We start from the raw sequence: 60,948 nt of genomic DNA on the forward strand, positions 1-60,948 counted from the left end.
GTGGACTTTTTTTCCTTGTACCAGTAAAATAACCTCCAGATTTTGTATATGGAGTGAATAACATGTACAATTGATTTATAAATTATGTTTATGTACTTTTAGTGTGTTGCTCAGCTATATATACTGCAAATCAGTTTTTGTTAAATCATGTTTATGTATGAGCAATTAAAATTGAAAACATTTATTTATTTTATTCAATTGTATGTTCTTGTTTGTGATACATTTGGAGGAATAAACAAAATTACTACAAATTTTTAAAAAAGTGCTTTGTATAGAAAGGATGCGAGATGTCTTTGTTGTGCGATTGATATGTATCTTTTCTATGGTAAAACCAGAATTCTTAGAGCAGTGAAACTATGGCAAAAACTAAGCGTCTGACATTTTCATAGCAAGATGTTTTTGCAAATTGCAAAATATTCAGTGTTGTGTCAGTTTTCATTCATGTCTTTTTGAATAATAGTTTGATAATCACTTATGTATGTTTCATGAGGGTTCTTTTAAATTCCTGACCCATATGTCCGTTATTCTTATGATGATAAAACTGTTAAATTTTTGTTCGCTATGTTATATTTTTTTTAAGGTGTGGTTCTGCTATTAAGATATATAACTCCTTAAATTGTATTAATTTCTACTTTAAATGTATGAGTAAGTATGTTGCCTCCTTTTGTTTTAAATCACTATTTAAAATCACTATAGTCACCATGGAGTACAAAGTAAATTAAATTGGATAACATTTTCAAAATCTGTGCCTGCGCATAAATCCTTTACAAATAATGGGGGTGAAATATATGTTATGAATATGAAAGACCTTTTTTTTTGGGGGGGGGGGGTGTTTGTATTTTCTTATGTCTTCCTTAAATTTGTAATGTGTATGACTGTATACATGTATACCTTCTTTTCCATGTTTATTTGCAAACATGCATACAAAATGACCATTATTATTTCATAATCTAGTTCTTAAAAGATGCAATCCTATTTATGTATGTGTGTGTAAAATTGCTTTTCATTACATGTACAGTTGGTACTATGATCTAACAATGAATATATTTGATTGTATATGTATATCCCAAAGAAATCATGTTCAGATTACATATTTCATTGTAATAGACAATGGTCCCACATTTTAAGTGGTAATGGGCAAAGCTGTTGAAATTGCTTTAGGTTGATTTTCGAAAGTCTTTGCGATCATGTAACATTTCAATGTATAAACATTGATGTATTCTAAACAAATGATTGGTAATACTGGAACTAGAAGAGTATTTGTTTTCAAAGCCTTTCTGAGTTGTAGGTTGGCAATTTTAATAAATTATATTTTTGTAAATTACAGAATTCGTTATATGTTTATGTGTTTTGTTTGTTTTTTAATTTTCTTCTTGCTTATATTAGAGGATGTTCACACCGGCAGAGATAGCACGCGCTAGACCGCGCTATCTCTGCGGTTTGGAAGGTACAACGTCGTTTCGGTCCGCCCAACAGCGAGCCACGGCGAGCCAAAACGGCGTGCCACAGGAGCACCTCTTGGGGGTGGTCCACGAGAGATAGCGCGGTCTAGCGCGCGCTAGAAAAAAGGGGGTGCTACGATAGACCGCGCTATCTCATTGCGGTGTGAACAGCCTCTTCGTTGGTGAGGTATATGAATGATGGACATGTCCATTATTGTCTTCTTTTTTTTGGGGGGGGGGGTGATATCATAAATAATATCTTGAAATTGAAAAGCAATATATTCAAAAAGGCTTGTTGAAATCCCTAAATTAGTCATTTTTTATATGTTTTCAGAGAAGCAGGATTTTTAAATTAAATCTCACCCAGTCTTTTGGAAGATCTTAAGAAATGACAAGTTTACATTTACCAGTCTGTTCGAGCTTTGGAGAGAAGGGGAGAAAGAGTTGGATGAAGAGAAAAGGGGGAAGGAGAGATGATGGGAGAGGAAAGGAGGGAAGAAGAGAAAGAGATGGGAAAAGAGGAAGGAAAAAAAATGAAAGAGAAAGCGTGGGATTAGGAAGAAGAGAAAGAAAATTCAAAAAGAAATGGGGGGAAGAAGAGAAAGATAATGGAGAAGAGGAAGGGAGGGGAAAGGAGAAAGAGTGGGATTAGGAAGAAGAGAAAGAGAATTAAAAGAGAAAGGGGATCATTAAATATATGAAACCAAAAATAGGAGAGAATGATTGGGAGGTGGATAGAACACCTTGTAGAATAGTGAGTGAACCCTATACAATTTGGCCCAGGGGGGGGGGGGGTGGGAGAGGGTGAAAATGCTCCATATTCCCCCCCCCCCCCTTTAGCAAAATAAATGAACAAAATAAGTGCTCACAGCTAAAAAAAAAACTTACAAATTGGCCCCGCCCTCGCCTCTGGCTTGGTCCCCCCCCCCCCCCCCCCCCCCCCCCCCCCCCCCGGTCAGAACTAGTGGCCCATTCAAGGTTCTGTAGACAGACATCAAAATCAGTTGTCCATCGTTGCCAGTAAATAATGCACATAGACAACGAAGTAAGCTGTTACTGCAAAAGTAGGCTTAAACTTGTAGATAACAGCCAGCAAAACTCAACAATCATTAAAGAAGGGTGGAGTTAGCTGAACAAGAACAAGAAAGTTACACCATCAGATTGTTAGAAAACGGTCACATGCTTAAAAAGGCATGCCATTAACAAATCCTTTACCTGACACTCGGTCGTTATAACAAGTATTTAAAGTGATTTAAATAACAATCTTCAAGCACTAATTGGTGTGGGGGCTAGAAGCTCAGGGATTTTAGGCATTAAATAACCATCAGATGAGCATCCAGGGGCTTGCCTTTGTGACACTTGCAGGTCACTATTCCTTCTTTCTTTCTATCTTTCTTTCTATTTCTCATTAATATACCTTTTCAAATAAGCAGCCTGGGAGGAAGGCCTCCCCCCCCCCCGATCCACAGTGAGTGCATCTGGAAAATTGCAGCTGATATCCACCCCCCCCCCCCCCAGATCCATGCATTGTTGATGATCTCCCCTACTTTTCACCCTTTTCTTTTCTTTTCTTCTTCCTCTTTTTGTTTTCCTTTAGCTCTCTTCTTTCCCTTTCCCTTCCCTCTCTCTTTTTCTTTTGGTGGAGGGGGGGGGGGCAGCAGCCTGGGAAGAAGGCCCTTTCCCACCCCAGCCCCCTCACCGATCTCCTTCTTTCCCCCCTTTTCTTTTCTCCTTCCTCCTTTTCTTTCCCTTTCTCTCTCTCTCTCTTTTTGCGAGGGGGGGGGGGGTCCCTGCTCGGCCCCACTGTATCCACGCCTGATTGTACAAGTCAATAATAAACGTTTTTCTCCTGCATTCTGACAGTTCAAGCTAAAACAAGTGTGCAAACCAATAAGTTGTTTCACATATTTGAGAACATTTATTGTAGGTTTAAGAAGAGACAAATAAGTTCAAGAAACTCTTTTCTCTTCAAGCAATGTTCCCTTTCCCTTCCCTTCCTTCTCTCTCTCTCTCTCTCTCTCTCTCTCTCTTGGGCTTGCTGGGAGGGGGGGGGGGGGGGGAGTAAGGGCCTGGGCGGAAGGCCCTTTCCCACCCCTCCCCCATGCACCGATCTCCTTCTTTTCACCCTTTTCTTTTCTTCTTCCTCTTTAGCTCTCCTCTTTCCCTTTCCCTTCCCTCTGAATAGATAATAAGTTCAAGAAACTCTTTTCTCTACAAGCAATGTAAACTGTACAAAAATCCAATCATTTAAACAAATTTAGTGGAATTTATTATTTGTATGTATTGGATATCGTGAAATCTTTATTTATAAATACTTGGGCTATCCAATACTTGTACACGTTTAGTTGCATTAGACCACATATAAATAATTGTTAAATTAAATATAATATTGGTGTAAATAATAGGTCTACAAACGGCGCCTCATAATCGCCAAGGCCTATCCAAATTATTACAAGGGGCGCGCAGGATCAAGATGAAATGAGCTAGCTATTTCAAGAGGTGCTTGATCGACCACGGCCACGTACGTACGTCACTCAATCTCAACAAGCCATGTAATTGAAACAGCAATGTTGGTGATATTTTTGGCAGTGAAACAGCATCGTTATTTCAAATGGTTCGTGCAAAGAAAGCACTGATTTCGTATCGGCTCTCTGAGTCTGTGAAGGACAGCGTCTCTATTTCTCCCAGGCCAGCTGCCCTCGCCTCCCGACGGTCATTTCTCCTTCGCGGTGGTGAGGAAAAACAAGCGAGCACATGTTCGGAGCTGAGAGTGCAGTGCAGTGAGAGCTCGAGAGAGCTGAGAAGCCCCGATATTGCTGTGCTGGTGTGCTTTGATGTTGATACAGCCCCTTTCATCTCGTTGATAACAAGAAGGTAGAGTACTAGAAATTTCAAAATTAGTTTTTTTTATAATAGTCTAGGGTCTAGAGTCTAGATCTAATTATAATTTAGGCGCTAGGCCTAGGGTTTAGATCTAATTCAGAATCATCATGATCATAATCCATATGATCCATACAAAAATCAACTAGACTTCTTGTAGTCTAAAGTTAGGGTCTAGAGTCTTTTTATTTGCACTGTACACTCGGCACTTGACAAGCACAAGGTACGATAATAAAAATACGCCAACGGCGGACTGTACTCTAATGGAAGAAGACGAAGAAGACTAAATCTTCATCAATTGTTCCAATAATGCCTGTCATTATTTAAAGTCCTTAGAATCTATGTTTCTTAGATCTACCCTGATTATTACCCTGTTTCTTATCTTTTAAAAAATATTTAAAAGAAGACATATTTATAATAGACTTTCTCACAGGTTTCACTGTAAATTGTTGCACATTACAATTAGGGTGTCTGATCGCGCACCCGATGTTGTGTGCTAAAATTCTTCCCATAGAGATTACACGCATCCCTATGCAGTCTACGTGCATTGCGCGACCATGCAAAAAAAGTCAATTTTTTTTTTTTCAATTCGAGATTCAAACCTTTATCTGTTGTGATCCTGAAGGTGATAATCATTAAATTAGGTGTCATATGAAAGAGCAGGTAAATTCCAATATTTCTAAAGGGGCGTAGCCCCCGAAATTCTAAAAATATCTTGGTCAAAACAGCAATTGAAACATTGTGTCCTGGCTAACTCTGAGGTTTGTCACTTTTGAGATATGACGCCCCGATCGATAAGTAGTCCCAGTCCTAAGGAACAATTCTATGTGCTTATATTTTCGCTAGCCCCCAGGGATCACAACTGATAACAGTTTAAAAATACCCTTCTCGCTATTTGGTGGATCAGCTAATTAGGGGGCGTGCGCTCCGCTCAGTCCAAACCATGGTTACATCGCGTAACATCTCCGCGCACGAACGAAACCCCAAATTCAAGTATGGGTGGCCATTCGCGGCATAGAACCCGGAAGTGAATACACGTTATAGTCAATGGCAATATCGCGGAGACATCTCCGCGATATTGCCATTGACTATAACGTGCATTCACTTCCGGGTTTATTGTGCGACGAACGCCAACCATACTAGTCAATGGCACATGTCGCGGAGACAGCGTAGCTCAAGCTGCAAGTCGCGGATTGGCTTAGCAGCATGCGTACGATATGCATACGCTTGCATATCGCGCGATACAGCTGTTTGGCTAAATATAGCAAAACAACATCACTCTGCGTAGACGTCTTTTTCGTCGATTTTGACCAAAATGATATGAATATACCAGCGTTTTGAAGGGGCTGTAACTTTTGATAGAAACATCGGTGAGACTTGAAATTTGAAATGTATTATTCTGATAACATCTTTTATTCAAATATCAAACAAAAATGGTGAAAAACGATCCCAAATTGAAAATTGAAAAATCGTTCAGACACCCTATTACAATTGCATAGCGTATTGACGGTGAGGTGTAGAGGCGCACGCATGCGTGAAGTTAGGGACCGTAATGATAAATTACTCACATGAATCTAATCAGTAGGGGCGCTGGTCCAAGAATAAGGATCGACTTCATAAACGAGGATCGTCTCAGTAAACACCGACCAATGCGTCCTCAAAAATAAGGATCATTTTCATATTTTGATCGGCACATTGGTGATACAAAAAACGGATTCCCTGATGATTTTCTTGATGCATTTTACATTGACTTTGTATAGAGACCTTCACATTATGAGCAATAAATCCTTGGGAAGGCGGACAACCCATAAAAGTAGACAGTGAACTAGGGTTATGTTCCCCAGGGAATCTATTTTGGCATCGCTAGCGGGCGGTTCGGTAACCCGAAACCCGCAGAGTGCCGATGAAAAAAAATGTCCGCGAAAATGCAGGCCATCCTCATTTTTGAGGATGCATCGTGTCAGCGTTTATGAGGACGATCCTCGTTCTCGGACCAGCGCCCCTACTGCTAATGAGGATCTGAGATTACAGTCTCTATCTTCAGTCATGCTCGCACCCCATCGTTGGCCATTAAAAAAAAATTACTTTGTGAACACTGATTTTCCTGCTTTTGACTCGCATCGACAGTGTAATTTAAATGGGAACATTTATATAATCTTTGCATCACCCACAGAGCAAAGTGATGAACCTACAAGGCAAGATGAGAAACTTCTTGGACCTCACGACTTTCTGCTATTGCCACACTTATGAGGACACAGGAGGAAATTCTCTGGTTCAAGGAAGGCATGGTGCTGGCTAGGCTGGGACTCGATCATGATATAGATGTCTTGCGTCTCTCATTACAGATCCACAGGTATGTTTAAAGATCTTTGGATGTAGCGATTGCTTCTCAATTTATTCTCATATGTGTTAAGATATTCTTAGATGCACTACATGTAGAACAGTATCATTAATCGCTACACTGGATGAGGTTGCAAATTCATTCCATTTTACTTGGAGTGAAAGTTTTGGAGTTAAAACCCTTCTGGCTCTCAATAATCGGCAGACCACAAGTTGATAGGTAACCATAGACGTGCTGGAAAACAATTCATGAATATATGAATTGAATTTTTTCATGGATCTAACTCCATACATTTTTCCTTGTCCTTCCACAGATTCTGTATTGCAGAAGTACCAAGAGAGCACTCACTCCTAGGCATGCCTACATCATTCCGAGTCCAGAATCTACTGCTGGCTCTCTGATCCCTAGTGCACTGTCTTCATGGATACCCCAGCAGATCCTTGTCATGCACGTCTCTTTGTTGTGAGTTTTTGATAAACTTTTTGTAAACTATGTGATATTGAAACAAAAATATACATGGTCATCAGAGTACTTTTTGAAGCACAAGATGTGTTGATAAATCTGGTTGGCTAAAATCCTCAATACAAAATCATATTTTCTCCTGAGCTAGAATGATTAATTCCCTCTGTGCATTGAGGAGAGAAAATAATGGTGTGAAGCAGATCAAAAGATTTGCTCCCATTGATTGTTGTAATGAAACCATTAAATTGGCATTTTTTAATGATATTTTGAATTCATTACCATATTTCTTTTATAATGAATTTAAAAAATCTTTTCGTACATCTATTGCTTTTTTTTAATGTTTCAACATCTTGAAAGATACGTTTTGTCACAATAGCCACAATACAAAAGATAATGCATAATAAAACAGTTTCTCGTATGTTGGCTTTGAGTTTGACATTTACCCCTTTCTTCATACGTTCATTTTGCTTTCACAATACCTACAGTTATCTCGACATCATGATTCTGAAGAGTTGCATTGCTGCAAAAACAATGTTGCCCCAAGGAGAGAGTTTCCTACATCCACTTGAGAAACTGAAACTAAAGATTTAAGCTGCCCATGGGTATTCTACTCCCAATATTTGCAACATGCCTTTTAAAGAATCTGCACATCTGAACGTGAAGTTGCCCAACCGAGGGATACTAGTGTCCATGATCAGAGCTTGAGAAACAGATCCTTTCATACTTGAGGAACAGTACAATATCAAAGTATAGCTGGTAATCTGAACATTTGAAATTTGGTCGGCAGAGGGGTGCAAGTATTCAAGTGATGCAGAGAATATTTGCAATGGCAGCAGGGCAGTGCATCCATCGTCACTCCTCACATCGTTTCCAGAATGAGGATCACAAGTATTCAAGGGATGCAGAGAACATTGGAAACGGCAGCAGGACAGAGCATCAATCATCACTCCTCACATCGTTTCCAGAATGAAGATCACAACTATTCACTAGATGCAATGAACATTGGTAATGGCAGCAGGGCAGAGCATCCATCGTCGCCCCTCACATAGTCTCCAGAATGAGGATCACAAGTATTCAAGGGATGCATAGAACATTGGCAATGGTAGCAGGGCAGAGCATCCATTGTCATTACCTTACATCGTTTCCAGAATGAGGATCACAAGAGAGGTTTGGCTGTCTTGTTTGTGTCGTAGCCATGATTGATGGTTGTGAAGTTGTGGCGATGAGTCTGTATTTACATTTCCAAATCATATGTAGAAACTTTTGCATTGTATAGGTAAATAGGTATTTTATTTCATTTTTCATTGTGTTGTAGGGTGCGACTAAGGCCTAGTGTGACTGCTAGATTTAATTTAATTTGGGGTATTTTTCTGATGGTTTTAAAATTATTACTGGTATGTTTTGATCCATCATTGATAATCTAAAACATTGCTCAGAAAAATGAAATATCAGAACATGTAGATATTCCCCCCCCCCCAAAAAAAAAAATAAAGCAAAGAATTACAAGACAACATCTTGCTCAAGAGAGTGACTCAATGCTCAATAATGAAAAATGATAAGTTTTGATTGAATTATTAGCTGAAATTGTAAATGATTGTCTATGCATCTAAACATACATTCCAAAAATATTCAGCCCCAAAATAATGGCGTATAGTTGTATGCTTCAAAAAGCGCATTCATATTGTTGGTGCACCTCAAGAGTGTGGTTATCTGATATTTGCTTCTGCAACATTTGCTCTGGGCTTTATTATTTTACATGGTGGTTTTAACATAGTGTTGGAACCAGGTTAGAGGTCAAGAATTTGGAATGTGTTTAAACAAAAATTGTTCTTGAGCAGCTGTCGTAAAATCCAGAAAGGCAAAAATATTCTCGTGAGATATGGGATACACCAAGGAGGGCAAACATTATTGCCCCATTACCCCCACTCCTTCCGTAAAGATCCCTCGCCCCCCCCCCCCAAAAAAAAAGGGCAAAATTGATAATGTTATTAACATAATTGAATAATTTGGTATATAAAAATATCAAATAGATGAAGAGTTTCACCAACTGTGGATTATACCTAGCTGTAAAAGTCTTGATAAGTTTTTCTTTCTGTGTTTCTGGTTTGTGTGTCGAACGTCTTTGTATGATTCCAGTGTGTTTTTGTATGACCATGTGATATGATCTGAATACTGTTGTTGTTTTGGTCTATAGGCATTTATCATGTAGGAGTGAATATCTAAGCCTCCTCTGTTCGGATCTTTTTCCTTTCAAATTAGATTTTAATACTTTAGTTAATATAAAGATTAGGATAAATTAGATTCTTAAAAGTTACACTCTATTTTTTTAAAAGTTGAAGTGTTCAGTGGCTGACGAGCAAAAGGCCTATCGGCTATATTGGACGTCCAAGGACCAACTCAGACACAGTACGTTGTGACAAGTTTCTCAACTCGGCCTAATGCTGAGCCTAGGCCCTCTGACGTCCACCATTAAGTCTAGACGTCTCCACCACATTTCTTCAAGATTTGTCCCAAAACCAATAAAAAACATATAATATACATGAAGATTCTAAACGTTAATATAGGCAGTTCTCTCTTCTCTTCTTTACTACTTTTCTACTTTTTTTCTTCTTTCCCTCTTCTTCTTCTTCATGTATCACTCACTATAAAAAAGCGAAACATCTTGAGCTTGAATAATTAAGTGCGGTGCAAGGTGGTTAGTATGGGTACAGGTGTACCCTTTTAGCTCTAGATACAAAGTTGACCAGAGCCTGTTGGTGGTTAATGTCTGTGGAATTTAGTATTGGGATTGCTATTTTGTTTTCTATGCCAGATTCTGTAATAAGCATGGCTCTCTATAAGGAAGAGATAGCACTTGCATAAGAAATGGCTAACTGTTTCTTTTTCCGTGCTCACAGTCCAGTCTCATGTTCATTTAACCTTAAGTTCCCCATTCTTACCAGCTAATCTTACTCAAAGCCTAGACCTATTGAATAAGATCTAAATGGACAAACAAATTTCTGCTCTTTTTTTAAACCTACATGTAGATACCAAAAAATGAGATCTTCTGCAGACTTATTAAAGTATTTAGCTCTATATTTCAATGATAGCTCTTTGGTTATGTGTGAGTGAACTAGACCATGTTGCTTGCATTGTTTTTTTAAAGTCTATTGTCTCTGGGTTCAGCTGTGTCTATTTTGGAATATTTATATGCCCAGTCATGCTAAGTAGTCATTTTGATGGAGACAAACTCGCTTGCACGCAGATATATTTTTAGGCAAGTTGGGCAAGTAATGAAAAATCTTTGACGTAATCGCAGTACCATGCCAAAAGATCTGATTTTATATTATATTTATGCATAGGATGGCATGTTGTTGACTACTGGCCTGGCCACTGTTTTCGACAGCTCTAGAACTGGTGTTGCTTTCAATTGAAAAAAAAAACCCTGTTAAATCCATCCTTCAAGAAGTGGCATCTTCTTTCTACGTTCCATCAAGAGCTTCAAATATCTTTCTAATGTTACTAATACTCTGCAGATGAAAAGAGATGGACTTAAATGTGTTTTTTTAATACAAAGTCATTTATGTTCATATTCACTAGCAAACGGAACTCCAAGATTACGTGCTGAGTTTGCTGATATTACATCTGAATGACCTATTTGAATGGAATTTGTGTAGTGATTTTCTAAGTTTTTCATTGTTTTCCATACCTTTTACAAAATTCATATCTCCCTTATTAGTTATTTGATTTTAATCAAATTTTTGTTGCTCTGTTCCTCTGCACCATCCGGTTCTTCTCTAGTGACACTGCTATTGTCTTCACTTTCCTGTTTAAATGTTCATGTCTTCATGCTCTGTTGAAACACTGCTCACACGTTCACTTTCTTCTTCAACATCCATAATTCCCTGCTCTGCGTGATCATCATCGGAAACAACAGTTTTTACCTCATCTTCCTTCTCAAGATTCAATATCATTTTATTTTATTGGTCCGTGCATGCAAACATTACATAGAAATTTTGCTTCCAATGGCTTTTTTGACAGGGAAAGTACAAATAATAGAAAATACAGTATAACATTTAACAATAGAAAACTCTGCGATGTCATTAGGAGAAATATGATTTCATCCAATCCCTTTCCTGCAAACTCTCTGATTCAACCCTTTTCTGCTGCCAGGTGGAAACATGAGCAACTTGCACAACATCAAGTGGGAGGGGGTACATGTAGAAATGTCTGTGGATCGTAATATCATGTCCCAGAAAAGATGCCAATTGGTCCATTTCATGTTCTTTTAAGCGATGGCACTTGGGACATAATTGCCAAGTGTTTCCTTAATCTCGTGGAGGTGAGTGGATGAGGTCTTTCTGAAGTTGAAGTTGAAATTGAAGTTTGAAGTTTATTAACAACAACAAAATTACACCTAAAAAACAACTACACTCACAAAACAGAAAAAACATTGAAAACTCAAAATAAATACCTTTGATTCCTTCGTCAAGGACAAATTCCTGCCCTTCATGGTGCCCTTGACGAGCATCACTTTTTTGCGCAATGGCAACGCCAACAAATCTTTCCTGACCTGCTCTTCTGGGAAGTGGCAATAGACGGCCACTGGCTCGTTTCCCCCGACTCCAACACGAGCCCAAACACATGCGGCTCTTTGCCTCGTGGTCTTCGTATTTCAAATTGTTCCACAACACAAACCTTGAAAATACCAGGCATGATGGCTGGAAAACACACGGCACTCAACTTAAAAATAAAAAACTCTAACAAAAGTGAAAGAAATACGGAAATAACAACTAAAAACAGCTAAGCCCTGGCATAAAATCTTCAGTCACACAAAACGCTATCAGAAAACAGAAATTACATAAAAATTAAAACTCAAAACAAATACCTTGGATTCCTTCGTTAAGGACAGGTTTCGACCCTTCATGGTGCCCTTGGCGAGCATAACCTTCTTCCTTAATGGTAACGCCAAGAGATCTTTGGCCACCTGCTCTTCAGGAAAGTGGCAATAAACAGCCACTGGCTCTGACTCCCCTGACTCCAACACGAGCCCAAACACATGCGGCTCCTCGCCTCGTGGTCTTCGTACTTCAAATTGTTCCACAACACAAACCTTGAAAATACCAAGCATGATGGCTGGAAAACGCACGGCACTCAAGTTAAAAATAAAAAAACTCTAACAAAAGTAACAGAAAAACGGAAATAACAACTAAAAACAGCTGAGTCCTGGCATAAAATCTTCAGTCACACAAAACACTATCAGAAAACAGAAATTACATAGAAAACTAAAACTCAAAATAAATACCTTGGATTCTTTTGAAAAGGACAAATTCCTGCCCTTCATGGTGCCCTTGGCGAGCATCACTTTTTTGCGCAATGGCAACGCCAACAAATCTTTCCCGACCTGCTCTTCTGGGGAGTGGCAATAGACGGCCACTGGCTCGTTTCCCCCGACTCCAACACGAGCCTAAAAACATGCGGGTCGTTGCCTCGTGGCCTCCTGATCTCAAACTGTTCAACCACACACACCTTAAAAACACCAGGCATGGATCTACGATGGCAGAAAACACACAATAAAACTTAAAATAAATATCTATAACAGAATAGCGGAAATAGGTACAAAAAAAAATTGAACCCGGGCTTAAAAATCTTCAGTCACAAGAAACACTATCAGAAAGCTACCACAATACGGGTATGGAATGCTGAATGAACTTTTAATATATCACACCTCCAATCCCTAAAACACACAAACACACAATGGTGATGAAAATTTAGTTTCATTAACAATATCATCGTTTAAAAACATCAACACAACCAAAACTATAGTAAACGTGACATCAAGGCAATGAATCATGGCTTGGATGATCTTCTTCTTCACACTTTTAAAGGCATGAAGAGGTCTAGCATCAATGTCCATGCCACAGAAGGGGTGAACTGGGGTTCATTACTTTTTTATGCTCTGCCTGCAGCAGCATGAACATTCCTCAGATGAACACCTGGATGTGCCTCCATTCTGGTCAATGTGGCTTTTGTGGCAGACACACTACTACGAACTGCAGAAATGAGGAGGTTGTCTCTCTGGAATACAAAGGACAGCCCCAGCTGCAACTTCTACAATGTCTCTGTACAAGACCATATGGCAAACAAAATTAGGTGCTGTGAGTAGTTTGACATACCCCTTCATCTTAGCAGCATCACGAGGTAGAATATCTCTTCTCTGCCTAGAGGCATACTCATTACACTGAGTTACAATGGCATGGTAGTCAGTTGCCAGGCATCACAACCATCTACACCGATGAACCAGCCACCGAGTGCCCTGGGACCGGCTTGGCTTCAGTAGATCCTTTTCCAAAGCTGTGGCTACTGCCTGCAGCTCCCCCCACTTCTTTGGAGATGTTTGATACAGATAGTACATCTGCATCATCATGCCATCAATCTGGATATGAAAATGCCTTGCATGTTCAATCTTATTACTTTGTTTGAGTTTCTGTTCTTTAAAACATTGTGGTTTTAAATCAATCATATTTTCGATCATCAAGGAGATATCATGTTCTTGATTTTGAACTTATGCAAAGTCTAAAATACTTGAATTTTTGCTTTTGAATATATTTTATTTCAAGGCTACACATGGCTCTCCATAATGTTTAGGTCCAACTTAGAGTTAATTTCGACCCCCCGGGCTATTATTTACACCGTGTGTAATTCAAATTGTTGACACGTTGCAATTCGCATCACACGGATATTGAAGTTATTTTTTGACAGGCTCCTGCTTCCATAATCATCTCTTGTGAACTTAAAAAATTCCGCAAGGGTAAGAGTTTTAAAGAGGATGTAGGGTGGACGGGGACGGGCTGATTGTGCCCCTGAATCCGCCAGTGTCTTGGCAGTCGAATCAATGATTGATTTTTTCCCCTCTAACCTGTGTGAGTAGTTCGTCCACCTTGTCGTAGATCTCGTTAGATGTGAGTCGCTTGTACATGGTCATCGTACCCTGAGCATAAGGAGACAGATATTACATATTTTATCAGGATCTTGAGGCTTATTCCGGTCTTCCCCTTTGTAACTCGTATTAGCGCACCTTATATTTTTACATGTGCCCTTTTACTTTCCTAATAATTACCACTTTTCTCTATGTTAAGTTGCCCCCATTAAAAAAAAAAAGAGCCCCTTCCTCTTCTCATAGAAAGCGACTAATAGCAATTTCCCCCGACGCTCGGTCGCTATGCTCGCTCGTATTCATACTATATATTTACTTTATATTCATACTTATCAAAGGTCTTTTCAATCTTCCGTTAAGAGAATGTGCTTATAACCCCATCTGGATTAGGGTTTTCCTCTATATAAGATGTATTTTTTTCGCCGTACTCACAAATCTTAATATTTTTCCTCGCTTGCAAATGAATTTCCTGACCACCACATCCAACTGCAAAGTATGATGGTTTCGCTTTGGGATTTCCCTTTAGAAAGTGTCCATTTTTGTTTGTGACTCCCACTTTGGAAGTCGCTCAGCCGCCCCTGCCTTGAAATTTCTTCTAGTGATTTCAGGACTTTTCCAATTTCATCAATTTCCCCCATTCACTCATCTGGGGAAATCCAGATCCGTGGTCTGTCATAGTGCTTTTGAATGAGCAGTTTAGCTTGTTGTAGATGGCACTTCTGCAAACTCTCTCAATCTACCCTTGAAAGCCTCCATCGTTCCTTCTGTATTTCCTTTGGCCATTTCAGTCAAGCACATGGTGCGGGTTGAACCATCGAGCAAAGTGACTTAAAAACCCAGGTACTTTTTTAATTTTTCTATCAGCATTTCAATTTCATTAGCTGCACATTCAGTTGCTTTTAAAATTGCTCTGCATTTACTCAGTTCTTTGACTGTCAGTTCCATCTTCTTTGCCTGTAATTTTGCATCTTTCAGCTCTTCAATCTTCTCATCTCTCCTCTCCAACTTCGTGCCTCCATTTTTTGCTTTTTATTGTCGACATCCTGTCTTTGGATTTCTGAAGTACAGCTGGAGCTCTCGATCTAGCTTCAGTCATAAGCTCTGTCCTTCTTGCCTCGTCTAAGCTATGTATCCACCCTACAGTCTTGTTATTTGTCCACATGATGAGTGCTTCTAAGCTTAGCACTCTTGCTGATGGCTTCTGCCTGACTAACATGTCCAAAATTGCAAAATCTCGCTTTCCTATAAGTTTGTTGACGGTTTATAGAGTCTAGGTAGCTAAGTTAAATAACTTACCTCCAAAAGTAGTTTCTGAGCTCTGTAGTACCCATCGGTTTCAACCCCCATTGAGTCATCGTCTGAAGAATTCTCATCCCTTTTGCTCCGTTAACTTCTGAAGAATATGGTAGGCCTACCCTTGTTTTTCTTTGAGTTTGCGAGCTTGGAGTTGGAGTTGGATTTGGAAGTCCCGGCACTGTTGGCCTTCACATCTGCAGGGCTCCACCGCACCATGTAACATTTGTCCTCGTGGTAGCTCTCCCTGTCAAAGTTCTTTATTTCGCTGATATTGATGACAGCCGTCTCTCCATCCACTCTAAACTTTACGTAAGCGAAGTTGTTGCAAACTTATTGGGCGAGCAAGGTAGAACACGCCAATACCTTGATAATGCCTTGTCTATGTCTGCCAGTCCCCTTGACATCACTTGATTGTGAAGAATTGTCTCTCTACCTGTGCTGTGGCAGTAGAGAGGAAAAGTAAGATCCGTAGAAGATGGCCAATATTGGGATAAACTTGTGCCTTACAAGTGGCAGAGGTTCCTGGACCACAGATCTTGAAGGTCATCTTTGAGGAAGTGGTGTTTGATGAACTCTTTAATAAGCCACAAGGAGATTATCTGATTTGGAGTCATAGGTTCAAAGGTGACATGGGTTGTAAATGGTTATATTTTGTGTGAATTTTAATAATTATGCTTCCTGTAATTCCAACCAAATCAAACCTTATGGGGGTAAAATTGTCAACAGTTCTGAAAAAGACATGTGTACTAAATCACAGTACTGATTTATCACACACCAGGTCAGTTGAACAACAACAATGACTGAAAAGACACAAACAAATTACCTATGAGCAAACTGCACATCTGGACAAATTGCCCTGTCTGCTGCCTTCACAAGGTAGTCTTCCTTATGATGGAGTAAGAGCTCATACTTGAGCATCTCCACTGCTTGGGTTGGACCATATTTTATTTTGAAAAGTTCTGTCAACCTCTGTTTGGTGTCTTTGGAAACATCCCTGTATTTTAGTGCATCTGTACACATCACAGGGTGATTGTGAGTGATTGTTATAACCACCTCTGTCTGGAATTGTGGTAGATGCGAGTCTGTTCCTTTGTTAAAAATAAATAGATAGAGGGAGAAGCTCAACGCGATTCCTTTTCTGTTCATGCAGCGTTCTGAGGGCATTGGAGGAAATAAAGCACGACCAATCACTTGTGCAACACTCACTGAATTTCTTTGCATTGTGGTACATATTGTCATCTCCACTTTCAGATCCCTTGCCTTGTTGTACTTTGGCCATTTTCTGCAAAGTGTGCCCTAATTTCAATGCTAGGGATGGTATTTTGTATTGATGCGTCTCTTCGTTGTACCCAGCGACCTCCTGCACTGCTGCTAACACGGTCCTGAACTTCCTCGGGTGAATGAATTCACTCAAAGGAGCATTCTTGTTCTCTGTTCTCTTTCGAAGCTTAGAAAGAAGGCGTCCGGACTCCCTCATTTTGTTTCTTATGTCTGACAGTTTGTCTTTATCATGTCCATGAACACGATACTGCCTTTCGGCCATCTCTATTATTAGATTGTCGCTCTTAGCAATCCTACTGATCTTATCTTTCTTCATTGTCAGTAGCACTTTATTTAATCCAGCCGAGACACCCCTTGGAGGTGGTAAGAGTAGTTTGCATGTGTTCGCTAGCCTTTCATGCTTCTTCTTTTGGTGAGATGGTTTCAGAGGGCAATTGTGTTTCCACAAATCAGTTCTCACATAATAGCCCAAGCAATGTTCACAAGGCCCGTAATCATCTGCTGAAGTTTGATATGCTGGCCTATTCACTACATGTATTGTCCCTTCACCGTTTCGCAACACTGTGCAATTGTGCCTATGTGTGCCTTTATTTCTTAGAAGAGTCATTTTCTTTTGCTTTTCTTTTCTGTCTTTTTCATTCTGTATTGCAGCTACCTCATGTTCTTCTCCATGTACATCTCGCAAATGTCTCTGAATTTGTGACTGCATGGTTTGACAATATAAACAAGGGTATCTTTTGTCAAACACTCTCTTTCCATCATTATTTGTCATCTGTACATGAATACTCCCTGGTTCATTAGGGGCTGCACTGGTTGATGGGAGCTGTACGTCACTGCACCTAAAAAGGTTGTCCTCGTCATCAGTCCCTCCGGAAGATGGTACATATGAACTATCCGAGTCAGTATTCTAAAATGGATTATAATAAAGGGAAAATAAGTCAAATTACACAATATCCATGCAATTAATAGCCTACACTGATAAAACAGGCCTGATAAAAACCCGATTTAAATCGGGTTCCCGATTTTTTTTCTTCTTCCCGATTTAAAAAAAAAAAAAAAAAAAAATCCAGATTTTTAAAAAAAATTTTATCATTTTTTTTTTTCCTTCCCTATTTTATCCTGATTTTCTCTATTCTTCCCTATTTTGCCCCATTTTTTCCCAATTTTGTTCCAATTTTGTCCCAATTTTCTTACTCGAAAGGGGGGAATGTTGTTAGATGCCATTTTTTCTCCGCGAATCCTCTTTTTTGTTGGTACTCGAGGGGGGCGTGGTTGAGGCAAAAACAAAAAACCTATTTTTTTTGTGGTGCTCACTTATCACCCTTGTAAAAGAGAATTGTTTGCGAATACTTTGTTTTTTGGACTGGTGCTTTCAGGGGCGGCGCCAGGGTATTTTCATAGGAGGGGCGAGATAACCGATAGGCAGCGATACTTTCAAAGGGTGGACATGATAATGAAAAATAATGTTTAGAGGCATGGGTTGGCATACCGCCTACATTCGATCTATTATACTTATGTATTTTTGACATATCTTTTCTCATGTTTAATACTTAATATGCAGAGCTTGTTTAAGACTACACTGATAACTAATCATTTGCGAGCGTGCGAGCAAAATAATTGCATGTTTGTATTTATTTTGGCTGAATTTTGAGAAGGCACTGTGGCCTTTTTGAATAATAAACAATGTCTTAGAGGTGAGCGCAGGGAGGTGGACTCCTTCCCGGCTATGACTGCTATGCCAGGTAAATCTATTCCACACAATCTGAATGCAGATACAGATGAAAAGCTGCGCCAAATAAGCAGCAAATAAAAAATGACCCCAAAAAACAATTGTGTAGACCTGTACATTTCATCAATTTAAGCAGGAAATACTTAAGTAACATCCATGTGAAAATCGTTTCAAAAATTCAAATTCGTATTCTGGAAAGAAAAAAAAGAAGAAGATTTTTCTACATACAAACGCACGTAATCACAACCCTTCCCTCTTCATATGACGTCATCAAATTCAGGCTGGCAAGGAGCACAATAAAGCCTATTTTCGAAGGTCGCGAATTAGAGTGTTTCTAAAACAAAATACTTGAATAAGTACTATTAGTATTATTATTATTATTACTTAATATATACCGTGCTTTTCCAATGAGGCCCAAAGTTAGGATGGCAAAATGCAAATTGAATCATTCTGACCTAATCCAGAAGGAATACTGATTGCTTACCGAGTCTATACTCTCTTCAGATGCCTCCTCATCAATATCTATGCATGGGGATGCCTGACCCCTTGTTTCTCTGACAGTATCCTCCAGCTGTAATTAGACAATACGATGAATTATATGACAGTTTTGTGGACTAGCTAGCATAATATTCAATACTTGAGCGTATGCCTATTCTATATATTACAATGTCACCGCTTTAATAGTATAAAAGTATATATACACAGACACCATTATTTGCAATCTTCTTGTACAATGTTACCACTCTTACATTTCAAAACCATGCATACATAAACACACAAACATAAAGTTGTTATGTATTACAAGAAAGAGCTGAGCTATACATATTGAGGACAAGCAGTAAAGGTGTAAGTGTTATATATGAGCTATACATAGTGAGGACAAGCAGTAAATATGTAAGTGTGATAGATGTGATATATAGTGAGGACAAGCAGTAAAGATGTAAATGTGAAAGATGTGTATAGTGAGGACAAGCAGTATAGGTGTACCGTAAGTGTGAAAGTGCTATACATAGTGAGGACGAGCAGTAAGGAATGAATGTGATATAAAGTGCTATACATAGTGAGGACAAGCAGTAAAGGTGTAAGTGTGATAGATGATAGTGAGGACAAGCAGTAAAGGTGTAAGTGTGAAAGATGAGCTATACATAAGGACAGGCAGTACAGATGTGAGTGTGAAAGATGAGCTATACATAGTGAGGACAGGCAGTAAAGATGTGAGTGTGAAAGATGAGCTATACATAGTGAGGACAAGCAGTGAAGATATGAATGTGATATAAAGTGCTAAACATAGTGAGGACAATTTTCAATGGATATTAAAGTAATTTTCCCTTAATCGTTGCACTGCCTTTGTACACAGTTATGATTATCCATTGGATAGTTAAACTTAAAAATCCCAACACTTCTATCGTTCATATCTTTTCAACGAAAGGGAAATTTAGTTTGTATAAAATATAGAAAATATAACCTGCAGAGTGGATTTGTTCTTCCCCAGAGTTTCAAACATAACTAATAATCCCAGTAAAACATAATTAAAAAATAAGGATATACAATTGCTGTTAAAGTAGTAAAATAGTGTAATCCCCCCCCCCCTCTCTCTCTCTCTCTATCTGTCTGCACCCCAGTCCCTGTACCGTATTCTTTTCAAATTTCTATCAAGGACAAGGTATACTAAAACTTATACATTAAAGGTAATACAAAGTTTGGTATGGGGTCATGAACTTGGTTCAAATGAACATATTGGGAGCATATGTGATCCTACAATATTCAGTGATCGTTGTCGCAGTTGAAATTGAGTCTAAAGTGATGAAATTATAAATAATATACTCATTATGTTGTTTAGCTCCCTCTCAAGGTCAATATATTGATTTAGCTATAAAACAATGTGTGTTGACTAAAATCGAGCAATTGGCTATTCCCGTTTGGAAATTATATATCACAACTGCATATTCTGAGATTTTCATGGTCGCAGCTATCATTGTTTGGCCATAGGCGCTATTTGAAATTTACAAAATTTACCGGGAGCACCGGTAAATATTGATAATCAATTTATCTCGAAAGCAGAAGTGTTCTATGGGCTAATTTTTGTAGTGCTTATAATACATCCTGAGGGGCATCCAAATATATCAAAATTGTAAGGAATCACTATTCAGCCAATTTTCAAAATTTACCAAAACTGTGTATTACCTTAAGTACTTACAAGTATTTGCATTTCAATTTTAATTACTTACCAACTTAGCGGTCAGTTCCTCTCTCAGCAACCCCCCCCCCACCCCCACCCCCACAAGAATTTAAAAGGGGGAAATCAATAAAATAGCTATGAGAAAATTACTCAAGAACATACAAAAGAATGACAAATATAATGAAAAGAAGAAGAAGAAGAAGTAATAGAGCAAGAAAAAAATACAGAGTATTATGGAAAAAAGCAGGAAGAGAATATGAGGGTCGGGGAAGAAAAGCATTAGTAGAAATAGGAGGAGATGAACGCGGAGCAGTAGGAGAAGGAGAGGAAGGAGGAGGAGAGGAAGAAGGGGAAGGAGAATGAGAAGGGGGAAAGAGGACAAGAGAAGGAGGAGGAGCAAAGAGATAATTGCCTGAAAAATATGTAAGTGAAGATTCTGAGTAAGAAAAGGGGACAGGATGTAGGAAAAAATAATGAGAAAGAGAAGATGAGGAAGAAGAAAAAGTAACAGGAACGGGAGGAGTATGAGGAGAGTAGTTGAAAGGAAGAGAAAGAGCAGATGTGAAAGAAGAGGAAGGAGATATTGAAGGAGTGGGCGGTGGGAGAGGTGGTTTTAAGGAAACTACAGGTAGTGGTGAATGGAGCTGTGGGTACAGATTAAAAAGAAACCAAAACCCTCAAGTCAACAAGTTTGAAATCAAAGTTCAGACAGAATAAAACAAGTCAGCACAAATGTGAATGGAATAAGAAAGTTATGGCTAAATGATTTTTCTATATGACATTTTTGACACGACCGTAGGTATTGACATTAATTTGTTGACAATTCTCAATATGTTTTGTCCACGATTAATTTAAGCACCTGCTATTGTGATTTATATGTTTTCTATCGACTTTGTCTCCGTTCATTTTCCTTTAAATAAAGAACTTCTTACCCATCTTTCTGACTTCCTAATCTGTTATTCTTTTTCTTTGCAAACTCACAATTTAAATAATGGAGTTCTTACTATAGTAATTCTATTTAGTAAATTTCTCCACTTCTTACATATTCTTACGTACTACTACTATGCACTACTATGAAAGCACAATAGATTTCGACTTATCCAGAAGGAATACTGATTCCTTACCATCTCTGTACATGTAGTTTCTTCAGGTGCCTCCTCATCAATGCCTATGCATGGAGATGCCTGTCCCCTTGTTTCTGTAGTATCCATAGGCTGTAATAGAAGAAAGAGGACTAATTACCTGAAACAGTTTTGATATTTAATGGATACAACAAATATGTTTTATCTTGAGGAAACTGCAAGTTGAAACATTGTCCCTTGTAAGAGAATGTAATTAATTACAAGAATATGCATTCTGACGTAGCCTTTATCATGATAGATGAAAGAAAGTTGGGGTTGAGCACAAGGTTCCTTTATGCTTACTCACTCTATACACACAATCATACCCTAAATTTCCAATATTAAACTGCCATTGCTTTAACATACACATATACCTTTATTTATTTGCAAACTCCCCATATTTACAATGTCACCACCCTAACATGTTAAAACCATGTATATGCTTTAACACAAACAAACATTCATAAGGTGTCTACTATAATTATTTATTAACATCGCTTTGAAGGTATTGCAGTGTTGGTAAAAGTCAAACGGGTCAAAAACTGTATTTCCTTAATTTTGTATATTTTTGTATACACTTACATGTATGAGGGTAGAAAACAACCCAACAAAAGTTTCCTCAGGACTCAATGTCACCACTTTAACAGTTTAAAAGTATATATACCGACACACACACACACACCATTACTTGCAATCTTCTTGTACAATGTCACCACTCTTACATTTTAAAACCATGCATACATGAACACACAAACATTTATAAAGTCTCTATGTATTAGAATGTCACCACTTTAACAGTTTAAAAGTATATATACCGACACACACACCATTACTTGCAATCTTCTTGTACAATGTCACCACTCTTACATTTTAAAACCATGCATACATGAACACACAAACATTTATAAAGTCTCTATGTATTAGAATGTCACCACTTTAACAGTTTAAAAGTGTATTTACACATTCACCATTATTTGCAATCTTCATATACAATGACACCACTCTTACATTTCAAAACCATGAATACATAAACACACAAACATTTATAAAGTCTCTATGTATTAGAAAGTCATCACTTTAACAGTTTAAAAGTACATGTATATAAACACACACATACACCATTATTAGCAATCTTCATATAAAATGTCACCACTCTTACATTTCAAAACCATGCATACATGAACACACAAATATTTATAAAGTCTCTATGTATTAGAGTGTCGCCACTTTAACAGTTTAAAACCATATAAACACACAAAGTCACCATTATTAGCAATCTTCATATACAATGTCACCACTCTTACATTTCAAAACCATGCATACATGAACACACAAACATTTATAAAGTCTCTATGTATTAGAATGTCATCACTTTAACAGTTTAAAAGTACATGTATAAACACACAAACACACACACCATTTTTTACAATCTTCATATACAATGTCACCACTCTTACATTTCGAAACCATGCATATGCACAAACACATAAACAAATATGAAGTTTCTATATAATAATAATAACAATAATGGTCATTTATTATGCGCTATCTACCAAAAAGTACCATAGCGCTTACAGAAAAAGATATATATATATTAGAATATACACTCACCAAAAATGTAGGTTTCCCCGAGCATTTTCCTATAATTATCTCAAAAAGTATTTTGCCAATTTTGATCTTGCAAAAGGTATTGGATGCGCAATTTTCTTATGCACAATGTGAATGGTAAATTGTTACCATAGCATTACGCTTTCATCATCCAAAAATGTATTCCGTATACAAAGTGCAAATAAAAAAGTTGCTTCTTTACATTTTAAACACAACAAAAAAGTAACACCCTCCTAATCAAAATGACATTAAAAAAATTAATGAAACATTGTTGTGTAAAAATACTGAGCAGGAGTGTTTCCATACTTATTAACTAACTTTTGTGTTAAAATCAGATTGATCTGAGTCATGCATGATTGAGCACACATTAAATGCAAAAATGTCACTTTTCAAAAATCAAAGGAGTAATTTTACCTTGTCTGTAGTCTCATCAGGTGCCTCCTCATCTGGAGATAGCTGTCCCCTTGTTTCTGTAACAGTATCCTCCAACTGTAAGACAATTAGATAAATTATATGACAGAGTTTTGAGAACTAGCATAATGTGCAATGTTTAAGGTATGTATTATATTATTTGAAAAAATAATTACTTTATTACATATATAGTAATTGTATTCAGTTTCTTCTTACATGTTGTACTATAGTATGAAAGCATGTAATACATTTGGACTTATCAAAAAGGAATGCTGATTACTTACCTTGTCTGTAGTCTCATCAGGTGCCTCCTCATCTGGAGATGGCTGTTCCCTTGTTTCTCTAACAGTATCCTCCAACTGTAAGACAATTGGATAAATTATATGACATAGTTTTGAGAACAAGCATAATGTGCAATGTTTAAGCCTATGCGGAAAAAACACGCAAAAACCCCACAGTCAACTACCCCCCCCCCCCCCCCCCCCCGAGTACACACTGGACCGGACAACCATCTTCTAGGAATTGTTGCTTGCCTTAGGGAGTACTTGTCTAGAGGAAGTTGTCCAGGGCTGGTTTCCGATGAGAGGGGGGGGGGGGGGGTACTGGTGGGGGGTAGTTGTCCTAAATGGTGGTTGCCCTAGGGGTAGTTAGCTGGGGGTAATCATCCTAGAGGGTAATTGTCCTGGGGGTAGTCATCCTAGAGGGTAGTAGCCAAAGGAGGTAGTTGTCCTAGGGGGTAGTTGTCCTAAAGGGTGGTTGCCCTAGGTGGTAGTTAGCTGGGGTAATCATCCTAGAGGGTAATTGTCCTAGGGGTAGTTGCCCTAGAGGGTGGTTATCCTAGGGGTGGTTATCCGGGGGTGGTTGTCAAGGGGATAGCCCCTATACAAATTTCAGTACGCTTACACGCGAGCTCGTCAGCGTGCTCGCCAACGAGTTCGTTGACGAGCAAGCAGACGAACTCGCCAGCGACCTCGTTTCGTTCCAAATATGCAAATTAGCTACGAACTCGTTGGCGTGCTCATTGGCGAGCTCGTTGGCGTGCTCGAAATATACACGCTCGTCACTGGCCGATAAGCTCGTTGGCGAGCTCGTTGGCGAGTTCGTCAACGAGTTCGTCGGCGAGTTCGTCAACGAGTTCGTCGGCGAGTTCGTCAACGAGTTCGTCGACGAGCTTGTCGGCGAGTTCGTCGACAATCTCGTGGAAAAAATGGCTGCACGCTTTATAATGGCATGCTTAACAGCAGGTTGGCATTGAGAACAAATTTGTGTCTACATATAGAGGTGAACTTGATGATCCTGTTGAGCTATTGGCAAGCATATATATATATTTATCTAACTTATCAGCCTTTCAATATCCTGGTAACATCTGCAGGCTGGCAATGCAAGGGCAATTCAGTTGGCTAGCTGGTGAAGAATACAGTGATACTCTTAGGGCAATTTAAAAGCTGATTACTTCTGGGATATCAATCAATTAAATCACTAATATATCAAAGAACAGAAAGAAAAGATATAACATAAAATGTAACTTAAAACAAGTAGCTCTTTATTAGAGTCAATACAAACCATGTATAATGCATGTTACCTTGTATGCAGGGTTCACAACTTCACACAACAATATGAATGAATAAATGATTTCCAAATTATATAATTACACTGTATAATGAAATTAAATATGTGAGTAATTACACTGCATAATACTCTGCCTTTGAAGAAATATTATTATCCATTTTGGTAATTATTTATCCATCATTCTAATCACTCATAATATTACAAAGATCCAAACTTATAAAGCGGTATTCATACAATAACTATGTAGCATCCCCCCTTTTTGTCAGTGTATTCACCAACCCAGGGTACCAAGTAATGATACATGTACACTATAGGATCTCTAGAACAATCCCTTCTTTATATCCGCTAGCAAACTAGTTTTCAGTATTCAGACCAAATGCATTATTGTGCTCTCATGTTGCCTAAAAGGTAGGGTTTGTCATTCAAGATACAGAAATGTTTACATGAATATAACCTTATCACATAGATATCTAATGTTACTTTATTGAAGTGAATGTACTATGTGCTAGATAGATAAACAAAATTCCCAATATATGAAAAGATATCTCACTAGAAAGAGAATGAATACATTATCTCATTAATCATTACTCTGCACTTCTCTTTCATAAATGTATAAGAGAGGTAGGCCTAACTGTTGGCCTAGTCTTATTATAAATACACAATAGAACATTTAGTTAAAAGGTGTGAGAAATTAGTTTTTCTCTTACCTAAAACAAAGGAGCTGCAATACCATTCAAAACCCATGTCTGCTCTCCACAACAGCAAGATAGAAAAAGACTTGACCAAATGGGCCTAAATCAAGTCATTCTTATCAGGAATGCTACCAGTGGTAATTCCACAAGAGAGAGTACACAAGAAAGTGAGAGAGGGGAGAAGAGAGGAATAGGGATTTGTGTCTAAGCAGGGGGGATCCTATGTACATAAGGAGAGAGCAAGATAGAAACAGGGAGTTGACCTCGAATCAAGCACTGGGTGTGTGGTCTTATGTAATACCTGATAGTGACATTTCAGGGTGTTAAATATATGATACAGTCAGAATAAATGGCACCCCCCCTTCCCAATCTGGTATGCTGCAAATAAATGTTTCAAAGTTTCAAAAGAATTTAATTAAATTTACAAGAAATTTGACAGGTTACTTCAGCATGAAAAAGCTGTTGTTTCAATTTCAACATAAATTTTCTGAACTTTCAATGTAATTGCATATGTGTATTTTTATGATACTGGAGAGATTTCACCATGGATATTTCAGATCCAAGTATAAAAATAAAAGAGTATATTCTATGGTGATAATTTTGTCCATGTCTTAATGCAGATATGTAGTGGAGATAACTTAAATAATGTTGTGTTTCAAAACCCTGGGTTTAAATTTTTATGTAAGGTGAAACCCATTTTTTGCCCTTTTTAGGACGTACACCAAAACGTGACATGAAAAAACCTAGTTCCTGGTAATGAGTATTCTCTAAATTTGTATGACTATCTGATGTTCAATTATTGTCTGGTAGTAAGTGCTGAATCTATTTATGCTCATGTCATTGATAACCTTCGGTTGCGTGGCAAAGTTTTTTCATAATCACCATATTTCACATCTTGTAACAGTTGTTATGCATGGTGTCCACCATGCAACACGCGTTCCATTTGGTGCTTCTGCATGATGAATGCACATTATATGAAAAACTTTGACAATTCCCAGTTTATTTCTTAGAAGAACTCCATGGATCAAATCAATTAAAAAAAGATGAAGCTTAAAATGTTATAGTTAAAAAAACAGCACATGTTTGAAATTCTAAAAATTCTTTGGTGTCTACCCATAACATGCGTTACCGTATATGAAAAATACAAAATACAATTTTGTTAAGAAAACTTCATTTATAATCGTTCTAATCTTTCACAAGAAAGGCTTTCTACATTGTGTATATAAAATTCATTGAATTGTTCAATTTTGAATCAAATAGATATTTTTAAAAAAATTATGAAACTTTGCTGTCCACCGTCCTAGAGGGCTGGGTTTACCAGTTTAACCTTGAGTTCGCCACGAGCTCCCGAGTTTACCCCCGAGTTCGCCACGAGCTCCCCAGTTTAACCCGAGCTCGCCACGAACTCCCCCTTTTACCCACGAGCTCGCCACGAGCTCCCCCTTTCACCAACGAGCTCGCCACGAGCTCCCCAGTTTATGCCCGAGCTCGCCACGAGCTCGCCACGAGCTCCCCCTTTTACCCACGAACTCGCCACAAGCTCCCCCTTTTACCAACGAGCTCGTCACGAGCTCGCCACGAGCTGCCCAGTTTACCCGCGAGTTCGCCACGAGCTCGTGACGAACTCGTTCACGAGCTCGGAAGATTTTGTAAGATCGTTACTAGCGTCCTGGAAGCGTGTTACGAGCTTAAAGCCTAAAAAACGATCTTATTAAGCTTACCACGAGCATAATACGAGTTCGCGACGAACTTAAATTTGTATAGGGGTTAACCTCCATGCCATTTCCCGCTACACACTAAATATGCCCACAGACATATTAGCTCGGGTTAGGGTTTAGGGTTCTATAACTGACATTATGGTTATGGATTAGGATTTGATTTAGGACTTGGGGTTAGAGCCTTAATAGGCCTACACTTAAGGTGGTATTGCACCCCCTTGATAAATCTGTAACTTATTGTATTTTTCTAAAAACAAGTCAGTTATAAAAGAAAATGAGGGATTGCTAGGATTTTCCTCCTTTTCTCACTAGTAATGAATTGCTCAGCTTGAGTTATTGAAATTCCAGTATAGTATTTGGATTCTTTGTCCCTATCTATAATTTCCTTGACCAGAGTGGTATTACTTTTTGAGTAAAATGCAAAAATAGTATCGGGGTGCAATTCCACCTTAAGGTATCTAAACTTTGCTTATAGTAATTTACCTGTTGGTTCTTGTTGTTCTTGTAATAAATCCTGGATGTCTATGTCTGAAATAAAAAAAATGACAAATTCAACTTATGAATACAATCAGTATCCAGTCTTACCATGAAATATTAAACCTTCTTGGGCACACTGAATTTTTAAATATTTTTGTTATGTCTTCTCATTGAAGAAGGAAAAAATACAATGCATAATAAATCGCAATCTTTGATATTAAAGCAATTCAATTATATTGACCCACAATGTGTGTCTTCTTTTTTAACCCTTTGAACCCGAGCCATTCCACGCATATCTGTACCGCTGACCAGGGCCTACCCAAAATTTTTAAATCACTGTATAAGCCTATCATTTTGATTTTGATGTCCCTTGCTTCATATTTCATCTTACAATCGTCTGAATTGTTCCAGTCACCAGCATTCAAGCCAGGAATTTTTTTGTCTACTAATGTATACAACAATTCCATTTTTATCTACATGTATGGGGATGCAATATTTGATGAAAATTGCGATAAAATTAACAGAAATTGCGAAATTATTCATTTCTCTTGTGCAAATAAAAGCCAACTGACTTATCAACCAAGGGTTCCAAGATTCATTGATGTCTTCTGGTCTAAATAAAATCATTAAATATTGTAACTACACAATCTGGTACACAGGCACATCAGGTGTCTAACACGGGTCCTAAAAGTCGCTAATTTTTTTAAACAGGTACCAGTAGTTCCTTACAGGTTGACTCTCTATTACTGCAAAATGAAATGCAGCAAGTGCATTAACATGAGGTCAAAGGACAAACCCAGATCTTCTTGGCAAAAAAAATATTAGGTTTAATTTTGTCAAGAAAGTTTCACTCTGATACACATATGAATCAATTGTATCCTGATAATAAAAGAGGTAGGAAAATACCAGTAAAATTTCACAACTCTCACTACTTTTCATCAAACTTCATTTTGGCCTCATGTAAAAAAAAAAAAATAATAATACATAAAAATACACAATTGATACCATTACATGAAATCTACCTTTGAAGTGAGGCATAATAACCAAAAAGTGTTCAAACTTTGACAAAATTGATTCAAAAATTGCAATGTTTATTTGGAAATAACACTTCATCCTGCAACTTATAGATTGGTTTTCAACTCATCCAAGAAAGCAATATATAAGATTTTAGCATACATGTATATACTCCTTCAAATTCTTGATTTTTGTAATTAAGGAAGAAATAGACTAAACTTATTACAGTTGCAGCCTGAAATTGAGATTTCTTCAATATTTTCAAAATAAATATGTGTTCTACCTTTTGCAACAGAGATATCCATCACAGATTAACCTTTCAAATATTATAAGACAATTCAAAATGTTTTTTTTTTTCATCATAAACACCACCTGGTCTTATTTTGTAATAGATCAGGGATTTTAAGCAAAAAAAGCATGCTTACTAAACCTGCGTGAGAGACACATCATGCAGTGCATTTTGCTGCACATAGTTACTGGTGTGGGTGTTGATTTTCTTTGGTACGTAAAAAATTAGCCCAAAATAGTTCTACAAAATGTAAACAAAGACAAAAAGTATGATGGGTTTACTTTCATCTTTTGATGAGTTCTTGAGCAAAGGGCGACAGATACGGAATTGGATAGTGCATAAAGGTACCTGTCAATCGTGTTCATTACATACCTTGCTCGAAAGTTCATAAACAAAGGCTTTTGGCAGCGCTTGACATTAGCAGTGGCCCTGGGGTCTGGGGCCAGCAAAATTTTGGAAAAGCCCACACTTGGTGGCCCGACTGGGCCACCAAATTTTTAATAAACTGTAAAGTTTGCTATTGTTTGGGGCCACCAAATTTCATTTTCAGGCCACCAAGTAAAAAGCAAATGGGGAGCCTTGCTTTTGGTAAATAAAGGTTGGATCCAGGGAATATGGCAGTGTACCCCACAGAACAAATCAAATTTGTGCTCCACAAGACAATGATAGAGATAAATTGTGTGTCAATGTACTCAAAGAACAAATCAAATATGAGCCCCATAAGACAATGGTGAGCATCCAGGGTGCATGACAATGTACCCCGCAGAATAAATAAAAAAAGATACCTGCAAGACTAAGGTATGGATCCAGGGAATGTGGCAATGTACCCCACAAAACAAATCAAAAATGAGCTCCAAAGACTTATGGTATGGATTCACAGTCACGTCAATGTACCCCACAGAAAAAAATAATAAAAATGCAACATAAAGACAATTGATTGGATCCAGGGTGCGTGTCAATGTACCCCACAGAACAAATCAAATACATGTATGTGCTCCACAAGACAACAGTGTGGATCCGGAATGTGTATCGATTTGAACTCACAGAACAAATCAAATAGATGCCCCGCAAGATGAAGGTATGGATCCAGGGAATGTGGCTATGTACCCCACAAAACAGATCAAATAGATGCTCCACAAGACAATGGTATAGATCCAGGGTGTGTGTCAATGTACTCCACAGAACAAATCAAATAGATGCTCCACAAGACAATGGTATAGATCCCGGGGTGTGTGTCAGTGTACCCCACAGAACAAATCAAATATATGCTCCAAAAGACAATGGTATAGATCCGGGGTGTGTGTCAATGTACTCCACAGAACAAATCAAATACATGTAAAGGCTCCACAAGACTATGGTATGGATCTAGGGTGTGTGACAATGTACCCCACAGAACAAATCAAATATATGCCCGACAAGACAATGGTTTAGATCCGGGGTGTGAGTCAATGTATCCCACAGAACAAATCACATATATGCCCCACAAGACAATGGTATAGATCCAGGGTGTGTGTCAATGTACCCCAAAGAACAAATCAAATATATGCTCCAAAAGACAATGGTATAGATCCCGGGGTGTGTGTCAATGTACCCCACAGAACAAATCAAATATATGCTCCAAAAGACAATGGTATAGATCCGGGGTGTGTGTCAATGTACCCCACAGAACAAATCAAATATATGCTCCAAAAGACAATGGTATAGATCCCGGGGTGTGTGTCAATGTACTCCACAGAACAAATCAAAAAGATGCCCCACAAGACAATGGTATAGATCCCGGGGTGTGTGTCAATGTACCCCACAGAACAAATCAAATATGCTCCAAAAGACAATGGTATAGATCCGGGGTGTGTGTCAATGTACTCCACAGAACAAATCAAATAAATGTAGATGCTCCACAAGACTATGGTATGGATCTAGGGTGTGTGACAATGTACCCCACAGAACAAATCAAATATATGCTGCGCAAAACAATGGTATAGATCCCGAGGTGTGTGTCAATGTACCCCACAGAACAAATCAAATACATGTAAAGGCTCCACGAGACTATGGTATGGAACTAAGGTGTGTGACAATGTACCCCACAGAACAAATCAAATATATGCCCCACATGACAATGGTATAGATCCCGGGGTGTGTGTCAATGTACCCCCACAGAACAAATCAAATATATGCTCCAAAAGACAATGGTATAGATCCGGGGTGTGTGTCAATGTACCCCCACAGAACAAATCAAATATATGCTCCAAAAGACAATGGTATAGATCCCGAGGTGTGTGTCAATGTACCCCCACAGAACAAATCAAATATATGCTCCAAAAGACAATGGTATAGATCCGGGGTGTGTGTCAATGTACCCCCACAGAACAAATCAAATATATGCTCCAAAAGACAATGGTATAGATCCGGGGTGTGTGTCAATGTACCCCACAGAACATATCAAATTATGCTCCAAAAGACAATGGTATAGATCCCGGGGTGTGTGTCAATGTACTCCACAGAACAAATCAAATAGATGCCCCACAAGACAATGGTATAGATCCGGGGTGTGTGTCAATGTATCCCACAGAACAAATCAAATACATGTAAAGGCTCCACAAGACTATGGTATGGAACTAAGGTGTGTGTGTCAATGTACTCCACAGAACAAATCAAATAGATGCTCCACAAGACAATGGTATAGATCCAGGGTGTGTGTCAATGTACCCCACAGAACAAATCAAATAGATGCTCCAAAAGACAATAGTATAGATTCGGGTTTCAACAACAGTTGGGCAATCTTCAAGAATTGGGATTTCCTCCATGTCCCTTTCAATAGCAGAAAGGCAATCATTGGGATTGGGGCTATCCCTTTCAACAACGGTAAGGCAATAATTGGGATTTGGGAATTCCTCTGTATCCCTTTCAACAACAGTAAGGCAATCATTGGGATTTGGGAATTCCTCTGCATTCCTTTCAACAACAGTAAAGCAATCATTGGGATTTGGGAATTCCTCTGTATCCCTTTCAACAACAGTAAGGCAATCATTGGGATTTGGGAATTCCTCTGTATCCCTTTCAACAACAGTAAGGCAATCATTGGGATTTGGGAATTTCTCTGTATCCCTTTCAACAACAGTAAGGCAATCATTGGGATTTGGGAATTCCTCTGCATTCCTTTCAACAACAGTAAAGCAATCATTGGGATTTTGGATTTTCTCTGTATCCCTTTCAACAACAGTAAGGCAATCATTGGGATTTTGGATTTTCTCTGTATCCCTTTCAACAACAGTAAGGCAATCATTGGGATTTGGGAATTCCTCTGTATCCCTTTCAACAACAGTAAGGCAATCATTGGGATTTGGGAATTTCTATGTATCTCTTTCAACAACAGTAAGGCAATCATTGGGATTTGGGAATTCCTCTGCATTCCTTTCAACAACAGTAAAGCAATCATTGGGATTTTGGATTTTCTCTGTATCCCTTTCAACAACAGTAAGGCAATCATTGGGATTTTGAATTTTCTCTGTATCCCTTTCAACAACAGTAAAGCAATCATTGGGATTTTGGATTTTCTCTGTATCCCTTTCAACAACAGTAAGGCAATCATTGGGATTTTGGATTTTTCTCTGTATCCCTTTCAACAACAGTAAGGCAATCATTGGGATTTTGGATTTTTCTCTGTATCCCTTTCAACAACAGTAAGGCAATCATTGGGATTTTGGATTTTTCTCTGTATCCCTTTCAACAACAGTAAGGCAATCATTGGGATTTTGGATTTTCTCTGTATCCCTTTCAACAACAGTAAGGCAATCATTGGGATTTTGGATTTTCTCTGTATCCCTTTCAACAACAGTAAGGCAATCATTGGGATTTTGGATTTTCTCTGTATCCCTTTCAACAACAGTAAGGCAATCATTGGGATTTGGGAATTCCTCTGCATCCCTTTCAACAGTAAGGCAATCATTGGGATTTTGGATTTTCTCTGTATCCCTTTCAACAACAGTAAGGCAATCATTGGGATTTTGGATTTTCTCTGTATCCCTTTCAACAACAGTAAGGCAATCATTGGGATTTTGGATTTTCTCTGTATCCCTTTCAACAACAGTAAGGCAATCATTGGGATTTGGGAATTCCTCTGCATCCCTTTCAACAGTAAGGCAATCATTGGGATTTTGGATTTTCTCTGTATCCCTTTCAACAACAGTAAGGCAATCATTGGGATTTTGGATTTTCTCTGTATCCCTTTCAACAACAGTAAGGCAATCATTGGGATTTTGGATTTTCTCTGTATCCCTTTCAACAACAGTAAGGCAATCATTGGGATTTGGGAATTCCTCTGCATCCCTTTCAACAGTAAGGCAATCATTGGGATGTGGGAATTCCTCCGCATGAAAACGTATTTCCCAATAAAAATTTTCAATAAAACTTGTCTTATATACTTTTCTGATATAACATTTTTTTTAAATTGTTCTATTACAATTGTACGGGCAAGACAAATTTGAAGAGCACCCTTGAAAATGCTTATTCAAGCTAATTAGCATGAGAATGGGAATTTTTATTGGCCACCAGGTAATGCGTATCATTAAGTTAGACAATTACTTAAAAGGGCGATGAAAAACCACTGTGTTTTCTGACTGACATGCAAGAACCAATTGTTGGGTCCATATGACCACTTAAGTGTTAACTGCACTGTGATTTTTCCTCATACATAATAAACCCATTACTCTACACTGTTAAAAATTTCACTGTAGAAATTACAGTAAATTACTGGCAACTTTGTTGCACAGTAAATTACTGTAACTTTGACATTACAGTAACTTCCTGTAAGTTTTTCAACAGTAACTTGCTGTAAGACATTAAAATACTGTAAGCTTACTGTAAAGAAATTTTCATGTATAAGGTTACAGTATTTATTGTAAGTTCTTCTTACAGTTAATTAATGTAATTTTATTCACAGTAATTTAAATGTATTTACAGTTATGTACTGTAAGTTTTTCTCTACAGTAAATTAATGTTATTTCTCTCATTTACATTAAGTTAATGTAATAAGTACAGCTTTTCTACTGTGACTTTAGCAGTATCATCCTGTTAATTTTGTATCTATTTCTCTCATTTACATTAAGTTAATGTTATAAGTACAGCTTTTCTACTGTGACTTTAGCAGTATCATCCTGTTAATTTTGTATCTATTTCTCTCATTTACATTAAGTTAATGTAATAAGTACAGTATTCTACTGTGACATTAGCAGTATCATCCTGTTATTTTGTTATCTATTTCTCTCATTTACATTAAGTTAATGTATTAAGTACAGTATTCTACTGTGACATTAGCAGTATCATCCTGTTATTTTTTTAAATCTATTTCTCTCATTTACATTAAGTTAATGTAATAAGTACAGTATTCTAACTTGACATTAGCAGCATCATCCTGTTAATTTGAGGAAAAAACAAGCTTTCTGAACACAAAAATCATTATTAAAGTCTTTATTGGGTAATCAACGCTCCATAAAACAAGTTTCTCAAATAGTGTAACATTATGAAAATGCTTGCAAAGAAACTATCAAGTAAAACATTAAAACAAGTAAAACCACTAAAAACTGCAAAAGTTCAAGTACTCAAGAATCTACAGACCCATAGTCATCCTTCCAGTATCTCAAAAATTCTTGAAAAAATTGTTTAGATTATACCAATTCTGAAATACACATAACTTGCTTAATCCCAACCAATATGGCTTTAAAAAAAATCATTCACCCGACCTAGCATTAATTTAATTATACGACAGAATAACACATGCAATTGTGCAGACATAGCGGCTTTAAGGCATTGATATGCTAAATCACAACGTATGGCTTAGGGGCACTGCACTTTCTTGGGTCAAAAATTATTTGTCGAACAGACAACAATATGTTCACTTTAAAATTCTGAATTGTAAAAAACTATTGTAAAGAATTATCTTCAATTGTAAACAAGACATATTTTATACACTTTTATCTTCCTTTAAAGCCACTATTAAACGACAACTACTATCAGAATACAATCAATGAAAAGTCTCCATATACCTGGCAGAATCAAGGAAAACTCTCTATACCTGGTAGAATCTCTCCAAAAGACATTACTCACTTTATTTTTGTTTAATTTATCTTTTGAACTAATACCCCATTTAATTTGAGTTGCTCTGTTATATTAAACTTGTAATCTTTAATACGTGTTTCATATTCTTCTGTATTTTTGTCTCATTTACATGCCAATTCTGCACAGAAACTTGTTTCAACTTCATGAGCTGTCATTCAATTGATTGATTGATTTATTGACGGTAAAAGCCCTATTCAGCTACTCGGCTGGTTTACAAAGGGGCTGTGCAAAATAACAAAAACCGTAAAACATACTTGACAATAAGAAAATATACATGATATACAGAAATTAATGAAATAGAATTACCAATGTGCACAATGAACAAAGAAAATAGAAAATATGATCAATTTGTGTACATGTAAAATGAAAACATAAAATTATGAAATTCGTTTAGCTACAATATTGCTACGTATTAAATATGATAAAAAAACATATTACCATATAACGTAACATATATCGTAATAAAATATAAGTTACTTAAAAAAAATATATTATTATATAACTTGAAATATGTCGAAATAAAATATAGGTTACTTAAATATAGGCCTAATATTTGGCAAATTCATTTATTTCATGACTTATTAAATTTATTAAAATAAAGGTGTATTGCATGTACAGACTAAAATATATGAAAATTCACTAAGGTAAAATAATGCTAAATTGCAAGTAATGTAAAACATATTTTGGAAAACAGTAAGTAAACAATCAAGCAATGCTTATGATGACAAGGCTGCACACATGCCAGGCTCACAGAATACATGTGCTAATGCTTTGTCTAGGAAGTTCAATGACCGCTAGACACAATTTATTAAAAAAGTTTGGGCTCCCTGTAGTTGGTCTCTTTGCATCAAGGCTAAACACACAGCTTCCTTAATACCACGAAGTCACGTGACTTTTTTAACCTCCCTCACTAACAAAATATTTGATTTCAAATTTCAATTTTCACTTGTGATGTTTCATATTAAGTTCAATTGAAATGCATATTAAAGGTACATGATCCCTTTTGCAAGCATAACATTTGCAAATGTCTAAAAAGGGCAAAAAGACACAAATAAAATTTTAAGAAAGTGTGTGAAAGTAAAGGGTTCAGATACTCAATGTAAGTGGGATTTTTTTTTATTGATAATTTTGAAATTGATGTAGTATGTAGGCGCCCCTGTAATTTGTTCTGAATGTTAGTCTGTACTAAGATACACTTCTTATAATTATACAGAACATGTTATAAATTTTGCAAGAAATGACATTTCCAGTATATATATCTTAAGGCGTATTCAGACTGACTGGAAGTTCGAGAATACCAGGTATTCTGTGATCGGGAAATTTACCCTGATCTATCCCCATCAGTAAAGTACCTAGAGGGGAAAACCCCTTTTTTTCCAGAACAACAGACATGTTGCGATATAAAAAGTACCCCTATATGAGTGGATTCCATGGCCCATGACAAATCTCACTAGGATGGACTACTTTTCCGAACGACTGCACGAGGGTCATCCACGGATGGCATAAAGTTGCCCCCTTATTAATGAAACCACTGGAAATCCGCTAATTTGCGAATAAATGATATCACCTTCTGGCTACATTGTTGTCCATGAGACTTTGATCCCACGTCTGGATTGATGCCAATCAAGCAACTGTTGGAAAGAAAAACGTATGAAAATAATTGATTTCACGCCTTTTCTTTACTTTTGTGACAGTGTGTTTTCTTCTAATGTTACACAAGAGCAGTTAAATCAATTGTTCTATTTTATCATGTTTGATGTAGATGTCTATACCCAAAAAAAATGGACTTGTTATAAAAGGCCGGGTAAGTTGAGGGTAAGTCTCGGGTAAATTCAGTGCGCATGCATGTCTGATGTTAGCAAGCCAATTCTTCCTATGGTGTCTTTCAACAAATAATGATAATAAAACCCACATTTATACACTAATGTGTACACAGCGGGCCAGGGCCATGACAAGCTTTATGTGCACGCGTGCATATTTTGGACATGCATACATCATCTGCTGTCCACCATCAGTACTGGCCATGTAATTGGAACCGGACTCCAAAGAATATTGCGCATTCTTATATTTATTTTTCACCCAGATGCATTCTGTAGTGTACTTCTCTGTAGTGTTGTCTAGTGCGTAGCTCAGCTCAACTCAGCCGAGATCTGTATCTGTCTCCACTCAACTCTCTGGCCCCCGGGCCATGGCAGCGCTCTGATCTGGACAGCACAGTGCATGCATGCAGTGCCTGCCAGTAAGTGTGCCGAGCCGCCCTTCGTGGCACAAGTTACATTATGTTTTTGAAAGACACCAAAGGAAAAATTCGCAAGCTACTGTAGTTTCAGTCATGCACGCGGAATTTACCAGAAACTTACTCGCCACTTATCCGACCTTTTATAACAAGCCAAGGAATGTAACAATCCAGCATTAAATATTACTTTTTGAAATATAACACAAAAAAGTGTTTTTCCAGAATCTGTCCCTATTCAACCCCCCCCCCCCTCCCCCAAGTCCCTATTCATCCCATATTATGGTATCGATTCTGAACAGCAACTACAACAATTCTTAACCCCTTCAAAAGGACCATCTAGAGAACATTAAGCTGAAATTTTGCAACAAGATCATGCATGTCTTTTCTGAAAATGTTCAGGCGAACATACACATAAGATTAGCCAAATTATTGTAAGGATATATGTAATGGATGAATGCGACCAGGGAGGTGAGACTTTAAATGGAGATCCCGTCTCGAAAGAATTTCCCAAGGGAAAGATATTCAAGATTAACTTGGCTTAACAACAAGTAATTTAACCCTCTTCAGCCATCAAATCCATCAACAGCCGCCCTTATCAGACCACAGATGCCCTCTGGCGATCCAAATGTTACGAAGTGTTACGCAACGCGGCCTGCTTCCCTAAGCTCTCCAAACACTTGGTCGTAAAAAAAGGCTTTGAAGCCATGCGAGTCACCGAGAAAATGACGTCATACTCATTGAAGATGTATATAGCTATAACAGACAAAAATACAAAATCGACAACTTATGGCACAAGGCAACCTTCTATGGTTATCAAATGCTTTCGCTGTGCTCGGATAACTCTTCTGAAGAGGTAGCCATCTGAACCAGCGAAATCGACCAAGGAAATCGTGAGTTAGAGTGAATGCAAGTTTCTCATCATCATCACGTTCTCTTCTAATTATTGACATTTTCCGAAAGTTTCCGAAATTTTTACATAGCTAGGAAGGTAGTCCATAAGTTTATCTCTTAAAATAACTAAATGAAACTGTGTTGTATATTTGCGCATTTGGTTTAATGAGGGTTAGAAGTTGTCAATTCATCACCACTTTTCACCCCGAGTACGGGCCGGCGACGCGAAAGCCGCCGTGCTCGCTGGGCTGTACATGCTGGATGTTGTTGGTGGAAACACACATAGCTGCATTACTACCCCGGCCGTGTATTCAAAGTTGTGCTATTGATTCTCAACATTTCAAACACCACTGTACAAAACTCAACTGATTTCATTCAAAGGCAGTACTATAGTGACGATTGATGACACCTAAAGAGCATTAAAATACAATTTGTTCAACTTTCTGATGTTAGAAAGAATAATTTAAAAATTAAATTTGTGAGTCTACTGTCAAACTTGCCGATCAACCGCATCGGGATGATTATGTGCATTTGTACTGTATGTTGTGAGTGTATTGACTATTCATGTATTCAAATGCTGCCTATTTACATGGAGCGGCCTACGCATTCACGATCGTACATTCTGGTTCGCTGCAACGAATAAGATTTTCCGTTAATGGAATTTCACACGTGCATAACTTGTATTGGTCTCCAACTTTCCATACAAGAATCAAATCTTCCTCAAAATCAGTCAGAAAGTCTAAATCGTCGCCTACCAAATACTCTTCCCTACTGTACGCCGCCATTTTTGTCGATAGCAGCCGATGTGTATTTCCAACAATGCATTTCGCGAGCCCTATGTCACTCAGTTTCGGGAGTGAGATTTACGAGCTGTGCGGTCCGGGTGGGGGATTAAGGGGATTATGATAGGGGGAAAAAAGACTCTCGGTGCAACGGACTGCTTCAAAGGGCCCTCTTAGATGCGGAATCCATTTAACTCACATGCCCTGATGCGACTGTATCACAAATTCATGAAGGTACTTCTGCATATTCTTGCTTATAATAGACAGGTTTACTAACATATTCAAATTTTATGCTTTACTGCTTACTTCTATCACAAAGGTTGTTCATGACAACCAGAAAGCTTGCCCAAGATTTACCTAATTTTCAGATACAGATTTACTGAATAATCTGTACCTGACCAATGCAAGTGGAAGAAGCATATATAAATTTGACTACATTAGTTAACCAGTTAGTTCACCATGCAATTACCGCTGAATGAACTCCAATGTCGTCGATGCATTTGACTGATATTGCAGATTGAGATTGTAGTACGTGCACAGCAAATAGGCTACTCCACATATCACACCATCTGCTTGTGTTGACTTCCCGATGACTTTCTTTTCGACGACCACCATCCACTTTGCTGTAGTGTCATCCCCTACACACACAAAAAGAGAGGAAATTTACAAGTCGCTTTTTGAATGTGTATGTGTGCATGTGAATGTTTGTGTATCTTTGTGGTAATTTTCTGACTTTGATGAAAAAAGGCAGTGGAATTTCTCCCTCTAAATCCTTGAAGGGTGGTGACCATATACATCAATAATGATAAAGTCCTATCTGAGCACGAGCAAGGGCAAATTATGAGAAAAGAGACAAGCTTGATCACCATACTTTGTAGACCAAGCTTGATATAAATTTCAAGACCTTTGCATGGCGATTACAATGCATGACCTTCAACGCAGGAAACTTATACATGTGAGCAATTTATTAAAGATGTGTGTTTGGTAATCAAACTGCACCTTGGATGACGAGATATGGCGATTCAGAGTGGTCACGAGTCTCCTCCTCAATCTCCTCAGGAGTAGCAGTCACCTAAAAATATAGACAAAAAAGTAAGAACATTTATATCAAGCGATGATAATCATCACATAGGCGTTTCACCTCAAATTATTTAATTTTGACATATATATCCCTGTCTATCTTCAGGTTTCAAAATGATTATACAATGTCCTCTCAGATTTGATATTAAAAGCATCAGGTGTTAAGCACAAACATTAATGGTTTCATAATAAATGGTGTGAGAAATTAAAGTAATTTTAGTAACATTTAAATTCAGCGACTTCTCCATTCAGTTCATTAAAGGGGGTCGAGGTTTCTTTACAAATTTTGGGAAGTTTATTGAATGCAGAAAAAAATTCAACAAAAGACAAAACATTTGTGCAAATTCCGATTATCCAGTGTAGAGCTATGATTTTCCAAAGTTTAAGTTCGTAACCATTAAAATCCTATGGCATGAATGGACCCAGGTTTTTCTCAAATTAACAACTCTACCAGAATCTGTGATGTCACAATAGAGCATCTCCACATACATGTAGGCCCTGTACACTACATACCAAAAACATAAGTATACATGTACGTGTTTGTTACTAAGTTAATATTAGGACGTTATTTATTCTGCATGCTTTCATGAAAGGTCAAGGTCACACAAATAACTGATCTCTCAGGGTAAGGAAATTAGTGAAATTTATGTACTCTACCCATATTGAGAGTTGTTCTGGGTTTATATTAATTATACACATTTAGAAACAGAGTTGCCTAGTTAATGGCCCGTTAGAATTAATGGTGTCACAGTAACTCTCCACAGGATGGTGCGATTGTGCTCAAACTCATGTCATTTTGTTTGTTTCATTATTCTGCATGTGCTGAGCTCTCACAACTTTGTAAGTAAATTTTCCCTTTAAGATTTATAAAGTACAGTAAGTTACAAAATAATACTGAAATGCAACATTTGAAATCTTACATCTCCATTCAGGATAAGCGAGTCTTCTTTTTCTTTGAAGTAGCTCATCATCCCCTTAATAACTGCACCGGCAACAGTGTGCATATCGACAGCGTCCTTTTCAGCCACGACCTGATGAATAAGTGGCCGAACTTTGTTGTGATCTTCCCACTTCTCCTTTGCAAGAAAGCGGAGAATAGTTAGCCCCTTCTCTTGAAGTGACTTTAGCAGTGATGTGGCGATATCGATACCTGTTAGAGTTTTGAAGTGCTTCTGGAAGAACTCTGGAACAAATAAATAAGGCCACTGCTCTTTTAGCTCACTAACTGGAAGTGGAGCTCCATTTATCATTTTTCTCTGCAGGTAATAAGTGTGATCCATCAAAATGTCAATTTCACCTGTAGACGATTCTTCTGAGCCTCTTTGCGTGTAAATGTCTTTCAGCGACTCTTTTTTTTCACCGAGAGACTCCAACGTTTCTCCCTTTGGAAGAGAGGGTTGCCATTTGATGCATCCGTATACGTCCGTAGGTTTAGTGACTTTGTTGCTTCCTTCTTTTGGCTTTCTACTGGTCCTATGCCGAGTCAGTGTGTTGTTCCTATTTACATGCTCTACACGCGTTTTCATTTGGGCAAGAAGGGAATAATGACCGGAACCAAGCTTGCTTCTGTCTTCATTCATGTCACAAAAGCTCTGTGGCCATTCGCTTACAATTCTCCTGGCAACAATATCACATTTGGATCTTATCGGATTATGGTCATGTTTCATCATCAAACTTACAAAACCTCGAATTGCATTGCTCCTTTCAGTAGGCGAAAGACGCTCTCCAGCCTCGAGTTTAACTGCAATATGATCCGGCATGTCTATTCCGCTGATATCAATTGTTTCTGGCCAGTTACTTGTGGTTGTACCATGCCTTTTGCTACCTGATGGCGATGCATCTCCAATGCTGCGAGATTGCGTAGTAACTGTATCTGGATTGATTTCTAGAAAATAAAGTAAATATTTTGTACAGAAGAATATTAGAATGCATCAAAACTCGTTTATAAATATGGAACAACAGAGAAATGTTTCTGCCCCAGCCCGCGCTTAAAATTACTAGAATACTGAAATTTATGAAACACCAGGCGAGAATTTGTTGTGTCTGTGTCATTGTGCCGTGGCAAGGCTCTAAAGTTAGCATAATAGTTGGTAACAAAGCAAAATTGTATAATTTTTACACCATATACTTTATCACTTTTATACCCCTAAGATAATTTTGAAGATTGCCATGGATAAAGTTCTGTGTGCCAGTGAAATGATTTATCATCATTATCATTATGAAAGAAATAAGCTTTTAAGGTCTAAATTATACATGTAGGCTGAAAGAAGAACCATATGAAGCTGCTTGAAGTAAAAACTGACACATACATCTAATTTTAGTGATATACAGAGCAGAAATGTTCTCTTTTTTTTATGTCATACATGTACCAAATGGAAGAGAGGGGGGAAAAAACATATTCGATGGAAATGTTCTTTTTTGTATACACTTTTTAATTTACATGTAAACGACATACCGGTCTCTTTCCAGGTACAAAGGAGCCTACGGCAATGGATCGGCTTTATCAGATCTACAATATCATCTTCCTGTACAAACTGGAGATCATCCCTGGTGTCAACCCCCTTGGAGCGTAGTCTTTCTAGAATAGCATCCAGCAGTGTCTCTGATAACATTGGTAGCACAGACTTGACTTCCTTCCTTATGTTTTCCATGATCCCTTTCGAAGATGTGCAAAAGTGTCTGCAATCATCCAACAATCAAACATTTATTAAAGGTATATGTACATGAACATGTTTTGATGACATGTAGAAGTAGGCTCTATGTAAATATTCAGAATATCTTCTCAAATACACATATTTGACGAGTGAGCTGCATACTAGCTGGTAGAGTTGCTTGTAAAATGTTATTCATCTACAACAGCATGGTGTAATGGTATTAAGCAACATCCAAAAGCACTATACATTGGCAATGGGTAGAAGTCTAATAATTTCTCTACAGCCACACATCTGAATTCTCGGTCACTGTCGCTACCAGGATTGTCAACAAGATCATAAACGCCCAAGTCTATTAGGCGCACTGCATTATGCACCTGTGTAACAAAGTACAGGGAATCCATATGAATTAAAGCAAGTTCAATTTGACCAACAACAAGTTCATCTTCAGATCGACCAAGAACAACAAACATGCCCTTTTTGTAGGTTGTGCCTTTATATGTTACCCTGTGTGCTACATGTACATCCATCTCTTTGCTGTAGAAACTACAATTTGAGATACAAGTCTTTATCTTCTCATGACATGCATTTGCTGCAAATGGCAAACTCTTCTCTACTATCAAAGTGGGAGGGAACAAGAAACCTGCACCAAGGTAAGCCTGTAATAGCTGATGCTTGTGAGCAAGTGTCTTGCACACATTCTTGAAATTCTGAAGTTTCCTGCAACATTGTTTAAAGAAAGTGTGCTTGCTTTCAAACCGTAGCGTCCAAAGACGAATCAACGGTCCAAACTGAGATATGAGCCATGGGTAATGCAAAACGAAGTGGTGCTTTGGTTTCAGCGAGTATTCTGGAAATATATCACACACATCGCTGATGTATTCTTCAATAAGAACCTGGAGATAAGCTATTTGGTTAGTAGATATTACTGATGCACATATCAGCTCAACAATTTCTCGAAGTTTCAAACAAAGCTGCCATACGTTGTCTTCTACAGGATTCTTTATTCTGTTGCCAACTATCACAGGAAGTAATCTCAACAGGCACCAGTTCTGGACTGCATGACCTCCTAACTTTTTTCCATTCACATTTACTGTGCAAGGTTTGTTGTTGACATCACTTCCAAGATAAGTGAACTGAGTTATTGACCTGTTCAGTTGTTCATAGGTGAAGTATTTCTTCACCTTGACAAGGTTACAGATGAACAATGACAAGTCTACAGAAACAATTCCTTCGAAAAGATCGTGACCCAGGCAAGGTGGTAAACCTGGCTTGCAGACATGAAAGTTTGTCACTTTATTGAAAATGGAATCAAACTTGACACCGTCAATCACATTTTCGTCAGTATTGGTAGGATGTAGTGCTTGTTTATAGTTCTCCTCTGTTCTGATACTACCTGTTGCAAGTGGGTTCTCTCGAAAAGAGTCCCTCCGAATAATGCAATAGCGACAAAAAAAATGGCTTGTGCTAAAGTTCTCGGTAAAACCTCCAATGTTATGAGACCCCAAAATGTCTCCTGCGATTGCGAGTAGTGTACCTTTAACACATGTTTCGTCATCCAGAATAATACCACTATCTTCTAATGACTGAAGGTCACTGATGAGACGACTAAAAACAGCGCTGGCTCCAAATTCCTTATAATCCTGTTCGTTGCAGAGCAACACCAATGTTTGATGTTTCAATGTTTGATCTATTGTAGGGCTGTATATCAGCGAGGGTAGCATACACAGCTAGAATTTTATGTTTTTTTTTCCCACTGCCTAGTGGATTTACTACTTCGAAAGAATCTTGGTACAATATGAGTGTTACTGCTGAGTTTTTATGCAAAGGCTCATCTTTTGGGAATGCTCTGCCATCATAAACATCACGTAGAATGGTCCTTTGTAAAGCAGGTTGAGCTTTATGAGTCTCTTTGTAATCTTTGATAAATGAGTTCTGCTTGAATAATGCTCTTAGTGTGTCTTGAATTTTAATGTATTGGCAAAATCGCTGTTTGCCAAACTGATCTTCTCCTAAATATATCTCAGTTGGGGAAACATAATCAAAAACTGCTTTAAAATGTGATTTTCTTGTAGACTCTGATCGAAATTCTTTACAATTTGAAGCACTGAACAAATCCTCAGATTTAAATAAAGTTAAAACGTTGGTAACCTCATCATCGGTAATTCCTATTCCTTCAAGTTTCTTTTTTAATTTTGGTATCAAATTTTGTTGGCTTAATGCATGAATATCCTGAACTGTGTCAATTATTTCCTGAATTGTAGAGTTGGGCAGTAGTAATTTTGCCTCCAACTTCAGATAAAACAAGGATAAGCTGTGTTTGAATGAGTCAGCGGATACATCTACTTCATCATCTGTCACACTTTCCTCGTCACTTGAGTGCAGTCTTCCAGGAAACTCCTGATTATTTTCTTGGGCGGATTCAGTTAACACAGTACCAGTTTCACTTGAAGTTGAGTCTAACTGAATCTGGTCTAACTTATTGTGAACTCTTGATATATGTGACGCAAAAGACGACCTCACTGAAAAACGTTTTTTGCAATTGGCAAAAGGACAGCGTATTTCAACTCCGTGTTTGATATGAACTCTAAGATGAGAAAGTATGTCATGGATTTCCTCACATTTTACAGCACAGAGTGGACAATTCCAGGTAGAAACGCAGAAAAACTGGGCATCTTTTTTTCTTGAAAATGGTTGATGATCCCTATGCACATGGGTTTTGAAGGATGAATAATTTCTGAATGTTCGATTGCAGCCAGGAACACCACACGGGAAATCGAAATTCACCACATTTCTATGGACTGAAAAGTGTTCAGAAAACCGCTTCAATGATCCAGAAGAATGATTACATAGCTTACAAACGTACATGGGTATATGATGTCCATGTAGAGCATCCGTCTGATTAGTGTTTCAGCATGCACACTGTGTGACTTCAGCAGTAATCCATGGCATACTGCAAGAAAGAAGAGCGGAAAACAATACCTTTAATATGCATACGTACACATAACTTTTTATGTACAGCATTGACAGATTAAAAGTTATTTAAATGATAAGTGAATAATAAAAAAAAAGATAAAGGACAAAAAATACAAAAGAAAATCGAAAGAAAAACATAAATTCATCAAATATAACCAGTTGTCACGAGCCTCCTGATGATGACTGTATGCGAAACCTTCAGCAAAAAAACATTTGATTTCACGGCTATGAATGTTACTACATAAGTGAAATTAACATTCATTTGCGGTAAATGAAACTACAATAGATTTCTGTAAAACAAATTTACAATCCTTAAAGACAAAAATTACTGTAATTTACTGTTAGTATTTGAAGAACCTACGGTAACAGCAATTTACTCTAAGAAATGCAGTGATTTACTGTAGGAAAGTTTACAGGCAGATACTTTGAGTAAAAATTGATGGTAACTTACTGTAGATATAACCTACAGTTACTGTAAATTAAAATTACAGTGAATTACAGTAGACAAGTACTCAAAATTAATATGAAATAAAATTACTGTAATTTACTGTAAACTAGCAGTAAGTTACTGTAAATTACAGTAATTTTACAGTAATTACTCAGTAATTTTACAGTAACTTACTGCCAGTTACGGAATGGCCTATTTGGTTGCTATGACAACGCTGCGACCTTCAAAAAAGTAAATTACAGTAATTTTACAGTAAATTACAGTAATTTTAAAGTAACTTACTGTAAATTACTAAGTAACAGTAAAATACTAAGTAATTTTACAGTAACTTACTGTAATTTTATTTCATATTTTAACTTTTAAGTAAAATTACACTATGCAGCAGGATTGCCAGTACTTTGCTGTAATTTCTTCAGTAACGTGCTGTAGACTACACTACATGAGCTTAGACTTGTGCGTATTCAACTGATCACGCAGTGTGCTCATGATGGACTGATGCTGTAGTCGATCGTAGTGTGTGCGGTGTCCTATAAGTTATAAGTCTTGATGGTCTTGACGTTAGACATTTCCAATTTAACGTGAGCATGCATATCCATGTGCAATGGCATCGCATTGACAGTGACACTGTACGCTGGTACTGCAGTACAGTGTCATGTGCTGCACTAACACTACCGACTCTGTCCCACACACCACAGCACAGCACGTACAGTACACATATACCGTAGACGGAACAATTACAAACACAATCCCTATACTTTCCACAGTCTGACAATTCTTCACTTCAGCGGGATACAAATCAAATCATGACTCTGATAATTGGCAATCTGTAACTTACCTCGGATCCCCTTGGAATTGACTTATTGGTCATCAATATCCCAGCTCGAGGATCAGGACCAGGAACAGAACAGATTCAGATTCGTTGCTCAGGATCAGGCCGGCCAGCTCAGCTATATATCTCAGCTCAAATCTTTGCAGAAAATTAAAAATGGCGGCGCGGCGTGGCGGGCTAGCGCGGGAGCCAATCACGTGCAACGCATACGCGCATATGCAGCCGATCCGCCTAATGCGCATGTGCGCTGTATCCCACAATGCTTTTTGCACGCTCCTTTACACTAGCTTACTGTAGATATTTGTTCCCATGCTCTACGACACTGATGTTTACAGCAATATACTGTACAGCAACGTACTTATACAGTTAATTATCGTAAAATCGTTATTACAACATATTACTGTTGTAAATCACAGTATTTTACTGCATGAGTTACAGCAAATTTTTACAGTGTAATCATTTTTAACTCGATGAAATCTTTATTACAAGTTTTAAAAATGAACTTTTTGCTTACCCCCTTCGGTGATCTCATCCAGGTTTTTTCCTATTAGCTTTCCAGCCTTGCCCTCATCAATTGCAATCATGAGCTTAGCAACCTTTGCCAGTTCGATGGTCGATTCGTTTAATCTATAAAACTCCCGATGCACTCGGATGTCGTGGCCCATGTGATCAGCTAACCAGTCTAGCTGACTCTCTGACAGATTCAATATCTGAGACACCGTCCCACAGTACTTTCTCATCTTTGTTGTGCGAATGAGATGAGGCTTCATTAGATCTGCCTCCTCAGCCAATGCTTGAAGACTGTCTGATGCTCGGAGGGAGGTTTCACATCCAGGCCGTGCAAAGAAGTATACATTATCTTTTGTAATGCCTCCTTCATGACGGTGAGCCACAAGTTTATCCATTGTTGCCTTGCAATCTTGAGGAATTAACACAGGTACCTTACGTCCACGTTTTCCTCTAGTGTAAACCATGTCTAGATCATTCATTAGATGTTGCTCCAGTGGAGATAGGGACTTTTTCACTTCTTCTATGCCTGAGCCTACTGCATTCCAGTTTGGTCTCTCTGTGTATGATTTCAGTCTATATAAGAAATAACCAATATGAATGTTTTGTGAAATAATCACAAGAATTAGGTTACATTTACAAATTGCTTAAGTTTCAAAAGGACAACTGATTTAAAATGACACTTGATACTGCAGAGCAAAATATTGATTCAGCTATTCTTTGAGACCATACTGTAACTTTAAGATTCTAACAAAGATCTGACTGCATACAAAGTCTATGTTTTGGTCTCAATGACCACCTCAAACCTTTTGCCAGGCAATGAGGGATGGAGGCTTTTTAGAGTAAATCTACATAACCTTACATTTGGACAAGTTTAGCTTGAGGCAGTTATGATTTCCTCAAGCATCAGTAGAACAATTATATCAATGCCGGGATGTCTGAATGTCCAAGGAATTATCTTACCTCTAATTCCCAGAGCACTAAGGTTTGGATGGCATGGAATGCCTCATGCCATTAGGTTATTAAATGGTATTTTTTCTATGCTGAGAACTTTTCCCAAACAAGTCTAAATTTGTGACCCTCCATCACAAAACGACCAATAAGTCGAAATGGGAGTTTTCACGGAAACATCCAAAATAGCCGAGTTGGGGTGGAAAAGTAGATTTTCGGTTTTTGGTGTTTTTTGAAAGAGCAACTATCGATGTACCATCTGGCTAAATTGCAGGGTCAGAAGTGAGACAGAAACATGTCTTTTCTTTGATTTAAAATGACTTCTTTTTTTGGTCACTTCTGAAATTCCTTCAGAAAGGGGTCTGATTTTATCATACTGAAAGCTTGGAAACAACTGAGTGTAACTAAAAAAAAAAACATGTTATGTAACAAGTTCACACTTACAGGAAATTGAGATCAATGTGTACAGGATGTGTGCCAATTCTCATTGAAATCTGATAAATCTATTGATTGAATTCACATTTATTTCCTTCTTGAAGACAATATACAAGTACAAAATATAGTTAAATGAACATACAGAGAAGGTGGCGAAACACCCCGAAAATCGATTCATACCGGTTGCTAGGGAGTTTTGGGTGGATGTATTTTGCCACTGGACAATAGGACAGAGTTAAGACTCTGAATTGTCTCTTATCTTTACAGCCCGTTTTCTCTGTTATTCTTCTCATCACATTGACAGACTTGCTGGCCTTCTCGCTGTAATTCTGGATGGTTAGCATAGTCCATATAGGTCAAGTTTTATATCATTTTAAAGCTTACAAGCTGGGCTTTCATATTCAGTTAAAATCAGAAAAACCAAAATTTCTGAATTATTGGTCGTTTTGTCGTGGAGGGTCACATTTAAGATTTCAGTTTAAATGGTCAAATCATTTGAATGTACAAAGTAATTTTGTGAACTGCACCTACCTGTACTACAATCTTTGTAAAAAATGTTGGAGCAAAATGCTGTCCTCAGTCCCCTCATACAGTGCTGAAGCACCAAGTGTTGTTTCTTGTCTATGGAAGGAACTAACATTGTGATAGGGGTTTGGGGACGGGATCACTGGTTGGGGAAGGCTTTGGCCTTGATGACCAAAAAGAGGCTCTTTCAGTGCTTTAAAATTAAAATTGTGGCATTATCATGCAGCGATGCTTTTTTATTTTGCTCCAACAATTTTTGACAATGATTATAATACACGTGTGTAAGCTTACAGTATAAGGCCAAAAGTTTGGGGCCACCCTCAGATTTAAAGGAAAATCATACAAACACTGCATTCTGCATTGATTCAAATGTATTGATACTGAATGGGCTATGGCAGTTACACTACATCACACAAGCATGCTTCCAACCGACTTTGAGTATTTCTGTGAACCCCAGTCGGTTTTCATAATATATTCAAATTTTATGCATACATTAAAAGCAAAGGTTATTTTTTGTTGTTGAAAGTTTGTCTGAGGCTTGTCTGACAAATAATATAGGCAAACTGGATTCTAGCAATTAAATTTCATTTAAAAAGAGCAGTCATCTCCATGATGTTTTCGGGAATGAAACATCCCAACAATCCAGTCGCTCTTAGCCTGTGTTTCACTCTAGTCAATGAGATGGGCTGTTCCCTGGCAGAATTCACATCAGCCCTTATATCTCAAGCAGTCAACTTCCTATTCCTCTTGCTGGAAACAACGGTAATGCTTGTCTTCTGCTTCTGACGTCACTTTATATATTTATGTAGCATGTGTCCTTGTTGCATAACATGATTTTATGTCACTTAGGCCTCCATAAACGGACTGGAACAGACCATTTTCCTAATGAATTCAAATTTACGGATGTTTCATTCCCGGGAATATTATAGAGACAAGTTATTCCTTTAGCCTGCTCTTTTAATTAAAATTCAATTGCTAGAATCCAGTTTGCTTATATCATCTGTTGCTATATCAGACAAGCATCAGACAAGCTTTCAGGATGTCAAAAATAATTCTTACTTTTAAGGCATGCATAAAATTTGAATATATTACAAAAACCGACTGGGGTTCACAGAAGTACTCAAAACCGGTTGGAAATATGCTTGTGTGATGTAATGTAACTGCCATAGCTCATTCAGCATCAATACATTTGAATGATAACAGATGCAGTGTTTTGTATGATTTTCTTTCAAATCTGAGGGTGGCCCCAAACTTTGTGCCTGTTCCGTAATTGGGTTTGTACCACAACTAGTCACATTTTCACCAATTTTTTGTCCCAAGGGAATATGTTATCTTTTGACCCTAAAATCTCCTGTATGAGACAAAATGAGCACTGTAACCATGATACAGAATTTTTTGTAGTCAAAAAGTTTGAAATAAGATTAAATCCTTGATCTATTTTCCCAACTATTTAATCAGATTTAGCCCTGTATGGATGGCATCATTTCCAAATGCTGTGTGCAGTTTAAAGTGCAGGTACTTTATTTAGACACACTTTCTTGGTGGCCTGAACCGATTGCTTGCAGTACCAGATGGGATGAATCAGGTTGAAGTCATGTGTGAAATATTCATATTGTTGAGGCGCCCCCTTATCTCCAGTGTGTAATTTTTTTCTCTGATAGAAACTGCAAATAAAAGAGCAAATTTGCAACCTCTGAAGACACATAAATGCACCCCTCTCCAAAAGATACTGTTTATGTAAATAGGGAAAAAGCACATATTTGGCTTTTTTAAGCAAAATCTTTTGATGACATGTATTTGAAATATGTTGTAAAACTCTTTTTGATACTCTTGCATTCTGCCCATTTAATACCAATTTTAAACTTACTTCAGCTGCTCCATCTCTCCTCCTCTTCTTTTGTTAAATGTCGTAAGTCTTGCCAAAACAAGGGTTTCACATCTCCTATATGTTGTTGGATCTGTCAGGTCTTCGCATGCCTCTATCTCCTGTTGTAGAAATTCTGAGAACTTCTTCAAATCATCTGATAAAGGGAGCTCTACTACCTTCTCATACTTTCTCTTTGCCATGGTATTTAAGGCTTCACATGATACCTTCTCTGCCCATTCAGCATTCTTCAAAGTCATGAAATTCTTTGCTTCTTGCTCCCTTTCTTTGCTTGATGTGGGATTATCATCATACATCCTCAATGCCATACATTTCTTTATCATTGCTGCCTTTGATATGGCATTTCCTAACCTCAAAGCTAGTGACGGTGAGCTTTCTTTGCTTTCACCACTCCCTGCTGTAATTTGCACAGCCTCTATGAACCTGTCAAAGTTTTTGGGTTTTATAAACTGATCCAGTGTGGATTGCCCATTGTGATCAAGCATTCTGAGGTTTTGTAGCAACCTCCCTACTCTGCGCATCTCCTGACTAACATAGTGTTTCCTCTTTTGTGAATCTACTCCCGTGCACTTTCTCCCCTCACGGTTACCTAGTTGAATGATTAGTGGATCATTTTTCACAATCATAGTAATGTCATCATCTTTCATTGTTGCTAGCACTTCCTTAACATATGCTGATGCTCCTGACCCCTTGTCTAGCAGTAAATCGGATTCCAGCTTAATCTGTCCTGCAGATATTGTTGTCTCTTCACAATCCTTACCATGACAAAGATACTTTGTATGTTTCCATAGATCATTCCTCTTAAAGAATCCAAGACAATAAGGGCATGGACCATAATCTTCCTGATCAAAAATATCCTTGTCCCCTGGCCTCCTCACTAGGATAAGTTCACCTTCAGAAGTGTTCAAGACTTTAATGTTGTGATAGTAGTTTCCCTTGTTACGTAGTAGTTCAAATTTGATTTGTCTCTCTTTTGAATTTCTGGGCAATGCTGCTATTTGGGCAACTCCTGTTTCGTCACAATGACACACTAGGAGATGCTTGGAAATTTTAGTCTTCAATTGACCGCAGTAGTAACATGCTTGATGCTTATTGTAAACTCTCTTCCCTTCTTTACTTCGCTTAACAGTCGGATAAAACACATCATTCCCGTCAACCGATTGGTGTTCATCCTCTGATGGGCAATAGTCCGCATCCGTTTCCACAACAGTTGGGCTATCTTGTTCATACTCTGATGGGCAATAGTCCACATCGGTTTCAACAACGGTTGGGCAATATTGTTCATCTTCAGGTGGAGTTTGGATTTTGTCATCAGTTTCAACATCAGTTGGGCAACATTGTTCTTCAGGTAGAGTTTGGATTTTGTCATCCGTTTCAACAACAGTTGGGCGATATTGTTCATCTTCAGGTGGAGTTTGGATTTTGTCATCAGTTTCAACAACAGTTGGGCAACATTGTTCATCTTCAGGTGGAGTTTGGACTTTGTCATCTGTTTCAACAACAGTTGGGCAATATTGTTCATATTCAGGTGGAGTTTGGATTTTGGCATCCGTTTCAACAGTTGGGCAACATTGTTCATCTTCAGGTGGAGTTTGGACTTTGTCATCTGTTTCAACAACAGTTGGGCAATATTGTTCATCTTCAGGTGGAGTTTGGATTTTGTCATCCATTTCAACAACAGTTGGGCAATATTGTTCATCTTCAGGTGGAGTTTGGATTTTGTCATCCATTTCAACAACAGTTGGGCAACATTGTTTATCTTCAGGTGGAGTTTGGACTTTGTCATCTGTTTCCACAACAGTTTGGCAATATTGTTCATCTTCAGGTGGAGTTTGGATTTTGCCATCCATTTCAACAACAGTTGGGCAATGTTGTTCATCTTCAGGTGGAGTTTGGATTTTGTCATCCATTTCAACAACAGTTTGGCAATATTGTTCATCTTCAGGTGGAGTTTGGATTTTGTCATCCATTTCAACAACAGTTGGGCAACATTGTTTATCTTCAGGTGGAGTTTGGACTTTGTCATCTGTTTCCACAACAGTTTGGCAATATTGTTCATCTTCAGGTGGAGTTTGGATTTTGCCATCCATTTCAACAACAGTTGGGCAATGTTGTTCATCTTCAGGTGGAGTTTGGATTTTGTCATCCATTTCAACAACAGTTGGGCAACATTGTTTATCTTCAGGTGGAGTTTGGACTTTGTCATCTGTTTCCACAACAGTTTGGCAATATTGTTCATCTTCAGGTGGAGTTTGGATTTTGCCATCCATTTCAACAACAGTTGGGCAATGTTGTTCATCTTCAGGTGGGGTCTGGATTTTGTCATCCGTTTCAACAACAGTTGGGCAATATTGTTCATCTTCAGGTGGAGTTTGGACATTACACTGAGGTGCCTGCACCTGAAAGGAATACAAAGAATAACTATATAGATAACATGGATATCTTTGCAAAATTAGGCCCATGTCAATGTACCCCACAGAAAAAATCAAATAGATGCAACATTTAGACAATGGTATAGATCCAGGGTGTGTGTCAATGTACCCCACAGAACAATGCAATATTATGCCCCACAAGACAATGGTAAAGATCCGGGGTGTGTGTAAATGTACCCCACAAGACACTGGTATCGATCCAGGGTGTGTGTCAATGTAGGCCCTACCTCTACAATCTTTAATATATCGATGACACAGGTTTCTTCTCTCTTTACCAATGAAATGTTAAGATTATTTGCACGAGTAAAACGATCACTATAGAGTACTGTATTGCTAAGGGCAAATTTGGAAATAACAGCATAGTAGTATGATGTTGGGCATAATATGTCAATTTTATTGGTGCCCTTGTGGGTCAGTTTCCAATGGGTTTTCCCGTTGTTGTGGACTTCATTGCCAGGGCAACTTCAATTGTTGCAAGATGATTCGCTTCTAAGGCCAATCTGGATACCGTCCCTGCTGAAGGAAGACGCACAATGTTTTTTCCAGTCATTATCTCTAAAAAAACAAAGAATGTCTTTGAAGAAGTATTATGCCTAGATAACTTGGTATGGAAGATATCACAGAAAGGGTCTCAACAAATATCTACAAAGTGCATGCTTATTTCTTCGTATTTTCAGAAGTAATCAATGTGACATAATTTGACATAATACCAACAACAAAAATGCCATTCCAAATCCTTTCACAAATCACGGTAAGACGAATCTCGAGACGAAGGACGACCACGATCCTGGTATTCCTCCTCGACCGGGTAACAGTCCTGAGGGCGGCCCTTAGACTGGCCGACGTTCTTACGAGAAGAACCCGAACTCTTCAAACTTTTCTTACGAGGTCTGGAGGAAGGAACCGGCTTTTGGACATCGCGAAAAGCAACGGACAGGTCACGAGCCTGCTTCTCACCAAAGTAGAATAAGTAGATACATTGATTTATTGATGTAAATAACAAAAATGCCATTCCAAATCCTTTCACAAATCTTTCTTGGCCCTTCTGTGTTAATACAATGAAAAAGTCATGTAGGGGTGATCCACAAGGGAAAGAACTTTCAAATTTGGGAATGACCTGTTGTAGACAGACTGTTGAAATAATTTGTTCAGTTATACTGCGTGTAACGTGGAACAATGAACCCAGGTCACTATTAAAATCTCCAAAGTGAAAACATGAACTTGCAAATAATGGCCCAAGGGCTTCAACTTTGTGTATGTAGTGCAGTAAATTGTGGACATTAGAGCTACAGTGTCTTTTTCCATACAGTTCCTCTATCCTTAAACAAAAGTGTTTAAGTAATCTATCAGCTTTCCTCAAACATGTAGAGGATATGGAGTGTGAAAGCAGTATGAATGAGACCTCATTCAATAGTAAGAAATGTTGGAAATATTCATCATGGAGGATCCCGATGAGGCATGGGATGCTATAAAATAGAAGGAAAGATCTATACTCCGATGCCGTCCAGAACTTCAAATGGCTCCCAATACATCTTGCCATCCTGGATATACAGTGTGGTGGTGCTATTTGAGCAATACGTTCATCAACTTTGTCAATTTTTTTGAAATGTTAAAGGCTTCCTTATGATGGGACGAGTCAAACCACAATGAAACTAGCAGTTTTACTACGCCTAATACAAGCCCGTGCATGTACTCTATTGCCACATTTTCTATAATATTAAATTTAGGGACAAAGAGAAACCAACTATGGCCTTTCACACTATTGACTGGTTTCCCACTTCTTTGGGCGTCATATGCTGACTTTTTGGTGTCCTCGTGGGTTCTCACCTCATGATGTCGGGAGCAATACCTCGGGAGCCGATGAGACAATGCCGAGGCAAACAGGTCGACGTCCAACCGACCCCAGGTCGAGAGGAGCGTCTGGAAAACTGCCGGATGGAGCGTCCACTCCGATGGCAGACACCGACCTCGAGAAAGGAAGTCTGCTATCAGATTCTCCCGACCGGGAATGAAAGAAGCTATATCGGTGTAATGTCCAATTGACGACACCAACTCCATAGTTGCGCGGCCAACCGGTCCAGAGGAGCAGACCGGGTGCCGCCCTGCCGGTTTATGTAAGCCGCCACAGTTACATTGTCCGTCAAAATCAAAACCGACCGACGAACAAACCGGATGGCAAAGTGATGGAGAACATATAGATCACTGCCAAAAACTCCAGCACGTTGATGTGAGGCAACACCCGCAGATGTGACCAATCCCCCGACACCGTACCTCCATTGCAGTGGCCTGCTCGCCATGCTCTGGAGTGTTGACCTTGACACCTGAAAGATATGCATTTCAAGTCATTCAGTATATTTTAGCAAGTTCTAGTAATAACGGCTCCTGTACATCAGAAATCTGCTCACTAAAACTAGTGTTACAGGTTCCCTGGAGTGGAAATGCATCTTGACTCTTCTCTTTGAAGTGCCTGAACAATTCAACAATTAAAATTATTTAAAAAGGAAATAACAACTGAAATCTTACAGGCAGAGATGTGAAATCATAGTCATCATCAGGAGGGTGGTCTGTTTGAACAGGGGGTGAATGTTTCGATGAGACGGGTGTTCCCTCTCTTGAAGTCATCTAGCCACTGCAGCTTGTCAGCACCTAAAATATTAAAGAGGGTGACAATTACAGAGAAAAGTTTCCTTCTTCTTTTTCGGCGAACTGGCCGTCGATGTCTCCTTCTTCTCTTCTTCTGGAGAACATACTGTGTGTGGACTCCTGGGAGATAAAGGGTTGATATCCTTATGGATTTTTCTTCATGGATATTAGAATAAGTAATCGTAGCCGAGAACCTATTTAGTACATGTCGGTTTAAGGGTAAGTCTTTAACAGGGGTAGGCAACATATGCCTATGAATTAACCTAACTCCATTATCATTCTCTACATAAATTCTCTTATATCAACTGGCGAGATAACTTGGCGAGGCTACTATTGAAGTACAGACATTGCTGATTAAAGGTCCTCAGAGTCCCAGCTTGTTCGCTGCAAGTGCAGGTCTCTTTGCTTCGTCTTTTTGTGCATTACACTTGCCTCCTGTTAACGAATGAGTCTGGAGGACCTCCATTCCAAACACCCGTTCCATCAACGCATTAACCAGTGCCCTCTGTGATGTTGAGGGCAGCATCCTAACCTCCTGTAGCGGTAGGTGGACTTCCCCTGTAGTTCTGGAGTTTAGCTGTCAAAATAAACCAAGGCATACATTTGATAACAATAAAAACCATCATCCATAACAAAGAACAAGAAGGGACAACTCGTCCTGTCTCTCCCACTTCTGTTATTATACCGATTCGTCTCATTATAACTCTTTGTCATAGCTCTAATTTTGTTCTTTATCTGGGTCCAGTCCGAGAATACCCGGCCGATTTCATGCTGTCACTCATCTCCTTGAACCCCTTTTCCCCACGTTTGGAAGGACGCTTAGAAGTCTGGTGGAGGAGCTCTCCCTGCCTCCACATCGATATCAAAAACTTCACCTCACCATCAGTCCAATGGGAATTGTTCACTTCCATAGTGAAAATATTAATCAAACAAATCACTCAAATACTACTAGATCTAGACAGATATCAGACAGGAAGAACGTGGTTTAAAAGAGCGCGGGTAACAATCCGGAAGTGCCGGAAGTCACGTGCCTAACATCACGATGTTACAACTGCGAGCATGTCTGCCGGTAAAGCGTAGTTGCCCTTGGTAACATCGCGGTCAGGCTCCGGTTTGGCATCTTTTGGCGTGTTTGGAAGACAGTGTAAATGCCCCTTCTTTGACGAGAGTAAATAATTCTGCATTATCATTGATATTCTTGCGTTTATAAAGCGTCTTCACTCTTGGTTGCAGAGATGAGATGAAGTCTCAATGCCCAATGTCATTATCTCTAAAAAGACAAAGCATGTCTTTGAAGAAGTAATATGCCTAGACAAATTGATATGGAAGATATCACAGAAAGGGTCTCAACAAATATGCATGCTTATTTCTTCGTATTTTCAGAAAGTTCATCCAATTACATGGCAGTGGAACAATGTCATCGATGCTTTCCAATATTAGCTGAATTGCTCTCATCAAGGTTATCACGTCTACTTCTTTCAATTTCCTTAAGGGATATCCCTTGAGTGTCACATTGATCAAATAATATTCGAAAGTAGGTACATGCATCCATCTCCAAATAAAAAATTGTGCCTTAATGGTGAGGAATAAATTATGTTCATACCTTCTATGCATACATCAGAAACACTAAAAAATAAAGTATTGCTGATTAACTGGTAGTCTGATGTGAAACGCTTATCAAAATGTCTCCTACTCCTCTTCTTCTGTAGAACATTCTGTTTGTGGACTCCAAGGAGATGAAGAGTTGATGTCCTTATGGATTTTCCTTCATGGATATTAGAATAAGTAATCGTAGCTGAAAACCTATTTGGTACATGTCGGTTTAGCGGTAAGGGGTAGGCAACGTATGCCTATGACTTAATCCAACTCCATCATCATTCTCTACATATAATCTCTTTTTATATACCTCCCCTTTGCATGTCTTCCATGAGTTGTTTTTCTTGAGGAGTTAAAAGCTCAACAGGAATCTATTTCGGAGTACAAGTATTGCAAGGTGAAAGGGGGCTTGGGTGAGAGTAATGTTGATAAATACAAGCGAAGATGATCTGCAAAAATTTGCTTGCCAAAGAGTTAAGATGCAAGCCATCAACAGCAAAGTCAAATTCCTGTGTAAAGTCAAATGCTTCACAATCGATCAACTGGCCAGATAACTACTATGAAAGTACAGAGATTGCTGATTAAAGGTCCTCAGAGTCCCAGCTTGTACGCTGCAAGTGCAGGTCTCTTTGCTTCGTCTTTTTGTGCATTACACAAAAAAGGTTTTATGGAAGCATAGCATAAGGTACATATAGTTACTTATTTTTTAGCACCAACTTTCCGAGCATTAGACATCTTCTCTCTAGCATGCCTATTAAAGTCGCTGTCTGAGTAACCGGGGAAGGTGGTGCAAGCAAAACCTTTAAGAGAAATAAACAGGGAAAATAACGTTATTTGTTTCAAAATGTCAGTCTGCCAAAGGATTGTTACATTTCTATAAATAGTTAGTCAATCCATTTGGCCCGAAAGAAAAGTTTCAACTTAGATGCAAGTCAATTTTTTTTTGAGACTTATGCGATAGTCAATATGTATTAAACTTACGTACAACTGTAGGCACTCTGAAGCTAACTTCACCACACATATTATGATCACAATCGGACATTATATTCTCAACTTGGTTCTGATAATTCTAAGAATCAATTTAGTGTCATCAATTTTTACTTGCAATAGTACTCTCTACTTTTTTTTTTTACAATATTCATTGAGGCCTGGATGAAAATTGCAGTAAAATGCAAAATACGGACAAAGGAAAATATATTTCAAAAAATCTGAACCTCCTGACTCTTTCACTCCCCATTTAGTTTTCAATCTATATAATAAAACGTTGCAAAATTACATCTAAACAGGTATCAATGTCATATTTTGTCTTCCACATAACCAATTAAACTTTAAAAAATAACATGTTATTAATTAAATAAAATAAAAAGATACATTAAAACCCTTGGATTAACTAACACATAAAGATTCCAAAGTAAAACCCTAATAAAACAAACAAGCAAAATTCATTCATATCTAACAGAAACAAAAATATAACCCCCCCCCCCCCCAGAATAATGACCAATTATACGATAAACATAACACCAAACAACATATCCCACTACAATCTTACCTCGATCTTTGTGCTTGGACTGGAATGTATGGTCACTCCTGACGTCCCATCTACCATCACCTCCATCCACACCAACTTCAGATCTTCATCTTTTCGCCTTACTTAATTCGCTGTGTTCCCCCACAACAAGACCTGACCAAAAACAAACAAAAAAATTAACAACTTTTGATTTTAAATCCATTAGAAAGTGAAGACCTTCTGCACCCCCCCCCCCCCCCCCCCCTCCCCCAACCACCCACAAACTCTTTGAATCTCGGCAAATAATGGACCATTTGACTTGAAAATTGGCCCAGTCAAAAATGATGTTGGGTAAAAAAAGGGAATTAATTAATTCAATGCAAGCCTCTTAAAAAAAAAAACCCATTTAACATCTAAAATGTCCAGTCAATATGTAAATCAAAATAAACCACTTCTGCAAATACCTTGCTTTATGCAGTAATCCTTAACTGCCTCTCTGAGCTCTTCGTCTCTGACACATCTTGAACCATGAAGAATGAATTAGCCCATCTACCATCGTCCCATCTACCATCACCTCCATCCACACCAACTTCAGATCTTCATCTTTTCGCCTTACTTAATTCGCTGTGTTCCCCCACAACAAGACCTGACCAAAAACAAACAAAAAAATTAACAACTTTTGATTTTAAATCCATTAGAAAGTGAAGACCTTCTGCACCTCCCCCCCCCCCCCCCCCCCTCTCCCAACCACCCACAAACTCTTTGAATCTCGGCAAATAATGGACCATTTGACTTGAAAATTGGCCCAGTCAAAAATGATGTTGGGTAAAAAAAGGGAATTAATTAATTCAATGCAAGCCTCTTAAAAAAAAAACCCCATTTAACATCTAAAATGTCCAGTCAATATGTAAATCAAAATAAACCACTTCTGCAAATACCTTGCTTTATGCAGTAATCCTTAACTGCCTCTCTGAGCTCTTCGTCTCTGACACATCTTGAACCATGAAGAATGAATTAGCCGTGAGCTTCTTCAAG

General features: G+C 38.2%; 4 protein-coding genes and 1 long non-coding RNA gene across 7 annotated transcripts; 1 reads left to right on the plus strand and 4 right to left on the minus strand.

Moving 5' to 3' along the window:
• The first annotated feature begins 3,873 nt into the window (after positions 1-3,873).
• LOC105440692 lies at positions 3,874-9,186 on the plus strand. Its single transcript, XR_004064001.1, has 4 exons — positions 3,874-4,316; positions 6,496-6,675; positions 6,977-7,125; positions 7,611-9,186. It is a non-coding gene; the product is annotated as an uncharacterized LOC105440692 (long non-coding RNA).
• A 7,244-nt stretch (positions 9,187-16,430) lies between these two features.
• Positions 16,431-27,657, minus strand: LOC105443082. The gene is made up of 6 exons (XM_030985203.1): positions 27,649-27,657; positions 23,951-24,025; positions 23,670-23,744; positions 21,651-21,740; positions 18,832-18,918; positions 16,431-17,525 (listed from the first exon to the last, which is right to left on the minus strand). The coding sequence occupies exons 1-6, from the start codon at positions 27,655-27,657 to the stop codon at positions 16,431-16,433; spliced, it is 1,431 nt and encodes a 476-aa protein (XP_030841063.1).
• A 263-nt stretch (positions 27,658-27,920) lies between these two features.
• Positions 27,921-54,349, minus strand: LOC115923611. The gene is made up of 3 exons (XM_030984676.1): positions 51,718-54,349; positions 47,947-48,515; positions 27,921-28,173 (listed from the first exon to the last, which is right to left on the minus strand). The coding sequence occupies exons 1-3, from the start codon at positions 54,195-54,197 to the stop codon at positions 28,115-28,117; spliced, it is 3,108 nt and encodes a 1,035-aa protein (XP_030840536.1). The 5' UTR covers positions 54,198-54,349; the 3' UTR covers positions 27,921-28,114.
• LOC105439887 lies at positions 34,877-44,841 on the minus strand. Of its 2 annotated transcripts, none has more exons than XM_030984678.1 (5): positions 42,984-44,841; positions 41,449-42,413; positions 40,448-40,520; positions 39,918-40,086; positions 34,877-37,170 (listed from the first exon to the last, which is right to left on the minus strand). In XM_030984678.1, the coding sequence occupies exons 1-5, from the start codon at positions 43,177-43,179 to the stop codon at positions 37,059-37,061; spliced, it is 1,515 nt and encodes a 504-aa protein (XP_030840538.1). In that variant the 5' UTR covers positions 43,180-44,841; the 3' UTR covers positions 34,877-37,058. The 2 variants fall into 2 exon arrangements, with proteins under 2 accessions (XP_030840538.1, XP_030840539.1); XM_030984679.1 differs by having other exon boundaries at positions 37,145-37,170; positions 39,907-40,086.
• Positions 34,877-47,893, minus strand: LOC115923612. 2 transcript variants are annotated; one of them, XM_030984680.1, is made up of 3 exons: positions 47,439-47,893; positions 44,967-46,132; positions 34,877-36,870 (listed from the first exon to the last, which is right to left on the minus strand). In XM_030984680.1, exons 2-3 carry the CDS (start codon positions 46,045-46,047, stop codon positions 36,800-36,802), a joined length of 1,152 nt encoding a protein of 383 aa, XP_030840540.1. In that variant the 5' UTR covers positions 46,048-46,132; positions 47,439-47,893; the 3' UTR covers positions 34,877-36,799. The 2 variants fall into 2 exon arrangements, with proteins under 2 accessions (XP_030840540.1, XP_030840541.1); XM_030984681.1 differs by lacking the exon at positions 47,439-47,893 and having other exon boundaries at positions 44,967-46,239.
• Positions 54,350-60,948: the final 6,599 nt, after the last annotated feature.

This window comes from Strongylocentrotus purpuratus, unplaced genomic scaffold, assembly GCF_000002235.5.
Source record: "Strongylocentrotus purpuratus isolate Spur 01 unplaced genomic scaffold, Spur_5.0 spur5_scaffold_14, whole genome shotgun sequence".
NCBI classification, from domain to species: Eukaryota; Metazoa; Echinodermata; class Echinoidea; order Camarodonta; family Strongylocentrotidae; genus Strongylocentrotus; species Strongylocentrotus purpuratus.

Excerpts from the sequence above, each read along its gene's own strand:
- LOC105439887 (XM_030984678.1), bottom strand. The coding sequence starts at position 43,179 with ATGGAAAACATAAGGAAGGAAGTCAAGTCTGTGCTACCAATGTTATCA. Across the intron at positions 40,087-40,447 it reads GCCATATCTCGTCATCCAAG|GGGATGACACTACAGCAAAG; the intron begins GTGCAGTTTGAT and ends TTGTGTGTGTAG. Across the intron at positions 37,171-39,917 it reads ACATTGGAGTTCATTCAGCG|TTGCTTGATTGGCATCAATC; the intron begins GTAATTGCATGG and ends TCTTTCCAACAG.
- LOC105443082 (XM_030985203.1), bottom strand. Across the intron at positions 21,741-23,669 it reads CTGATGAGACTACAGACAAG|CCTATGGATACTACAGAAAC; the intron begins GTAAAATTACTC and ends CTTCTATTACAG. Across the intron at positions 17,526-18,831 it reads CTGAAGAGAGTATAGACTCG|AATACTGACTCGGATAGTTC; the intron begins GTAAGCAATCAG and ends AATCCATTTTAG.
- LOC115923612 (XM_030984680.1), bottom strand. The coding sequence starts at position 46,047 with ATGTACGTTTGTAAGCTATGTAATCATTCTTCTGGATCATTGAAGCGG. Across the intron at positions 36,871-44,966 it reads AACACTCATATTGTACCAAG|ATCAGGGTAAATTTCCCGAT; the intron begins ATTCTTTCGAAG and ends TGATGGGGATAG.
- LOC115923611 (XM_030984676.1), bottom strand. The coding sequence starts at position 54,197 with ATGGGCCTAATTTTGCAAAGATATCCATGTTATCTATATAGTTATTCT. Across the intron at positions 48,516-51,717 it reads GGAGAGATGGAGCAGCTGAA|ACTGAAATCATACACAGAGA; the intron begins GTAAGTTTAAAA and ends TTTCTTATATAG. Across the intron at positions 28,174-47,946 it reads GGATGAGATCACCGAAGGGG|ACATAGACATCCAGGATTTA; the intron begins GTAAGCAAAAAG and ends TTTTTATTTCAG.